This window comes from Sorex fumeus, unplaced genomic scaffold (genome assembly GCF_029834395.1).
Source record: "Sorex fumeus unplaced genomic scaffold, SorFum_2.1 ptg000039l, whole genome shotgun sequence".
NCBI classification, from domain to species: Eukaryota; Metazoa; Chordata; class Mammalia; order Eulipotyphla; family Soricidae; genus Sorex; species Sorex fumeus.
Window position 1 is genome coordinate 32972245 of NW_026606096.1, and position 72089 is coordinate 33044333.

Below are 72089 nucleotides of genomic sequence, written 5' to 3' on the forward strand. Positions count from 1 at the left end.
GTCAAAGCCCTTCAGTGGATTCCTATTTTTATCCCAAGAATCGATGAATGGAATATATATCACCTCTATGACAAAGGTACTTTGCAGATGTGATTAAATTTAGCATCCCAAGATGAGGAGATAATCCAGGATTATCCAGATGGTCCCCCAGGTGAACCCTATGGAGTGACAGAAAAAGGCAGAAGGACTTTGGAAGCAAGAGTCAAGGACGGTGAGAGCTTCAAGGCTGGACAAGGCAGGGACCCAGCCTCCTCCAGCACCTCCAGAAAGAAATCAGCCCTGCAGCATGCTGATTTTAACCCACTGACACCCCGTTTAGGATTTTCAACCTCCAGAAATGTAAGATAATAAGTGTGTGCTCTTTTTTTAAAGCTACATTTGTTTAGCAATAATAGGAACCTGGAGCAAGTATGTCATTCTCAGGAAGAGGCTTCTGAAATAGTGAAATCCCAAGGGACAAGGGACACTTAGGGATAGTGATGCTTCTAAACAGAGTACTTTTTTGCAGGAAGGTAAGCATGCTAAATACATGTGATGTATGATGTCTGTGTGTATATATGTACACACACTCTCTGTGTAGTAAACTATTTTTATCAAAGAAGGATACTAATGCTAAGGATAGATAAAGAATGTGAGATATAAGAGAGAGAAAGACAGAGGGAGAGAGAGAGAGAGAGAGAGCCCCACCCCATGGAGTGCTATATAGCACCACAGGGAGTGCTGTAAATTAAAGAGATTGTGAACACAGAGTTAGGTGTGAGCAATCCCAGAATGTACTGCCATCTATGTGTATGTAGAAATGGATCTAATAATATTGTACAGGGGTGGGAGTGATATATAGAGATTAAGGAACTTGCCTTGCATGCAACTAATCTGGATTCTATGCCCAGTATCCCATATGGTCTTCCAAGCACTACCAAGAGTGATTCCTGAGTGCAGAACCAGGAGTAACTTCTGAGCATCTCTGGGTGTGGCCCCCAAACAAAACACAAATTAATAGTGACATTTTACAAATAAGTTGTTTAATAGCTCATTTTCAAAAGCCTTTTCTGAATTTGCCGAAATTACATTTTTTATGAGAAATTTGCTCTTTAATACTCACAGATTTGAGAAAGAACATGTATAAGCAGTTTACATATGTTCAGAAACGTGGTAACTGTGGTGACGAATGTGTGTATACTCGTGTGGATGAGCAGATCCACGATTTATTTATCACCAATATGTTCACGATGAGGATTTCTTTTTCTCTCATGGGAGCTAGGAAGTGCAGGGCTCGTTGGAGTCGGCCCAGGCCTAGAAGTTCAGCCTGTGCTCGGAGTCCCTGCTCTGCCTTCCGCAGAGACCAGAGCTCATCCCCGAGGTGGCTCCCAGAAGAAAGTTGGCTACGGGAGCTCCCAGCATGACATTTGTATTCCAGGCAAGGAAAGGCAAGGGGAGGCTGGGGCGAGCGTGGGAGGCGAAGGGACACAGGCCAGCTGGGCCTGCCCCTTTCAAGGAGAGCTCCTTCCATTGGCATCCGTCTCGTTCTGCCCACATGGCTGCTCCATCCACAAGGGAAGCTAGGAAGTGTAGATTTTTTTTTAAAAAAAGCTGGGCACATTGCCACCCCCAACAAAATCAAGATTCTCTTAGTGAGGAAGAAGGGGAGAGATTGATTTTGGATAAACAACTACCGGCCTGTGTACAAGCTTCAGTGACAACCAAATTAGAAAGCAGGGGCCTTTGTAACTATGTCTTTAAGGATAGACATCACGCCGTAATGAACAGTCCTTAACTGTTGCAGGCAACATAAATAGACACGCCAGAAACATTCTCTAGCTGTTCAAAAATGAACCCATGGAGGGGCGGGGTGACAACCAGTGTCTGAAACCTGAAACAATCCACTATGAATCGGTTTGTAGGCCATCGACCCAGGCTATTTCGTTTTTTTTTTTTTTAAGATGGTCTCATTAAGATGAACTTCAGGAGAGATATCAGTTACCCCCCTCTCTTTGAAACGGCATGCATAATTTAGGAGCCTGAGAAAATTTTCCCATTAAATGTTGCCTAGATAGATCCTCAAAGGAGCTGGTGACCCAGAAAAGGTTAATAACCAGGGGTCTGGGTTGGAAGATGACAAGCAACTCATCTCACCAAACTCAGCGCTGCTCCGGGGATCTTTGGTGCCATGCCAATATTCTCAGACCGGTAGGAATGCCAGACTGAGACACCGTAAGCCATTCAGAGAGCTGGGGACCCAGCTGGGGTCCACGGGCTGGTTGGAGACCAGCATTAAATCACAGACGGCAGGGGCGGTGAGGATTAGGCAGCGCTGCCAGACGCTCTGGTTAGCGGCCCTGGAGCTGGAGGCTCGGGGGCTGTCCTCCGAGTCGGGGACATCCTAGAGAGGGCAGTGTTTCATTCTGAGTCTGAGCAGTAAGAAAAGAACAGCACGGACCATCTGCATTGACACATCTCCAAGCACAGATATTTGGCATTTTGTATTAAAACTGTTTACGGTGCTCCTGATGCTGATCGTGGAACAGTGGCCTCGTGTGCTACTCTGCTCTCTGGAGATAGGGGCCTGGGGGGTATGGGGAGCTCTGAGGTGTCAATCTCGAGCATCTGCCAGCACAGGTTTAAGAAGACTAAAAGAGACTCCCGGAAAAGCACAGAATGGGTTGCTTTGTCCAAGGGGTAATAAGAAGGCATAAGAACGAGGCCTCCCTCTGGGGAGAGAGTCACGGAAAACAGTGATCTGGCCATCTTTTATCAGAGAAACTGACAAAATGGGAATTTTTTCAATGAATTTTCCAGCTGACTTTATTTTTTATATAAAAGCATATGCAAATAGATGTCATTGGGAGTGGCCATTGAAAATGCCATTTATTATAGAATCAAAAATATTTTTAAAATATCACTAATAATGAGAATGGTGGATGGAAGCAAAATTGCATAAAACAATTCAATCCTCTTTAATTTGGTCATCCTCCCAGATGACTTACCCCTTTAAATCAGTTGAAACAATATTCCTTCTCCCTCTGGATTCCTACAATGATAGAGGTCTACAGCAGTTGAGAAATAACCTCTGTGAATTACAGTTAACACTTGTTTGGAATCTGAGTAGCTTAGTAACTGAGATGTGTGACCCTCCTGTTGGCAGGGAAAGCTCGCTGTGGACAGGAGCTGCATCTGCATCCTTGTCTGCTTAATCTTTTACTTCCCATAGTATTTGGTACTGGGGAGAGACTCAAGGCAAGTTTATTTGGAAGTTAAGAGAAAATGAGTGAGTGTTGCAAAGACGGTCAGGACTAATGATCACAGCGGGCAATTTCATTATTTGGCAAGTCATTAAGGTAAACCACTTAGCATCATATCTCACCCAGAAAGACTGCTCTCTTCCTAAGAGTGATTTTTTTTTATTCGCTGATCTTACAGGTCATCATTTATGCAAAAGACTGCTCACTTCTACTCAGAAATAAATCAGTCATGTGTTTAGCAACTCTGTGGTTTAGGGATTCCAGCCTACTCCTTCTTAGAAGACTCCATATGAAATGGGTTAGGGACAAGGTTCCAGGTTGTTCTTACCTTGGCCCTTAGAAGGTGTTCATAGAAATAGAATTCCAGTCACCTTAAACTACTTTATATAGAGATGTAGGTTTTTTTAATGACCTACAATGGCACTCAGTCACACTGTTGAAAATAACCTTCATAGCTTGATTGCTTATAAAATATGCAAAAAGTTCTAATGGACTTTGTGAGCATGGGACTTGTAGAATCTTGGTTCATGTCCTGACTTGAGGTCTTACTTGACTTGATTTGTCAGGTATCTCTCTGATTCAGCCACAGAACAGATTCTCTTTTTAACATAAAATTATTTTTTAAATAACCTCTCCGTGTGGAACAGGTACATAGGTTTCTTTTAGTTTCTCAGTAATTTTCCCATCTATAACCACCTATCTACTCAACATTTTACATTTCATTTGCCTTTGAAAGAAAGTCAGTGATAATTTGACTGTAATTGGGGGCAATTTCTGTCCTTCTAAATCATGGAACTATGAAAAATTACCAAATCATAAAAAGTAAGTGAAAGGTGGGACTCACTAAAGAAATATATGCTCTTGGCTAATTTCCACACAGATATGCCTAGCAAAGATGTCTATTATTTTTGACTTGCTAAAGAAAGGAAGGAAGTAGAGCTGCACTTGGATGAAAATAACCCAATTGCCTACCAGCTACAGGCTTTGACTTTGGAATTATTTTTCAGAAACAAGAAATGTGTGGAGCAGAGCCATCTATAACCCTAAATTAAGACTCCCACTGGAACCTTCAGTACATAAAAAAAAAAATCCCTCAGCTAATGTATGAAGCCACTGAGATGGAGATTAAAAAAAAAATTCCAAACCAAGATAGGCAGGAAGGTTAACAGAGAGAGCCTGACACACCATAGCAAGTACACAAACCTAATTACAGTCTTTTCTGGAATATCTACATCTATGGGAATGGTATGTGCCTTGAACACATCTAAAAGTCATGCAACAAAACAAAAATTTCAGCAAAATTGCAGGAGCTTGTTATGCTACTTTAAGTTTGAGGGCTAGGACAGTTCACTGGAAGGCACCCTGGCCTGACTCAGGGATGCCCAGATTGCTGGTGAAATCCTCTTCCTGGGGTGTCATGGAGGTGGTTTGGGGAAGAGGGTAGCGCGTGAGTCTGTCACTGAGTGTGAACAAGCATAGTCCTACCAGAGGCCAGAGTTGTGCCACACACTGGAAAGAGAACGCTGGAGTGGGGACACCTCTCCTCTGCCCTCTGACTTCAGCACTCCTAGCCCTTAGGTTTTGGGGCTCAGGCTGAGATTCACCCCATTTCTGCTCTCTTCACTTCCAGTTTGGGACCTCTGGATTTAGACTGGAGATACCAGACACTGCTGGCACTTACAGGGGACAGAACTTCTCAGCTTCCATGGTTGCATGAGAAGGTCAGTATGGGAGACCATATATATATATATATATGTATATATATATATATATATACATATATATATCCTTACTCTCTGTCTCTCTCTCATCTAGCTGTCATCTGTCTATTGATCATCTATCATCTACTAGTCATCTAATATCAACTATCTATAAATCACCTATTATCTAGCTATCATTCCTTTATCTATCTTTTTTTTTTCTTTTTGGGTCACACCCGGCGATACACAGGGGTTCCTCCTGGCTCTGCGCTCAGGAATTACCCCTGGTGGTGCTCAGGGGACCATATGGGTTGCTGGGAATTGAACCCGGGTGGGCCGCGTGCAAGGCAAACGCCCTCCCCGCTGTGCTATCGCTTCAGCCCCAGTCCTTTATCTATCTTGAGGTATGCCATTCAGAAGTTTCAATGTGTAGTTTATTTCCTTCCAGCTTTTTTCTCAGTACACTTTTTGTTTGTTTTTGGACCACAATTGGTGGTGTTCAGGGGCTGCTTATGGCTCAGGGATCACTCCTTGCAGTGCTTAGGGGCTCATATGTGGTGTCAGGGGTTTGATTCAGAATTAGCAGGCTGTACGGTAAACACCTTCACCCCTGTGCAGTCACTCCAACCCCTCAATATACATGTAATGATGAAATAGGCATTTTATACACTTTTGGATTCTCATTTTCGCTTAATATATCAGAAACCTTTCCCTAAGTTATTAAATAATATCCAAAGCTATTGTTTTAACATTCACACCTAGGAACATATGTTAATATCATTTAGGCTACCTATTGCATCCATGGATCACATATCTGACTATCTGTGGCAGTTTTTTTCTTGATTTTGAGTTGCTTCATATAAAGTCTTGTATAGTTTTAAGGTTCTAGATACACAGTGCTCCACTGCTATCTCAGAAAGCAAAGAAATTGTTTTCTTCCACCAACTAAGGTTGGCTTCTTGTCACCCAGAAGGTCTATGATTCAAAACACTGAGTAGTAAATGTAAATATATCTGTCAACTGGGTCAAATGATTTTTCTTTTCTCTTGTTTCTCTTAATTGACAAGTGACATCAAGCTTAAAAATAGCAAGAGCACAGCAGGTAGGGCATTTGTCTTGCACACGGCCCACCCGGTTCGATTCCTCCATCCCTCTTGGAGAGCCAGGCAAGATACCGAGAGTATCCCGCCTGCACAGCAGAGCCTGGCAAGCTACCCATTGGCATGTTCGATATGCCAAAAACAGTTACAACAAGTCTCACAATGGAGACGTTACTGGTGCCCACTCGAGCAAATCGATGAACAACGGGAGGACAGTGCTACAATGCTTATTATAAATGATCTAGTCATGTCCCAGGGGGGCTTATTCCTGATAGCCTTAATAGTGATCAGATATTTTTTTTCTGCTTTTTTTTTTCAGACTTCCAGCTCCTTAGTTGGGGGCAAAAGAGGTGGGGTGCAGAAAGGTGAGAGTAAGGAGACAGACTGACCCCCGAGTCCAGCCAGCAACTAGATGTGACTTTGGTGTAGCTTTGCTCCTATGTTCCCCTTCAGGGGTCTGGAGAGATAGCACAGTGACTAAAGTGATCACCATCCACCCAGCTGACCCCAGTTTAATGCCCAGCACCATACACTCCCCTGAGATTCTCCAGGAGTGATCCTGAGTGCAAGTTTTTAATAATAAAATAAGGTATTCTATTTGCCATGGGTATATTTATTTGTATGGGCTGGAGCGATAGCACAACGGGTAGGGCGTTCGCCTTATAAGCGGCCAACATGGCCGACCCGAGTTCGATTCCTCCGCCCCTCTCGGAGAGCCCGGCAAGCTACCGAGAGTATTCGATATGCCAGACACAGTAACAACAAAGTCTCCAATGGAGACGTTACTGGGCCCGCTCGAGCAAATCGACGATCAACGGGAGGGCCTTTACCTTTACCTTTTATATTTATTTGTACATATGTAGATCCTTTACGTATGTCAGAGAACATAAATGTGCTGAAGATGCTTCTCACGATTAGAAAAAACTGCAAGCCACTCTGATCTTGTCTAATTCTTTCCTTTAATTTTTGTCCTTTCAAATCCTCATACTATATATACATTTTTAATGAGTCTCATATATGGTGTTTCTATGTTGATTTGCTTAAGCAACCTCAGTTTGTCAGCAAAGTTGTACTTACACACCCATAGGTAAGTATTGCGCTGTCTGGGCACCAAGAGCACATAATAGAGAACAGACACTAGCTTATGATCTAGCAGAGACAGGGCATAAACATGCAATTACCTAAGTGTGCATGTAAATACAGTTCTGTAATTAAAGAGTAAATATGGGAGGAGAGGGGTCTTCCTGGTGGGTTACTGGTATTTACTTTTTTCTTTCTCTGTGCTGTCCTGGCATTTTCTCCACATACCTGGGGACTTGAATTATATAACTGGGGAACTGTCATTTAGCTGACACATCATATTTAGTCAATACTTATTAATATAAACACTGAAAACTGGCCAGACAGCTCTTCGCCAAACGGACCAAGTCTTGCACTTTGCAGAAAGAAAACAGCAACTAGGAATAAATGAAGAACGGAAGATGAACCAACACCTCTGAGCTGAGCTCAGCTGGCATTCAGGGTTGACTCTGGGGGTGATGTGTTTCGGAGGAGGACACAGACGCAGCCAAAGCTCTATGTTCAACCAAAGGAATGGATTGTGTTATCTCATCACTTACTCTGTCCTGGGGGACCATTTCACATTCCTGCTCATTCCTACCTCCCTGTAACTTTGGGGGATATTTACCTCCAGGAATCACTGGAGGTAAACCACATTTATAAGTACTTTGCATGTTATGAATTCACTTTATCCCCATCATCACACTACTGGGTAAGTACTACTAGACGCACCCCCCCCACCTTTGACAGACACAGAAACTGAAGCACCAAGAAATTAAATCACTCTCTCAGGCAAGGGTGTTCATCTCCAAAAGTCCAGCATTTCTTGGTCTAAAATCAAGACTTATCAATGGTGTATACCAACTCCTTAGCTGGAGGGTGATCTCGTGCATTGAAGAGCTGAAAGGATGTGGAGGGAAAGAGGAAAGAAAAAAATAGGGCTAAAATAGACAATAGAACGGAAAGGCAATGGGAAATCAACCCTTGCCCTGCTCAGCTTCTGAGGTCACCTGATCTTGGGACCTGGACTAGAGTAGGTGTAGGGGGATCTTGGCTTCTGGGCAACAGCCTTGTACCCCATCTTGATATCACAATTAGGATCTTGATAGTGGAGGAAGACTTGCCCACATCTCTAGCTTCGAGAGCCAAATAAAATATTAACCCACAAGACTCAATTCTGGGTCCCCACAGAAAGTTTCTGGAAGATGCCCTTTGCCCTGTGTCCAGTGGAAAACCTTTCTCCATTTAGGAGATCACAGCCATGGAGGAGACAGTGGGAGAGGGAAGTAAATAGAATTTGATGAAAATTTGCATTTCTCAGATGGGTCCATTGGTCACTAATGTTTATCAGGTAGTTCAGATAGTACATCCAGGAGCCTTTGTTCCCTTGACCTTGGACCTTAACTTTGACTCAGATCTTCAGTGACCCAAATGGACATTTGAAAAGCTATAATAGTAAACCTGATATGAGCACTTGGTAGCTACAGGAAAATGTCCCCCTAAATAATATGGTGTCAGGACTGAAGGAAAGTAAGATTATTTTCCTGGAGCTGAACAATACAGTTGATCTAAACTGAATAGAGCAGACCTGTACAGCATTGCTGTACTGAACTTAGTGATATGATAGAAGCTGTAACATGGCCAAAGGAAAACTAGTCAAGTTGATGTAGGGCTGATACTATGGGAAAAGGAAAAAGAGATCACTCCATTCTTTTTTTTTTAGTGGATATTCCTTTTTATTTATTTTTTTTGTTTCTTTTTTTTTTTTACAGTTGTAGATTTACAATTTTTTGTGCTTGGGTTTCAATTATACAATGATCAGATACCCATCCCTCCACCAGTGCCCATTTCCCACCACCATGGATAATATCCCCCCATCCCCCCCTGTCTCTGTGGCAGAGCAATCCCCTGTGTTCTCTCTCTCCTTTTGGGTGTTGTGGTCTGCAAAAGAGGCATTGAGTGGCAAACATGTTCAGTCCATAGTCTACTTTCGACATGCATCTCCCCTCCTGGGAGGATCCTCCAAACACCCTTTATTTGGTGCTCCCTTCTCTATCTGAACTGCCCTTTCCTCTAGGATCCCGGCTGGCCTCTAAGTTATGGAGTAATCCTCCTGGTGCTAAGATCACTCCATTCTTACCATGAGAGTATGCTAACAACTGTCCACTGTCTTCCCGTTGTTCATCGATTTGCTCGAGCAGGCCCAGTAACGTCTCCATTTTTTTGAGACTTGTTGTTACTGTGTTTGTCATATTAAATATTCTCAAATTTGTTAACAAATTCCACTTCATGCTGCCTTCAAGAGGTTCCAGGTCAAAACCATCATCCGTCTAAATACAACAAGGGAAAGATCAAGTTGGTCAAAGGTATCTAGCATTCCAGGTCATGGACAATCCTGAATCCTTGAGGGTTCTGAGTGGTATTATCATTTCCACGTTCCCATCTTGGCCTCAGAGATGAGGAAACTATCCCCACCCAACTTGCAGACTATTATGAGGAACAGTTGGGTTCTTGCTAGGGACCCCTTTCTTTAAGTTTTTAAATTTTATTTTCATAAACTTGTTCACAATAATTGATTACATTCAATATTTCAACACCAATCCCACCCCCTTTACACCTTCCCACAACCATTATTTTGAATTTTCCCACCACCACTCAAGCCTGCCCCACAAGCAGATGCTAGATAATTTATTTTATATTGCTTGCTATGAGTAGTATGAGATGTCTCTAAGGGTCTATCTCATAGTGATTCAAAAGAAAAGTAAAAAAAAAAAACTATGAGATTTCCGGCTGTGTGCTCCTGGAATTCTAAAATTTTTAAATAATTGGGGGCCAGAGACATCTCTGCAGCATGTTGCTCGATTCCAAGATTCATTTGTGAATCTCTAAATCATGGCCACTAATTGGCTTCAATGGCACCTGGAGGCAGTTCTTGGGCATGACAACCAGGACCCTGGAAAGGTGGGGAGGTGGAAATGGGTAGCCCAGTCCCAACCCCCTGAGGGCCAGGGACCCTTTTGTTCCTGTTCCCCCCTCCCCCAAAAGAGAGTCAATGGAGCTCAGTGCCTCTCTGGCACTGGGCCTCAGAGAGCAGGAGGTGGAGTCATGAATTCAAAGCACTCCCCGTGCCATGTGCTTTTGCTTTCCAGGCAGTCAGTCCAGCACTTGGGACTCGTGTCTCCACTGTGTTTCCTTTGGTCTTCTCTCTGCTCTGGCTTCTCATGGTTCATCTGGATGAGGAAGTCAGTTGTGGGTAGTTATCAAAGATTGACACTTTAGCTGCATACTGAGGTGGAGATCTGGAGCTCATAAAATGGGAACTTCCAGGACATACATTAGGTTCCCTGGGTCTGTTCCCCTTTTTTATTGAGAACTTGGCTTGGGTGAGGAGAAGTGATAAGCAAGCCTCCAATTAATAGCTTGTTCATACAAACCTGGCAACAATAACTCCTTGTAACCATCTCCCATCCCTTTTTCTACTTCCACACTCACTCACTCAATGCCAAATTGGTTATCAAATTCCCATGGGATGACATTCCTCTTTCAGGTGCTGGTGCCAGATGTCACATTTATCCCTATCCTAAATCAACAGGCATTTGAAATTGTTCACAACTCACTCTGAGCAAGGGTAGTAGGACTGATGTCTGAGTCCTCAGTTTGATGACCAAGGTGGGCATCTGAGTCTGCAGGTTTGAGGCCTGAACTAGTGTCTTCCTGTTCAGGGCATCCTTTGCACGGACACCACTTTCTGTTCACAACTCAGAACCACAAACAGCTACTATGTCCTTATCAGTAGGACTTCTACAAAGATCACCCTGCAAGGTCTTGAGAGGATTAAAGATAATGCTCACAGAGTACTTAGAGGCACTCAGTAGACAAACATGGGAGTTGCTCCTGTTGCTTTTATTTGTATTTTAATGGTAATTAGACATATTTCAAATTATTCTCAAGAGGAATCATAAAAAAATCACAGCCTATAATAATTAGGGGGAATTCTTCATGATGATAAAAGAAATTCTTTCCCAGTATATGTAAATGTGTGACGTAGTAGTTTGTTCACTCTAGAGATAAGGCAATTTGTTACCTGATTGTAATTCCTACAGTCACTTATCTCTTGCTTGAAACAGCTATGTCCAACCAACTTTTCTTCTGTTTTGTTTTTGGTTTGGGGTTCAACCTGACTGTGCTCAGGGCTTACTCCTGGATCTGCACTCAGGAGACACTCCTGGAGAGGGCTTAGAGGACCATATGTGGTGCCAGGAATCAAACCCAAGTTGACCATGTGCCTGGTAAGTGCCCTTCCTGTGTACTATCTATCTTGCCCCTCAACCCAACTTTCTAGATGACCATTCAAATTCAAGTTCATTTGAATGATTTGACTCCATAATTAATTTTAATGCAAAGACCAATTTTTGGATTTAGTTCCTTATAGATGAACTCACTCGTGTTCCCTATGCATACAAGATCAAGAAAAATCTTCAGCTACTGGCTTGTAGGTCAGAGTCAGTCAAAGCTTGGAGGGATATTAGACAAAAGAGTCTTCAACTCACAGGAAGAAGTTCACAACATAGACACTTGCTCCCCTGGGAAACATACACACAGATACACCCATAGGACTGAAACAATAGCCTCATAAAAGTACTTTTACTGTCTGCAGTCATTCTAGATTCTAGTCTGTTCTCTTTGTAAAATATCAATAGAGACTTAATAGGTCTATTTCAAAGCTCATTAAAGGCTCGTGATGGGATATTTAATTAATTTATTTATTGGTGGGGGTGGGCCACATCCAGCGGTGTGGTTACTTCTGTTCTGACCTTGGGGTTGCATTCTCAAAGAGCTTGAGGGACCATTGGGAGGTGGGGACCACATGAAAGTAGGACTCGAACTGGGGTCAGCTGTAAGCAAGGTGGACACCTCGCTCCTGGACTATCTCTCTCTAGCCCCCGCAACGGGCTATTTTAAAGGACCCCGTGTGAGTCCATTCAGCTTGGTGGATGGTACCCATCAAATTGCTCACCATATTTCTTCTCGCAAGTGCTGAGAGAACCTTATGTTTCCTGTGGGGCTTTGCTATTATTTTATGGCTGTTTTGCATATTTCAGTTAACAGGCAATATGGCAGCAGTTATAATGTTGTTTAATAGTAGCAAATTCTAAAAATTGACTCTGAAAGAGCTTTTGATACTCAAAACAAACATTTATGGGAAAGTAGGTAGAGTGGAACTAGTTTTTAAAATTTATTATGGTTTTAATTAATGTGCTTTCTAATGGCATTGGCATTTGTAGTGTTGGTATGCACATTTCCCCCACCTCTCCTCCACCAAAGTGCCCAAGGCACTTCCTCCTTGTCCCCATGTCACATCTCATGGAGTGGGGCCAGTCTTGTTGCTGCTGTGTTTTATCTGTTTTGGAGACCATTATGAAAGGGTGAACTCAGTCCACAGACGAGGCACTCAGACCACAGAAGAGGGACAATCACCCCTGCCCATGCGGCACATCTCCCCCAAGGCCCCCTGATCTCCTGAGAGGAAGAGTTCACATATTGGGAATCAGAACTAAGCACCAAGCTAAAGATACCCAGTTCCTAACTCTGCAATCTGAGACTCACCATTGAGTCTGAGCTTCTGTTCTCTCTCTTGTAATACTCCCACAGGAAACATATCAAATCTCTGGAGTCTCTGGGAGGACTGGTGAAATTGTATTATTCACATCTATAAAAGTCATGGCAGGCATCACTTTCCACAGCTATAATGTTCCCTTTCTTACCGTAAATTTCTTTCATTGCTTCCTTCTTTTTTGGAGGAGGGGAGGTGGTCTACACCCAGTGATGCACAGGGCTCACTCCTGGCTCTGTGCTTGGGGATCAATCCTGGAAGTGATCAGCAGACAGATATGTGATGCTGAGGATAAAACCTGGGTAAGCTGTGCTCAAGATAAACACCTTCCCCTCTGTACTATATCTACAGCCCAAAGAGGGAATTTTGGAAATGTGGGGAGACACCCACCTGGAAGTACTTGGGGCTTTCTCCTGATTCTGAGCTTAGGGATCACTCCTGGCATGGTTTAAAGGACCATTTGAGGTGTCAGAGATCAAATCTAGTTGGTCACACACAAGGTGAGCACAGTTTCATTATTTCTTAAGTTTCAAATGAGGATTAAAAATCTGATTGTCACAGGAGATCAAAAATTTTTAACTTTTTCCCCTTTGCTCTTAGGACAGCACTGGGTTCATCATAATCCTGATTCATGACCCACTCTCACTAGCACAGCTTCGTAAAACATCTGCTTTGACTTTTTTGTCAACTAATTATTTTTAACAATATCTAGACACCACTAAGTCGAGTTATGCCCAACTATATAGCCATAGAGTCATAAAACAAAATCTATGATTGGAAGTCCACCATCTCTAACCAAAGTTAATACCTTCACAACACTACTTATCACAAAGTTCTTTGGTTTCTAAACTTTTTCCTCTCTACCCACTTACCTAATACCCCCATCTCTCTTTACGCAAAACAATCTTCATTTTGTCTTTTAAATTCTTCAAGAATCAAGAAAGACTGCTGTATTGTATTTGAAATGTGGTTCAAGGTCATGTTGACTAAACTTGGGATATACCCAGATCATTCATTGCTGAGCCAGACAGACACATATGGTAGGAGTAGCTGAATGCATTGCAGGAAATGGGGTCTTAAATGGTCACTTGGGGTTTTGATTATCTCTGTTGTGGTAGGGCAGTATAATGGCCTTTCTTCTGTTCTTCCTTGAATTGTGTTCTTTCTATGACATCCTCAGGAAAATAGTGTATGTGTTGGGGGAGAGGGGGGATGGGATGAAGGGAGGATCAAGTACATGGCAACTTGGTGCCCAGTTCTTTGAAACTTGGTATGTTATTCTATTCAGTAGAATAGCTTCTGATGCTTGCAGCTAAAGCATTCTGACCTGTAACACAACTGAGGTGAATCTCCTTTTCTGGACTCTTCCTCCACTCCTTCATGCTATTGTACCATGTATGTAGTATTTTTGAAAATGATTTAATTTCTTTTATCCCTCAGAGCTAGAATAGCTGCTTTGGGCTTGTGAAGGGAAGGGCCTGTGTATCATTCATCCTAAATCCTTAGCACTCAGCCTCGGTCAAATCTCTGACCATTGGTAGAAGGAGGACTTGCATAACACCCTTATGTTCCCAACTTGTGGACCTGTAATTTCAACAGAGTATGTGAGGAAAGCCAAGAGGTGCCGTGCAAAGGTTTTGGGACACTTGTTTAACACATAGACACGGAAATTTGTTTTAACTTAATCAAATTCAAGTGTGAGTCACAGGTGGAACACCCTAGTATCTACATGCTACAGAGACAGGAAGGGCATGGCATTTTTTAAATTTTTTAAATTTTTATTAGTGAAACACCATGAGGTACAGTTGTAGACTTACAAATTTTTGTGCTTGGGTTTCAGTTATACAATGATCGAGTATCCATCCCTCCACCAGTGCCCATTCTCCACCACCACTGATCCCAGTATCCCTCCCACTCCCCATCCCCTCATCCCACCCTCCCTTTTGTTCTCTCTCTCCCTTTGGGTGCTGTGGTTTGTAAAAGAGGCATTGAGTGGCAATCATGTTCGGTCTAGAGTCTACTTTCAGCATGGTTCTCCCATCCTGGGTGGATCTTCCCGACACCCTTTATTTGGTACTCCCTTCTCTATCTGAGCTGCCTTTACCCGTAGAGTGTGCGGCTGGCCTCCAAGCCATGGAGTAAACCTCCTGGTACTTATCTCGGCTATTCTTGGGTGTTAATCTCCTATTTAGTTACTTTACGTTCCCCAGATGAATGCAATCTTTCTATGTCTGTCCCTCTCTTTCTGACTCATTTCGCTTAGCATGATACTTTCCATGTAGTACCACTTGTATGTAAATTTCATGACTTTATCCTTTTTAAGGGCATGGCATTTTAATGTCACCTCTCTTAGTTCACTTCTGTCTTCCCAGGGTTGAAGATGGTCAAATGTAATCTGTTTGTGGCATTTTTTTCCCAAAAGTCTAGTTAAGTTTCCTTGCTATCTACACATCCCCTTCACTGCATCACCTTTTCTGACTCAGTTCTATATTCTCCAGATGAACGCAAGATCAAACAAAAGTAGCTCAATCAGGTGTGCCGACAAATGCATTTCAATGCTGTTTGTAAATTAGGGAGCTATTGCAGCTACCACCCTCCACCCTTTCAGGATGCTAATTGAATTTTTATTTGAAGACTACGAAATTGTTTTCGAGCTTTTATTTTTTTTCTAAGCTCAAATCACTTTACTTTTTCCCTGTCATGAGAATAAGAACCACCCACCTCCATTCCACCCATAGCCCACAGATCACTGGGAACAATAAAGCCTGCCTAGGAAATTGATCCTGCAGAAAAGTGTCAGGAGCATTAGGTAACGCTTTGGTTTATGTCATTACTATTACAGTGAGTTTGAGAAAACGCTTGAAAATTGTTTAACACATTTTGGTAATGAGATGAGTAAATACATTGTGGCGAAAGAAGGAGGAAAGTAGGACTCTGGAGAAACAGAAAGAGAGGAGAGAAAGAAATAGAGAGAGAAAAAAAGAGAGAGAGAAAATTGGGGACAGGCCAGGGTCTAGGACAAAGACAGTCCCTTTGAGGTTTGCCATGTTGCACACACTGAAGTGCTCCAGACAAAGATGTCTAGGATTGAACTTCATTTTATTTATTTTTTTGGTTTTATTTTCATTTTTATTTATTTTTATTTATTTTTTGGTTTTTCTTATACTCTCTTTTAATTGAGTCACCGTGAGATACATCGTTACAAAGCCGTTCATGATCAAGTTTCAGTCATACAATGATCCAGCACCCATCCCTCCACCAGTGTCCATTTCTCACCACCAGAAGGACACCAGTTCCTTCTCCATGGCTCTATGGCAGGTACATTCCTTCTCTCTTTCTCTCTCTTCCTCTCTCTCTTTCTCTTTCTTTCTCTCTCTCTCTTTCCCCACATTCTTATATATTTTTAAATGACTGCATTACCCATCTAAGTTAAATGTTCATTTTCTCAAACAACCAAAAGACTGAAAAGGAAATTTATGGATACATAAAAGGCTTTCCATGCCAGCCACATTTTAGTTTCCATTGCTTTCTTTATTTCTCTTATTTAGAAGAAATTATGTCTGGAAGATTGTGAAAAGTTAAACCACATGATCCGTGGAAATGGATCCCCCCAGGGCCTGGTAGGAGCCACTTTGTTCATTTATTTATTTTTTTTAGGTTTTGGGGTCATTACTGGTGGAGCTGGGGATCAAACCAGGTGGTCCTGCGTGCATCGCATATTCCCCAGCCCTGTCAACAGCCCCTTTAGCCCTCCATGACCCCCGACACCACTTTCGATTCTTCCTGTCCCTTTCCCGGCTCATCTCCCAGAACCATCTTTTCTTCCCTTTATTGTCTTGCTTTCAACATCCCTACTGCCCTCCCTCCCCCCAGTGCCACCAATCACCCCCTACCCCATTCTTGCTGAACAAGACGCTGGCATTGTACACAAAGAATGTTTTCCTGGAGACCTTCTATAATTCAAACCTTACATAATTCAAGGCTGCTTTTCCCCACAGGGTTGCATATAAAGTAAGTGCAGGAGGGCCCTGCCATCTTGTTGTGCATAAATCTGCAAACTCTCTAATGTATATTTGCTTTCAGGCTGCTTTTGATTTTCCCTAATATTTCTTTAATATTTTGAAGGGCTCTCTCCTAAATGAACAGCACAGGGCAGCGTGGTGGTGTTTGGCTTTCTCAATGGAGATTTATCCCATCTAAATTCTGTTCCAAAGACACCGACGTTCTTGAGTGTTTGATGACTCTGCTGATGAAATAGCAGAAACAAAAGCAGGGTTGGTGTTGGGTGGAGGTCATCAGGATACAAACCACTGCAGCTCTACTTAGGGGCTATTGGATGACCTAGTCGTGGGATTACAGGGAGGATGTAAAGATTTGAAATGATAGCGACAGAAAATGTCGAAATAACAAGAGACAGCACTGAGCATCTCGCAGGTGTTCCCGCTCAAAGGACAGAGCTTGACCAAGAGCTTATGAAGATAGATGGTGTGTTGAAGGCAATGTGGCCCTGGCAACCCAGGTCACAACCAGGAACGCAAACACCCAAGCAGCCAAGTCTGTAGTGTGTGATTCTTAAAGGTCTTTCAGTTGTGGGGGAGGAGTATCTGCATTTTTATTTTAATTTTCAAGATTCATTTCAACTTTGAACATTAAGGAAAAGAGCCAAGGGGCTGGAGTGATGGTACAGGGAATAAGGTTCTGGCCTTGCATATGGTCAACCCCAGTTCAATCCCTGGGACCATAGATGATCTCCCAAGTAAACCAACTGGAGTGATTCCTGAGCACAGAGACTGAACTGGCTCCTAAGCATCCCTGGTGTGGCTCCAACCCACTCTCCTCTCATTCCCAAACAGAAACAGTCAATTTTTACAGACAACTGTGCTTCAATTTGACTGTGCCTCAATAAAATACCTTATATGGGGCTGGAGAGATAAGGCGGTGGGTGAGACGCTTATTTTGCAAGATTCGGATCCAGGTTCAACCCCCAGCATCCCATATGATCACCAGAGCCTGGGGTGGGTGGCCAAGGAATCAGGAGTGATCCCTTAGTGATCCCTGAGTATGCCCTGAGCACAGATGGGTGTTGCCCCAACAAACAAAGTAAGTAAGTAAGTAAAGGCCCTCCCGTTGATCATCGATTTGCTCGAGCGGGCCCAGTAACGTCTCCATTGGAGACTTTGTTGTTACTGTGTCTGGCATATCGAATACTCTCGGTAGCTTGCCGGGCTCTCCGAGAGGGGCGGAGGAATCGAACTCGGGTCGGCCATGTTGGCTGCGTGCAAGGCAAACGCCCTACCCGCTGTGCTATCGCTCCAACAAACAAAATTCCCTGTAAATGTAGTATCTTGTTTCCCAGCTTAGCTTTCAAGGCTTCTTCTTCAGCGTTACTCAAACCTTGCTTACAGCTTTATATTCTTGCTTCTCCTACCCTCTGTCCTAACTCGTTCTATTGTCACCCACCTTGCTAAAAGTGTTGAATAGTTCTGTTTAGAAATGACGATAATGCGCATATGCAAAAAGATGAAATAAAGTAATGTGAAAATTCATTCCATGGAAGTAATCGTACATATTATTTGGAGGAATTCCCGTGTGGTCTTGTGCTACCTACATGTACATGTACACAGAAATTAGACTACAGCTGTGTACCCAAATGTGACAAATTTTTAACCAAAGGCAATGATTTGATAATACTATTCTGCAGCCTTCGTTTTTCATTTTATAGTGCCATTAACTGTTCTTCATTATTTCATTAGAAATATGATAGTTTTTCTCTCCATGAGTGTTCCATAATAGTGTGAAGTAATCCTGCAATTTAAAGTACTTAGAATGCTGACACACTTTGGACTATGGTTATGATGAATAATACTGAAATAAAGTTTATGTTACTAAATCTTTATAATCTCCAAGGATGTTTCTTTAAAATATATTCCTGGAAATTTGAATTTTGGGGACAAAGGGGATGAAAATGTTTGAGACTTTAGGTAGGCATTGCCAAATTACCCTAGGAAGTGGAAAATAGTTTGCAAGTCCCCACAGAAGTAACCGGGAGTCCCTGTTTAGTCAGAAATAGGAGCCTTCTAGTTCACCTATTACTGAATTCAGATTGTACTGAAAGAACTGCCCCCATGGACACCCATATTAACTTGTTATATTTAAACATATCTTTCTATCAGGGGAGCAGGCCAGAGAACCCTCAGTGGAATCTGCACGTTGTCTTGCTTAAACGATATGCTCTGAGGAGTCAGAGTATGGATGTGTAAATCTCTCTGGTCTAAGATCACATAGAAACAGGCTCTAAAATGTCAAAAAATTTATTAAATGGGTTGATAGATGTATTTTACTTGCAGGCCTGATGTGTATTATTTGTCTTTTTTGGTCTCCTGTTAATGGACTCACTTTTATTAATGAATGGCATAGTTGAGTTCTTGGGTAAATGTGTGTATGTTTTGTTTTGTCTTGATCATTTACTTTTTAATTGATGGATATATGTGTCTGGATTTTTGATGGGTGCATTTTGTAAAAATATTTAAGATCTATGAATTAATCTCAGTACCTTGGGGACTGAATATATTAGCACTTTCTGAGGGCCTTGTCTCTTCTGGTGAAATGTTGGGGTGGAGGAAGACACTCAATTATTTCTCATGTCATCCAGTACTAACTGACAGTAGTAAGGTCACTGGCAAAAACACACACAAGGGACCCAGGTTCATGTGGGAGATAAGTTGTCTTCTTAAAAGCCAATTTCTATGTCTTCTATTTAAGGTTGTTAGCATTTTGCAATGAAAATCACTCAGAGCTCTTTTCCTTTCAGTCAGATTGCTCCTCTGTGTTTTGCTCTGAAACTTCCAAAGAAAGAACTGAAGAAGTTAATATGATCACTTGATCACTTGACTTCCCGTTAATCATCAATTTGCTCAAGCAGGTACCAGTAACGTCTCCATTTGTCCCCGTCGCGTGCTAGTGTAGCACAATGGTGTCTGTTCGTTCTAGGAACACTAAGAGCCTCAAACTGATTGTTCAGGGTCTTGACAAAGAAGTCTGATCATGTGGTAGGTGGGCAGCCACACGGTCTTTGATGTCTCATGGAATCCAGTCAGTAATGGCTCTAGTCCAGCAGTAGTCTCCAAATCTCATTACGTGTCCAGCCCATCTGATTTTTGACACCTTGGCAAACAAGAGAGAGTCCCTGATTCTTGACCTTCAATGGAGGTCAGAACTCCAGATTCTTTCTCCCACTTGAGTGAAGCATGATACTCCAAGCATAGCTCTTTCGATTCCTCTTTGGGAGACCTGAATAGCGTTCTCATCCTGTTTGTGTAGGGCCCAGTCTCTGAGGCGTATGTTAATGCAGAAAGAAAAGTGGAATCGAAGAGATGTGCCTGGAGCCAGAGGTTCTTCATTCTCTTAGCTATTTCTTCAAAGTTCTTGAAGGCATTCCAAGCCGCTCTCTTCCTCCTGAGCAACTCAGGTGCCAGGTCATTCGTCATGTTGACTTCTCGACCTAGGTACACATAACTGTTGCATTTGGAGATGGTCATTCCATTGAGAGTGAATGGAACATCAGGAACGAGACCGTTTCTCATAAACATTGTCTTCGTGAGATTCAGCTATAATCAGACCTTTCCATACTCATGGTCAAAGTCGGCCAGCATTTGTGCCACTTGGCTAATGTTTGGTGTTATTAGAACGATGTCATCAGCAAAGCAGAGGTGGTGTAGTTGCCGACCATCTATCTTCACTTCCATTCCTTCCCTTTCCAGTGGTTGCACAATGTTCTCAAGGGTGTCACTGAAGAGTTTCGGTGAAATGGTATCACCCTGCTGAACCCCTCTCTTAACATGGATGATCACTTCTTTGTAGAATGGTGAGATCCTGGTAGTGAATCCGTAATACAGCTCACGGAGGATCCTGATGTATTGAGTTTGAATGCCCTGATTGGCCAGGGCTTCAATGACTGCTTCTGTCTCAACAGAATCAAAGGCCTTCTTTAAATCAATGAACGTTAGACAGAGCGTCATCTTGAACTACCAAGAAACCTCAATGAGCTTGGTTATCGTGTGGATATGGTCAATCGTGCTGAATCCTTTTTGAACACCGGCTTGCTCGCATGGTTGTCTTTCATCTAGTGTTCTGCCAATCCTATTCAGGATGACTCGAGTGAACAGCTTGTAGATGACAACAGGCATATCGGGCGATAGTTGCCAATGTCGTGGATGTTTCCCTTCTTGTACGTACAGTCCTGCTGGTTTTCCATTGGGACGGAACCTTGAATTCAGACAGGTAGCATGTGAAGAGCCGAGCCAGTGTATTAATGAGTACTGACGGCAGGTTCTTCAGGTGTTCAGGTCTGACTTTGACTGGGCTGGGTGCTGTTCGTTTCTTTACCAACAAAATGGCATGTCAGATTTCCGAAGGGAGAACGTTGGAACAACATATTCATCCTGCAGAATTTGGTATGTGGGCAGGGCAGCTGGTAGTGGCTGTCAAAGAGATCTGAGTAGAAGTCATGGATAATATTCTCCATTGCCCTTCTGGAAGATGTGATAGATCCATCAGGACATCGGAGGGCAGTCATCTTGGTCTTGTAGTTGGCGAAGGACAGGCGGGTGTTACGAATGCTTTTCCTGGCTTCTGCCACATCTACCAGCACTTCTGCTCTTCTCTCTTTGAGGTCTTCCTTGATCGCAGCTCTGCACTGCTTTGTGAGCTCAGAGGTTCACTTGTGGTTGCCTGAGGCATGCGCCAAAACACGTTGGCCAATAAGCTCAAGAGTTTTCGAAGACAGGCATTTTTTTGTGGCTATCGGAGAGCCCGGCAAGCTACCGAGAGTATTCGATATGCCAGACACAGTAACAACAAAGTCTCCAATGGAGACGTTACTGGGCCCGCTCGAGCAAATCGACGATCAACGGGAGGGCCTTTACCTTTACCTTTACCTTTACCTATCTCTCTCTTGGCGTTCCTCACACAATCATGGAGGTGCTGAACCAGTCGATTGTATTCCTCGTCAATGTTGTATCTACGGCGTCTTCCCATGTTGCAGCAATAGTGCCAAAGAGCTCCCAGTTGGTGGTCATTCTGGGAGTTCTCTTCTTAAACTTTGCAGCCCTTTCTCCCCGCTTTGTGAAGTAGAATTTCGCACGAAGGAGACGATGGTTCAATCCTGTTTGGAATTTTGCGACAACAGTGACATCGGTCAGGCAAACCGTCGATTGAATATGATGTGGTCAGTTTCATTGTGGAACCATCCACCGGGAGACTCCCAGGTCCAATGTTTAAATTCGGCCTTCTGGAACTGTGAGTTACCATGGATGGTCTTTGTTGACATGATGAACTAAGGCAGTCTCTCACCCTGTTCGTTTCGTTCTAGGCCATGGGTCCTGATGTGGAGTTCTACGGCTGATCTTCTTGGTCCTATCTTGGCATTAAAATCACCAACAATGATCTTGTACAAGGTGTGGTGTTATTTATAGAACTTCTCCAGCTCTATGTAGAACTTCTCAACTTCTCCTTCATCATAATTGGATGTTGGTGCGTAGACAACAAAGATAGAAACTGCTGGCAGTGAGCCACATCTATTTAAGTGTAATCTTCTGATTCGGGTTGTTAGGCATTCAAGTGAATCAATGTTCATGGCCAAGTTCATGTTGACAAGGACACCTACGCCTCTGACGCCTCTTTTATCGCATGTTCCGAGGAACAGTTCTTCTCCAGTGTCAAAAACGGCGTGATGTGATTGATGCCTTCTTGTCTCGGTCAGACCAATGATGTCGTACTTGATCTTTTGCGCTTGTACCATCAGATCCTCGATGGATGCATCTGATGCCAGCATACATACATTGAAAGTACAGACAATCATTTTTGTCTTTTAGAAGTAGTTAGTTAACCACAAAGCTTCCCTCTCTTTTTCACCTCCCTCTCGTGGTATAGATCTAGCAATCTATTAAGAGCTAGTTAACCCACGAAGTAATAGATTCACCTGCCCATCAAAAAACATTAACCTAGAAAATAGTTAACAAGTGTCACATACCAAAATTCTAGAGAAAAAGTAGGTGACAAACAGTTGCAACAATAAGCACATTAGTAAGTATAGAAGCTCTTCTCTTTGAACACTCCTGAATCCATCCTTCTAGTTTGAAGAAAAAAAACCCTTATGTGGTACCATTCTCCAAAGTGGGACTTTTTCTCAGGGTGCTGATTGAGTTGCAGAGTTTCACTAGGATACAGTTATTGCTTTCTCCTAGGAAATAGAAGGAAGAGTGAAAGGGAATAGGTTAGGACTCCTTCATAGCCAGGCAAAGATTCCAAAAGTAAAAGCATAGAAATGAATAATTAATCCTTTCTCTCAGGTTCATGCAAATGGAAGAGGTCACTCTCTAGAAAGTATTCATTTAACTTGATGAACAGAAGTCTTCCAGTCAGTTGCAGTGTCTAGCCAATGGACCATTGGAGTATAAAATATTTTCTCTTCCTTTACTGGGGCTTTTTGGAAGTCAGGCTCGGTTTCTGCAGAGAGTGATGGTGAAAAGGAAATCTGACTTTTGCATAGAGAAAGCAATGATGTGATGGGGATTTGCCATAGAAACCCCACACTAACCATGGTGTCAGTTATGACCCTACCTTATCTGTCTGTCAACATACCAACAAAGGCTCCATGTGATCCAAACCCCCCGTGGGTCCAAGTTTCCCATAACCTGAACCCTGAAGTCAATTATCAAGAATTTGAAAATTTTTATAGGGCCACCCACTTTTAACACCCACATTCATCTGTAAGTACATGAAGGTACTGAAGTTCTCTACGTTGGCTTCTCACTAGACGCCTTCTCTCTCACCCAGCTGTGTCAGAAGTGGTCTCTGCCCATCTTCCCTGGGTGCTCTTTCTGGACTTTTGGTGTTCCTTGAGGGTTTAGAGCAACTTTAGAACTTGTTCTCTCATCTTAGAAAGCAAACATAGAATTTTAAAAACACTAGATTAAAAGATAATGCATTGAAGGAAAATGAGGTTTATTAAGTGAGGTATTAGACAAAGGTAGTATCTGAAAATCACCCATGTCACCCTGACCAGTGCCACTTAGGTTTGCACCCCAAATTAACTTACTATCCTAGATGCAAGGCACCCCTGGACTTCTTTTGCTACTCTGACTTTCTCATAAATGAAACTCACTGTCCTCCAGGGGTTTTGATGAGGTCTCAGTGACCCAACAGAAACAGGATTATACTGGAGTCCCATCAGATAGTTGCAAGCATTAGGCGTCAACGAGCTTATGCCAGGATCTCTGACTCTGCTTTTGACTCTGTTTTATCCAAGAGGGAATAACTCGGTTATAAAATCCCTCTCCTCCCCCCTGCTTTGCTCTGATAATATATTACTCTAATTCAGCTGTTGCTTTAATGATACATTAATGCAATACATTATCAGAGCAAGGACAACTGATGATCTATTATAAGAAGAACTGTGTCATTCAGAAAAGACAGGACTCAAGAAGAGGCATTAGAATTATAGGATACTAGCCAACACGTGGAACTCTAGAAACTATAATCTCCATCTTTTGTCTCCAGTTAGACAAACACCTTTCTAACTCTACAGACTTCCTCCTCCCCCATCCAGGAACCAAATTCCACAAAACATTGATTGCTACATATTTTACAAACTTTTTATACATACTAACAATGAATCCCATGAACTTGGGTCACAGCAGGCTTATTGTATCAACTTACATAGTTTTTACTAACAAGTCCTTCTTACTTGCCCCTAACCATAAGAAACCAAGTAACGCTGACCTCTGCACAGTTAGAACACCATATCATCTCTCATTACAATAATCTGAACTTCAGTCATTGTTGGACATTAATTATTGCCAAGGCTATAGCATTTTCATGCTCCTTGACAGTTGATCTTCATCCTATCATTAACCTTAGGTCAATTTAATCCCAACCTCCATTTTCAACACCATACAAACAATTTAGTTTTGCATTTCTTTTCAACCACACAAAGACAAACAACGTCAGACTGCTCCACGTTGGTTTATGCATCAGGGCGACGAAACATTTTTCAAGATATTCAGACATCAAAGTTTGGAAGGCAATCGTCAATGAGAGCTCTGGAAATGAGATGTCATGGTAGTTTATTTCCTGCAGGAGAATTACATAAGGGAGGATTTAGAAATCGCATGAGTTCAGGACTTAACATATATTTTATTTCAGAATTAGTTTCCATATATAAGCCAAGAAGATTTATGGTCAGTATCTACTGTACCAAACTATCTACTATGGTAAAGGAATATCACACACAGTTAGAGGTCTAGCATCCGCGTGCAGAAATGATAGCGAGATGCAGACAATTTTATCTAGCCCTAAGATTTATTTTATTCTCCTGGAAATCACAAGTATGAGCATATAGGAGAGGGGAAGCCAGACTTCCTACTGAGAAATTTAGTTGGTGTTCTCTATTCTTCTTGACCTTGTGCTTATATGGAAATGCCAGAAATAACATTTTGACCCAGCAAAGTCAATTGAAACAATAGTACTTGATGCAATTAACGGAAGAGTAAATAAACTTTGTAAATATAACCACTGCCTACTGGAAGATAAAGAAATGCTTCGCAGAACTTTGTTGAACTCTACTCTCCTAAATAAAATTGTTCAAAATGCATAATATTTAGAATAGATTATTTTAAAACGTTTCAGAGAATATACTCCTTCACATATACAAGGTGTCTTTATAGTCACATAGAAAATGTTTCATATGTAAACTGAAGTCAATGAAATTAAATAACAAAATTAATTTAGAACAAATGTCAAAGCCTCTATAGCTGAATACATTAATCTATCTAAATTAGAACGATTATGTGATAGGTCAGGCAGTTGAGATAAAAAGTTCTCTGTTATGAAAGAGAAAGAGATAAGGGAGAGAAGAGAGGTTCCTGCCATAGAGGCAGACTGGATTGGAGGGTAGCTTGAAGGGGTGGGGAAAAAACTGAGGACACTGGGTACAGGGAAATTACACTGGTGGAACATCGTATGACTGAAACACAATCATGACCAATTTTGTAATGCTCTATCTCATGGTCACTCAATAAAAAAATTTTTAAAAGAAGTTCTCTGTTATAACTTACCATGGTACGGTGTGGTGACATAGTGTGTACATTATGTCGAACAATTGTCCAGATTGAACGCTGGCACACCTTCATCTCAGGCTCCACTGGCCACAAAAGAGAAAAAGAAGCACCAGAATCTTGGCAGGAAGAGTAAAATCAGACCCATTTCCAAAACTATTTACTTTAGCAAGACGGAAAATGTGAACATACTCAATTTGAGCTTTTGACTCATTTCCATCTAACTCTTTTTTGTACTCATTGTCATTGTTGATATTTAGAGACAGAGCTCAAACCCAGGACCTTATACATGGCAAGCGTGTACTCTACCACTGGGCCACATCGCCAGACTTGTTTTCATAGAGCCCATCTGCAGAATGCAGGTTGAGGGGTATATTCTGCACATGAAGTCGCCATTGGCCTTGGGCTTCTCTGGTTAACAATCAAGGACTGATTTCAAATCTGCTTCAGTGATTCAGAGGGACTCCCAAGGAAAGTTCTGTAGCCACCTTCTAGACCTTCGGCTCACTCCAGGCTTGAGAAAGGCAGACTCCCTGAGACTGAATGTGAGTCGGAGTGCCAGCAACTTCCTCACTTCAGGAAGGAAAAAGGTCCAAGGACGGGGCAAAGGTTCCCCTTTGTTGTGGAACTTGGGAATTGGCAGCAAAAAATAAAAGGTGGATAGTAGGAAGTCTCCTTGCCATCCTGGAAGGCTGGTTCTCTCACGGCCAAATTCAACCCTGCCTGCAGTTCTCTGAGATCTCCTGGGTGGAACTTCCTGGGACCCTGCAGCGTCTGGAATGAGGAGATAAGCTTGCAATGAGCTTTAGGAGAAAACGACCCTACATACCCAAGGCCAGAGTAACCGATGACCCGGCAGCCATCTTGTCACTCTACTTCTAATTCTTAGAAAATACAAATGTCAGCAGGAAATGAGCTCAGATTACAGTTTAAACAATGAGTGTAATTTGAACTTCCACAACTTACCTTTATGCTGAGTTTTGGCAGGGCCCTACTTAGAACTTCTGTTTCAAAAACTGCACAAACAAAATCACTTGTCTTTTTTGTCCTTATGCTTCAAAAATCCTCCTCAACCCCCCACCCCCCAACTCAATATAATTTACTCTTTTGGTGGGAAGGGGGCGGGTAACAATCAGATATGCAGTTTTCGTGAGAAAAGTAAACCCTGAGCTGCAGACGTTGGGCAAACATTCTTCAGTATAGAGCATGCGAACCTTCCAGAGACCATTGGCACATCTATGGCAGATGTTGTTAAGAATTTCACTGGAATTTCAGAAACCTAGTAAAAACTTTGTGTTCAGCTAATACTGAATTTTAAAGTGGTTTTTAAGTAATTTCACAGTCAAATGCTGCGTTCTTCTCCTCTGTGGTGAATTTCCACATTATGTTTAAAACATCTAAATTCAACATGTCAAGTAAAAACAAATGCCATTACTGTGCATATGCGTGTGCCCACACACCCTGAGAGCAGAGAGATTTCAATGTGCATTTGTCTGGTTCCTGACAAACCACACTCGACCTGCCAAAGACGCCAGTCTACCCGGGCTGGTGTACAATCAGGAAGCAGAACCTTGGCTTACACTGCTCCTCTGCTGCCTTGGGAACAACAGCCCTAAAGTAAACAAGAAATGATCAACAACTTGACATGTGGCACAAGAGTACATGATGACAAATTCTCTCCAAAATCAGGGAACACCTTGTGCAATTCTGAAAAATGACACCCAGAATCAGGCTATAAGACCTTCTGCCGACAGACGGGAGGTGATCAGAGGCAGAGGGTACAGGGTGAAGGTGGTCAAAAGGGACAAAGGACTAGTTGTAGAAAAGTAAGTTCTCAGGAGGTAATAATGTACAGAGTGGTGGCTAGGGCAATATCATATCTGAAAGTCACTAAGAGTAGATGTTAAAAAAAACTCAGCGGACAATAAAATGTACCCATGTAACGTGATGGATTTTAACCAAACTTATTGTGGTGATGATTTTTTGACATATAAATCCATCAAACCATCACGGGTGAGTTTTAAAGGTTAATATGCTCATATGTAATTATGTCTCAGTAACATTGGAAAAGAAGGTCCTGCAATGCCACATGCCGCCTTCCAATGTGAAGGTTTTGTATGTCAAAATTCCACAGGGAACTTCTTGGTGTAGGTAGAATCCATAAAATATGTGGGATCATGAGTGGGGGCAAAGTAGGTGTTGCTAGGCCTGTAGCATTAAAGAAATATCACACCCCATAGCTTTCTTGCCAATGGCTGACAAAGACCCAGTGTTGAAGGAATGAGACAGGGGAGTTCTTGCCTGTTGGGTTAAGTGATGATTTCTGGCTGCAGATCAAGAAAATTGAGCCAGACCAAGAAAATTCTGGGACGATGAAATTTCACTCAAAAGTGGACATAATAAAACCTCAACCTCTCACCAGTGCCCTTTTCCCAAGTTTGCCTTCAGTCATCACATCTTAAAGCTCACATATAGAACCTGTACTCAGGGGCCAACTGGAGTACAAAGGTCCATTTTCATGCGATCTATATTCAATTGCACAAGTTGCATGCGCACATTTAAGTTGCTTTCACAAATGTTGTTCTATTCATTCAAACATAAGCTTGCTCTGCCTTCCACAGTAAGGCAAGTTAAACAGAAAAGCATGAAAAGACATGATGTAAAAAGCAAATAAAATGTAAACTAATCTTTCAAAAAGCTTCCATTGAGCACCAACTATGCAACCTGCTCAAATAAGCCTCCAACCAAATTCAAAACGAAGCTATGAGCACATTAAGGCTTTTGGTACACATTTCTAAATTGCTTTCTAAAAGGATTCTGACAATTGGCACTCCCACAAGCAACGCTTAAGGGAGGGAGGGGGAAAACCTTTCACTGTACATATTGTGTTAAACTAAAATTTTAAGTGAAAACAGTGTGTCACACAAATTGTATGTTACATAAACTGCCCCCCAGCCCATCCCCCCAATCCAACGTACATGTGAGGCATGCACTCTACCACTGAGCCACATTCTTGATCCAGATTTCTTCATGTTTTAGATGACAAGGTATCCAGCTTATAGTCTAGAGGATAAAGTCTCACAACCTCAAACAATAGATACAAATTAGGTGCACAGTAAACAAACTATCTTAGTCCTTTCCACATATAAGAAAGATGCTTTAAGACATTTTTTAAGTCTGAAATCTTTGGTAGTGAAAAATTCTCCCCACAGCCATTTTTTTTTCTACAATGATCATCATAATACGCCCCCATCCAAATCCGTATTCTGAGATTGAAGCTCTATACCATGGAGAAGCACGCCTAAGTGCTCTCGATTTTAATTGGTCACCCAAATCCCCTGGCCAAACCTCATTGGATAAGGCTGGCGTACCTACGCCAAGTTTCACCAATGAGATTCCTCCTATTCAATTTTATAATTAGAACACAGTGAAAACAAGAAATTTCACAAAAAAGTGGACAGAATGAAACCTCAACCTCTCACGAGGGCCCTTTTTCCAACTTTACCTTCAGTCATCGCATCCCAAAGTTCGCATATAGGATGAGCACTGAGCAGTGGGGAATAGTGTCGTTAGTACAAATTTGGCGCCATGAAAAGACGATACTGAAATTGTGAGGGCGCAAGAGTGAAGGGGGAGAAATGGGGAGACCATTGGATTTTGATGAACACACACACACACACACACACACACACACACGAGAGGTGCAAAAGGAGAAAACACGCTCTTGAGCTCCAGTGACTTCTGAGGAGTCTTCTGTACCCCACCAACCTCTAGGGAGTCTTTAAAGATTTTTTATTTGCACCAATTTTAAGAGTCGGTGCAAGTAAATTTTGAGAATGAATTATTTCCGAAGATTCATCCTTCTGCCCCGACTTTAAGATGTGTTTCTCTTCCGTTTTCCCTGCCACTTCACCAAATTTCCATCCTATGACCAAAATGCCCACTAGATGTAATTGGAGGTTTTACCCCCTTCAACAGTTATCAGATTGATAGCTTACATCATGGCATCAAGGAAAAAAAACAGGTAAATCAATTGCTTGCATTTTAACCCACACCAGGTTAATGGGACTCTAAAAGGTACTTCTAGGAAGAGTTTTCTAAGGCCTAAATATCATACATTGTCATTACACAGGACATTTTAAAGAACTCAATTGGATAGATAAGGCTAATTATGTTTGTTTGAGCTCAATATTTTTAACCTGATAAACCTATTGGTTTTACCCACAAAAGCACTCAGATCCCAACTTATAATATACAGCTATATATGACACCCACTCCCCGGCCCCCCATTCCTATTATAAAATGCTTTTTACTGGGGAGATGTGTAGAAGGGTGTACATCCACTTAAACACACACATCCCCAATAGAAAGCTGCAGTGCTTAGGAGCTGTTTCCTGTGCTGTTCTCATGAGTGACCCCTGGGGATGCTTGTGAAATCATGTGTGGTACCACATGAAACTACTGTGGTATCTCTTTGGCCCTACAAAATTCCTGAGTTCCATCCCTGGAGTTTGATCCCTGATATTGAGGACTCCTCAGTACTGCCAGGTATGCCCCTATAAAATAAGTGATTTTTTAAAAGCCATTTTTACCTTGGTCATGGGAAATTTAAATACTCCAATTCTATCAGCTTTAAAAAAAAACAACAGTAAGATAAAGAAACTAAGTGACTAACTCTGATAAATGATAAAATTCAGCTTAAAAACTCTGTAGACAGGGGCTGGAGCAATAGCACAGTAGGTAAGGCATTTGCCTTGCACGTGGCCGACCCGGGTTCAGTTCCCAGCATCCCATATGGTCCCCTGAGCACTGCCAGGAGTAATTCCTGAGTGCAGAACCAGGAATAACCCCTGTGCATGGCCAGGTGTGACCCAAAAAGCAAAAAAAAAAAACAAAAAAAACAAAAAAAAACCACTCTGTAGACAGCACTCCTACATTTGAAAACAATTTAAAAAAAACTCTGTAGAGGAAAATGGACTCATATTTGAGGGTTTGGTGCCCCTCCCTTCTGAATTCACACACAGAGCCTTTTCCTGCCCTTTCCTCTTGCAATCTCCTCTGTCTTTCCCCCATAAAGGCATGGGGACGCGGACTCTCATGAAGGGCTCCAGGAATTGGACACATAGAGAAGTTTGGCAGAAGCTCAGAAAACCCCTCACAGAAGAGCATTTGTGGAGGAAACCACATGTGTGTGGCATCTGCTCACCATCCCTGTGGTCACCAGCTTTGCTGAGTTCTGATTTCTGGTGGGAGCTAACAGAACAGAGAAGGCTTCCAGGGATCCCTCCTGGTGAGTACTCTTGCTTATTTCTTCGTTTTCGTTCATCTGCAAGTTGTGCCTCACCATTTCTGAAACTCTCTGAAATCTTACAGTGGGAGAACGTAATTAAAACCTGAAAAGAACCCAACGGAGCCCAAATTGAACATTCATACCCTCGAAGAGGAATCAGGCAAATCCTTTTGCTCAGCGCTCTTGGAGCCAAAGTTGGATGTTTACTCCTCTAACCCAAAGGTTAAAAAATATGTTGCCGTTTTCGTTGTCACTGTTGCTGTTGCGGGAGTCAAATCTGGCTGTGCTCAAGGGTCACCAGGGCCGTTACCCAGTGAAGGTTTTTGCTCTAGTAGAAATGCATTTGCTAGCCTACTAGACTGAGACACATCTGAAGATTGTGTCTTTGTGTTCTTGCCTGATGCTTTGAAAAAAGACATAGAATCGGCCAGTCCTCAAATGTAGACCAAGTTTCCACTTTATAACCCACCTAAAGGCATAATCAGGCGCAATATTCAGTTAAGGTCAGATTTCGACCACGATTTCCCCAAAGAGGCAAAAGAAATGCTTAAAAAAAATAGTTCTCCTCCTGGAGCTTCCCAACAAAGGTCTAAAACTAAGATTGTATAAAACTGAGAGGTCCAGATTCTCACAGGTGGAGCTCAGAAGTGTCCTGCATCAGGCCAGAATTGCTTCTGAATCCTTAAACTAGTATCATCCAGTGTGTATCTTTATTTCACTGAAGCAGACACCATAGTTTTGGTTGAGACACTTAGAGTTGAGCAGTTACAGAAAAGACTCTATGACAATGTGATGTGGGCTATTTTAGCATCTAAATGGAACCCAGATTAAAGGGAGGTCATGGAGGTACATGACAGAGACCCTTGAGAGAGGCAAGTGTTGAAAGTCCCAACTCAAACATGTAAAGTTGTCAGATATGGAGACTTCATGCGAAGCTGTGGATACCCCGTCACTCTTTAGAGACTTTTCTGTTGACCAGATAAAATATTCTAGAGGCCAGATTTGGTTTGTAAAGCTTCTGATTTATGTCCTCTACTTTATAGAAGGCATTTTAGACATTAAAAACACAGGATGTTAAGGAAGTGCCAGGTATCAATTTGTCGTAGGCAGCAGGCTGGATTTTTTGTTTTTCAGGAGAGGACAGGAGATCAATCAGAATGAGCTGGGTGAGACTGAAGTTGGTTTGGATGAACATGGATTGGCTGAGACTGATTCTGGTGAGGTTGAGTAGGTTTAGGATTAGGACAGCCTGCTGGGCTGGATAAAACTGGAACCCACTCTAGACTTGATACTGAATTTGACTTGTAGTGTATGTCTCTATGAGGACAGTGACAGCAAGACCGGAAAGGAGTAGGGCTGGATGCAGGAAGACAGGTGATGAATGAGATTAATGATGTCACGGACGAACCAATAGAGCCATCAAGGTGGTGGCAATGGGGTGGGAAATGAATTACAGGAGGAGATACTCTTTTGAGACAGAATAGATAATATTTAGTTGTGGGTGCAAGAGTAAAGGCGATGTAAAGAAAGATTTTTAAGCTTCCATCTTTAGGAAGTTCTTAGACCATGAATCAAAATTGAAAATAAGAAAAAAGGTGCAAATTGGAAGGGTGATTATTTTATGTGAGATAGACTAGATTTTAAATTCCCAGGGTTAACCGGGTGCCAATATTGTCTTCTTCCTTTACCTTTATTTAAATATTGAAGCTCCCCAGGTTAACCTAAAAGTTAAGTAAAATCCAAAGGCGAAAAATAAAGAGCCAAACTTTACCCTCCAGACCCCACTAGGTCTAGGTAAGTTGCTCTTTTGATGCTCTATCAGCCCCTAGTTCTTTGGCATTTCTACAACCAGAAACATTTCTTCTCTATAGTCAGAAGATAAATAGAAAAATGAAGGAAATCAACTTACTACCTTGTTACCATCTAATCCTCAGCCCTCAATCATGTCTTACCAAGTGTCCCGTTAATCTTTCTAAACAAAAGAGTCCTGTTCAACCAAGTGGGCTGAAACAGGCTCCATCTCTTCCTGCCTTCCCTGCCCTTGACTCTTTGGAAGATTGCAGGTCAGTTATTTTGTTACATATCCCTCAACTTGACTTTCATGTTTCCTCCTGATTAGATTCAGACTCTGTCTTTTTGGCAGGGAAGTCTTCTTAAATCTTCAGGTGGACAAATAACTTCAATTTGTCCCATTCTTGATGATTCTTGCTCTGATTAAAGTGGAATCTGACACTTCCCTTCACTTTAAATTTACTCTTTCTCTCTGTGTGATTAATAAGGAAATTTGTTATTTCCCACCAAATTATTTATTTATTCATTCATTCATTCGTTTGTATCAGAATAGATTCATCATTTCCCTCACAGTTGGTTCATAATTATCACTATTTATGTACAAACATGTTCCAAATTTTGACCAGTGGGGCCCTCGTTCAAGATTTCTGTGTCCTATTGACAGGGTCATTCTTTGAACATACCCTTGCTTTTCAGCATTAATAAAATATTCCAGATCATCATGTACTTTTCCTAGCAGGAATATAACCAGTCATTTCTCAAAGGAGCCTTGGTACCTTTCAGTGGAGAATATTATTTAGAAGTCACTACATAGGAAATAGTTCACATTTTAGAGTGTCAGTGATCCGACACCTCAGTGGACAGAGCTAAGGAATATATTTATGTATATATGTTATATGCATATACAGTTATTCTCTTATTTATTTTTCTATCCTATCGTTTTTAGATATAATTCATTTAAAATGATCCATATTTATGAACTGATTTAATTATAATTTAAGGTAGTAAGAGTATTAGTTTTTGTACCTAGATATTTTTATATCAGACATGTTGGCTAAACTCAACTAGGTATATGCTATAAATAAAAAAAAATTTTGATACAAAATATATATTTTGATAGTGATACAGTCATACAGTGATCTCTTTTTTTTCTAAATCACAGGCATTAAAACCATGGTTTGATACTGATACAGCCAATTCCGATCTAACAGGATAGGATTCATTTGACTTTTCCACGTGAGTAAAAGTTCACCCTCCAACAGTGAAAACCTGGTTTTCCCATTACTTTTGAGCAATATAGCATCTATAACTAGGACCTCTGCTCTTCGGTTGCTCCTTCCCCTACAGAAGCCCCTCCATGGCCTGCTCAGGTTAACATTCATTTTAAGAGAAACCCTTCATCCTCACTAAGGACACCCTTTTACCCTGCTTTGAGAGTCTATTTTAGGCCAACCTTACGTGGGTTTGGGCACTGCCTTATTCTGCACCACGTAGCAGTTTCCTCTCAAGTTTGGAGGAAAACAGAAAAAGATAAAATAATGAGAGAACAGGGTAACAGAACAGGGATGAAGTTACCTGCCTTGCACACAGCAGATTTTGGTTCAATTTTCAGCCTAACATATGGTCCCCTGAGCACATAGCCAGGAGTAAGCCTTGAGCAGTGCCATCTGTGACTACAAAGGATACCTCAGTGGAACATGCTTCATGTGTTCATTTTTCATATTCAGTTAGGTAGCTTGTTACTCTTGTGTTTCATAAGTTCTTTATATATTCTAGATACTAGTTCTTTGGATATATGTTTTGCAACTATGTTCTATAACTTCTCTTCCATCCTTTTAATAGTCCTCTGGTCAGACTTTTTTTTTCCTTTTTGTGTCACACCCAGAAATGCTTAGGGGTTACTCCTGGCTCTGTGCTCAGGAATTACTCCTGGCAGTGCTTGAGGGACCATACGGGATGCTGGGGATTGAACCTGGGTCGGCCGCGTGCAAGACAAATGCCCTACCCGTGTACTATCCCTCTGGCCCCATCCGGTCAGACTTTCTGGTGAAATCCTATTTCTTGATGTTTTATTGTTGTGTAGTGATTTTTTTAAATATAAGGTTTAAAATGTTTGCCTACCTCCCAAATCCTAAATGATTTGTCTTTTGGGAGGAGTGGGTTGGGGCTGCAGCTGGCAGTGCTCAGGGTTTACTCCTGGCTCTGTGCTCAGGGTTCACTACTGGTGGGTTAACAGGACCACATGGGTTTACAGGAATTGAACCTGGATCAAGCATCCTCCCCAGTGCACTATTGCTTTGGTCTCATATTTTGTCTTTTAAAAAATATTGAGCTTTACTGGTCACATTAAAGTTTCTGAGATAGAAGTATGAGTGTTTATGTAGGCATGAGGATAAGTTTTGAATTTGAGATTTGGTGAGGGTGGCAGAAGACGATAGTTGCCAATTCATAGAAGCATTTTTTAAAATTAGTTTATTGCTTTTGTAACTTTGTCAAATATCACTGTATCACTGTATCACTGTCATCCTGTTGTTGCCATTGCTTCGAACAGGCCCCAGTAACCTCTCCAGTAACATCTCTTTCGTCCTAGCCCTAAGATTTTAGAAAATGCTACATTTGAGGCTCTTTCAGGGTCAGGAGAATGAGATCCATCATTGTTACTGGTTTTTGGCATATTGAATACGCCACGGGGACTCTGCCTTGTGAGCAGGATACTTTTGGTAGCCTGCCAGGTTCTCCAGAGTAAGACCTAGATAATAAGATGTCCTTCCGGGAGCAGGTTTTTATAGTCTCTGGGTCTTGGCCATTGATGGGATTACACGGTGCGGGGGGTGGGGGCAGTTGGTGGGTGAAACACCTATGCCCCGGATCCCGCACACCTGGGTTCCTCTGCCGGCTCCTTCATGCGTGAGGCTCGTCCAAACATGTGGAGAGTGGTCTTAAGCATGACTGTGGCTGGAACCGGAGGTCTTCAGCTGCCAGGGCTCTGCCCGGGTTGGGAGGGAAACTCAACCCATCCTCCTCCAAGGGGCCCCGGTGAGGACAGCCAGGTGCAGAGGCAGAAGACTGCGCTGTTCTCTTCTGGGAGCAGGGTTTTATAGTCTCTGGGTCTTGGCCGTTGATGGGATTACACGGTGCTGGGGGCAGTTGGTGGGTGTAACGCCTACATACTGGAAGGTGGGGGATCTGGGTGGAGGAGGCCCTAGTCCCAATCCGAGCAGGCTTGGAGATCTATGGGTGGGGAGGGAAACCCTTGGAGGATGGGTGGGTTGAGTTTCCCTCCCCACCCAGGCACAGACCCGGCAGCTGTCAAATATCAGTTGATTGTATTTTTGTGGTTCTGTTCCTGAGATCTCTATTTCGGTTCCATTAATCTGTGCATCTTTCCCTTCATCAAACCAATAGTCTTATTATTGTTGCTATGTAGAAATTATATCCACTTTTTTCTTTTTCAAAATTATCTATTCTATTTCTAGTTGAATGTTCAATCTCATTTAGCTGTTCAAATATACTTGTGTGACGTAGTTTATGGCATCGCCTGCTTGTCCTTGTCTTGTCTACAGTGTCTATAGTACTATCTCATTTCTTTGTCAATCTTGCTAGCTGTTAATTTTGTGGATTTTTTTTCACAGAACTCTAGGCTCTATTTTATTTGTCTTTTTTTCTATTAAGTTTCTGTTATCAATATCATTTATATTTACTCTTTATATTTACTTTATAGTTTTTGATTTATTTTGCTCTTCTAGGTCCTTGAAATAAGAGTTTAGAATCTTGATTTGAAATTTTTCCTTTTTCCCCAAAAAATAAAGCAGTAAAACATTTAGTGCTGCAGATTTTTCTCTCAGATAGTTCCACAAAATTTTTTATGCTGTTTTTTTACTTTCAATTAAATGTATTTTTAATTTCCCTTGAGACCTCTCCTTTGACCCAGGGATTACTTAGCAGTTTATTTTTAGTTTCCAAGTGTTTGAAAAATATTTTCCTGTTATCATTGTCATTGATTTTTAATTTGATTTCACTGTAGTTGGAGGCACATAATGAGATAGCAATTTTTTAAAATTTTGTTTGTTTCGAGGGTTGGAGAGATAGCACAGCAGGTAGGGTGTTTGCCTTGGACACGGTCAACATGGGTTCAATACCCAGCATCCACTATGGTCCCCTGAGCACCTCCAGGAGTAATTCCTGAGTGCATGAGCCAGGAGTAATCCCTGTACATCACCGGGTATGACCCAAAAAGCACACACAAAAAATTTTTTGTTGTTGATTTGTTTTAAGACCCAGTGTGTGATCTGATGGGTGTACATGTGGCAGGGATATGTGGGGAAAATATGTATTCTTTTATGTATGAAGTGTTCTACAGAATTTTATTAGATACTGTTGATTGATGATGATTTATTCAAAATCCTTCTTGATTTTCTGTTTACATGCTCTATTAATTATTGAGATGATGGTATAATCCGACTATAATTGAGAGGTGTGCTTTTTTTCAGGTCTATCATGTTTTTCTTCATATATTTTGTAACTTTGTTATTTAGTGTATATTCATTTAAGATTGTCTTCTCTGTCTTCTTAATGGATTGATTTTATTATTATGTAAGGTCTTTATCTTTGGCAACTTTATGTATAAGTCTTATTTAAATATAATTACTCATACTTTGGGCGGGAGCGATAGCACAGTGGTAGGGCATTTGCCTTGTGCACAGCTGGCCTGGCTGAGCTGGGTTCGATTCTTCTGCCCCTCTTGGAGATCCCAGCAAGCTACCGAGAGTATCTCTCGTGCGTGGCAAAGCCTGACAAGCTACCTGTGACGTATTCAATATGCCAAACACAGTAGCAACAAGTCTCAAAATGGAGACGTTACTGGGCCCGCTCGAGCAAATTGATGAACAACGGGAGGACTCATGCTTTACTTGATAATGCTACACACACTTACACACACACACACACACACACACACACACACACAGAGTATCCTTTTACTTTCAACCTGCTCGAGTCATTATAGGTGAAGTAAACTTAATAGCTGGATAATTATTTTTTAATTAATCCTATCATCCTCTGGTTTCTAATTGGTTTATTTAGGCCATTGATGCTCTATTATGCCTATAGCTAGGGTGAAGTTTAAATAGACCATTTTTGGGTTTAGTTTTCAATTTGTTTTCTCTGTTTAAATTTTTTCTTTTACATACCTTCCTGTGAATAAATTAAACTTTATTTCAGAATTCCACTCTGATTTATCGAAAATATGTGATATGTACCTGTTTTGGTGACTCATTCAGTGATTGTTCAAATTACTACACTCTATATAGGTAACTCTTCGCTATCCAACTGGTGTCATTTGACCAGTTTGAAGTAGACAAACCTGAACTGCCTATAGATCCTTTCACCCTCCCCTCTAATAACTGTAACCCTGTAGCACTGTCCTCCCATTGTTCATTGATTTGCTCAAGCGGGCCCAGTACCGTCTCCATTTTGAGACTTGTTGTTACTGTGTTTTATCTCAAAATTTTCCTTATGTACATTTAAAATCACATCAGAGAGTGTTATTTTTCATGCTATCTTTAATCATTTAAAAAATTCAAAGAAAGAAAGCTCATAACTATTATTGTGTGTCATTGTAACTAATTTGGGTCCATTGCTTGAGCACAGGCTTAGTCTTTAAGAAAAAGGAATTTACCTAAGAAGTCCTAAGAGGGCCCCAATCAGGGGAAGTGGAAGGGAAAGGACCAGGAAGATAACTCAGGGATTAGGCACATGTGCTTCGCACGTTCAAGGTATGGCTCTAAAGACCTTCAGGCACTGCCAGTGTGACCTAGTGGCTCCACAGCACCGAGCAGTGCCAACAGCTAAAGCACAGTGGGATTCACATCTGGAATGGTTCTCCATGAAACCTACATAACCCATCCAATGTACAACATACAACAACATGCTCCTAGTTCCTGACGCTTTTCATGAATGTGCCTATTAGCAGTTAAGGAAAACCTTCCTGGAAAGTGTGGTGATGGGTTATTTCTGGTGTTATGGTTGGATGATGACATCTCCTTACCATCCAATCAACAAATCACTTGAAGATCACTGGAATAAGAAGCATGCACCCCGGTAGCCATCAGAAACCTTCCTCAGATACTTTCTGTTCAGTTACTAAAGTGTCAGCCTCAATCATGCAGAGTAGACATCAGCTTCCTAGAGAACTGTGCAGAGACTATATCATTATTCTGTGTTTAAGCTGCTGCATCATGGGGGTGGGGGGTCAGGGAAGAAGTTAATGCTAAGAGGGCACATGCTTAGCATGTTTGCTTTCCAGCATCACCAAAATTCCCATAACCCAGCACAAGAACTAGTAGACTCTGAGCTCTCTCAAGCCCGTACACAGTATCTCTGAGTATGGCCCAAGGGCCCCTAAGCTCTACACTGATGGTGGCGCCTGTAAAAAATATTGCAGCAGCATCACAGCTGTGTGTAACAGAGGACAACTTGGTGTGGGAATGCGTAAGAATCAATCAAAGAGTTGAGAAGCTATTCAGAAAATTCAGACACTTATTATGATCAAGTTCCTTTATTTATATACACGCAAGTGATAGATAATAAAAATCATGCCTAAGTAAGTCTGAAAGCTCTCTTGATACATATAAAAGAAAATTTCTGAGTGAGAACAAATCATTGTAGTATTGTTTAATTGTCATATTATTTCCCCTAATGTCATAAAATAGTGATGTATTTCACAATCAATCACATCCTTTTTTTTTCAGTAGGATATTGCAAGGTACAGAGCAAGAGTGTAAGAACACAGAGAATAGAAGGCCGAAGTCCAAGAAAGAAGAATGGGGTTTCAGAGGTGGAGTGATTTTTGATAGTAACAGAGTCCCAGGATATGGTCTTGGCAGAGATTTGAAGAAATAGAGATCAAGGTCACGGGTCTATAATAGATCAAGAAACTGAAAGTTAGGGCATTTAAAGAACTCTTAGATGGACACTGAAGTAACCCAGTGATGGCAGGAATTAGATGGAGAGGAAGATAGAAAATAAGTCTCACAATTGCTGCACAAAAGGAAGAGTCACTTGAAGATTAGAAGATTGCAGCAAATAATGATGGAAGAGGTGTCAAAGTTGTTAGAAATTTGGCCCTGGCTTTTCCATTCTTAGGGGGAGAAAGTTTTAAAACTGGCTGTGTCAGGGTAGATGAAATAGACCACAGTGAGTAGAACTGCATCTAAGTTTCTGAGACTCATTTATTCCATACTAGAGATGATTCCTAGAGAATACAGTCTTGCTAGATAATCATGAACTAAAAATGAGTAGACTTATCCAAATATCCGAGTTTGGATATTTCAAAACCCCCCGTGATTAAAGTCTTGGACAGTTTCCTGTGTAAATGTGAAACTTAGCAGATAGCCCAGTAACTCAATAAAATCTATGGCAACTAGAAATATCCAGATGGATGAAGCCATGTTTACAGAGTAAACAATAATGCCAGAGAGTAGCTTACCGACTTGATGGTTGATAGTTTAAGTCAAAGGGAAAGAGATCTATATGACACTTCAAAGCCTAAGACTATCCTCGTGTAATATTACTCATCCTCACTCAAGACAAAACCATTATGAACCGGTAAGGAGAGAGCAAGTTGGCTGGACATACCAGAAATTAACTTCCAACAGCAGAGCCAAATAAGTAAACTTTGCTTCAGAAATGATCTCTTGGCTCAAACTTCACTGAACAGGGAAATGGCCATGGGGTTAATTCTTCACTTGTCACAGGCCAAAGAGAGAAGTTCTGGTTGTTCCAGAAAGTATGTGGAAAAGTGTGGTTGTGCAAAGATATTCCTAATAAATAAATAGTGACAGAATGGCCGTTAAAAGGAGGGGAAATGGGAAATTGCAGCCTCAGGACCAAAGCAATGATTTCCAAAAATCCATTATTTATTAGAACAATCACAATATCTCCAAGCAATTGGGACAGGAGGCCTGACAGCTATTGAATTCAAACCCTCCTCCTCAGGGGAGAGCAGAGAGCAGGGGATGGGGGCTAGGCAAGTGTCTTTTTGAGGGACACCCCAATCGTTGTGTTCCCTGAGCATTAAGGGAAAGATGGCCAAAAATGAAATTTCAATCTTTCCAGAAAGAAAATCACACAGGAAATCAAAGTAGAAAAGGACAATGTTTCAAATGAATATTGAAAAAAAAAAGTCATTAATGTTGCCCATTTTAAGCATTATAGAAACACTTTTGGGTGTGGAGCTTTTTCTCCTATAAGAGCGGTCTAGGTTCTACTAAAAAAAAAAATCATTACTGGCCACGTGGAAGTAAAAACATTCTCATTAATTTTTCTTCAATGTTTTGATCAAAAAAGCAAAGCATTCAACTGCCAAGCTTTTAAAGTAATGCCAAATTCAGTGAATATAAGTTAAAAGGCTAATGTTTTTAAACTGGTCGTATTATGGCCAGTTAAGAGGGGAGCGGGGAGAGAGATGAGAAAGATGTGGAAAGTGAAAAAAGAAAAAATAAGATGATCATATTTTCAACCATGACTTCTCCTCCCAAACCCTGCTTCCCTGTTCGAGCCCAGGGAGACCTGTGAGGTCCCCCTGAACCATGGACCCCACACACAGCCCCCTTCCCTTTGTGGCCACCCACCAACACACTTAGGTTCACAAGTGCAGATGATTTCGAACCTTCTGCAGGGCCGTGAGCACCTGCTGTTACCTAAGCTTGAGCACACAATAATGTGAACCGCATCAAATGGTAAACAGTGAGCACAAAGGCTAGAGTCTGACTTTCAGCCAAGAGACATTTACTAGATCCCTCAAGCTGCACTTGAGCTGAGGAGACAAAGACCAGGGTTCTAGGATGTGAGTTTCTTGCCCCTCTGACTTGAGTTTGCTTTTCCTTCAAGGCACAGATGGATTACTTATCACCGGAAACTGTGAATTTTTGTTTCTTCAATCATTGTGATTGTCAATCTCCCGAGGAGTGTTCCTTTGAAACATTATTGGCATGTATAAGATGCTGTTTATTGTATTCACCCCTGTCACCCTAAGACGGTCTATATGGTGGGCGCCCAATGTGAGTTTTTGAAGGACTGAGGTCTGTGGTGAGGAAGGAATTCCAGGGGGAAGTAAATATCCAACCCTCTTAGGAAACGTATATAGGTGGGCTGGAGTGATAGCACAGCAGATAGGGCATTTGCCTTGCATGCAGCTGACCCAGGTTCGATTCCCAGCATCCCATATGCTCGGTCCCCTGAGCACTTCCAGGAGTAATTCCTGAGTGCATGATCCAGGAGTAACCTCTGTGTATTACTGGGTATGACCCAAAAAGAAAAAAAAAAGAAATGTATAGAGAAGAGAAAAGGAGAGAGAAATGGAGTCCCAGCAATGAAAAAATAAAAATCAAAGGAAATTATGTAGAGAAAGGGATTAAATAAAATATGAATGTGTTAAAGGATTACGCATCTTATACATAGCAGGTCTATGGACTGTAACCTGTCACGATACCTCTGAAGACCAGAGATCAGGATGTTCAGTGGGCGTGAAACGGTCGGGTGAGGTGAACGATTCGGATTGTTGCGCTGGAGAGAAATTGACAGTTCAGGACGGTGTGGGTTGTTTATCACTGTAGAATAACTCACCCCACACTCAGTGGCTGTTAATCATAACAACCATCGTTTCTCACACTCCTGCAATCTGGGTTGGGGCAGGGTCCAGATGGTGTCTTCAGTAGCATGTCTGGAGCCTCTGTCAGGGTAGCTGCATCCGCTGAGGAACAGGAAGTTTTCTCTCTCCTCACGGGCTCTCGCATCAACTTCTCCATGGCATACCTGCTACTGACCATCGCCCTATTCACTGATTGCTTTTTTAAATCTTTTTTTCTTTTTTCCTCCCCCCCCTTTTATTCTTTTTTAAATGTAGGAGTACTGCTATTTATTCAGCCATTGATTAAGATGATTGAGTTGGGCATAAACTCCACGTTATTTTTTTTTTATCTTTTAATTGGGGCTGAAGCAATAGCACAGCGGGTAGGGCATTTGCCTTTCACGCAGCCAACCCGGGTTCGACTCCCAACATCCCATATGGTCCACCGAGCACTGCCAGGAATAATTCCTGAGTGCATGAGCCAGGAGTAACCCCTGTGCAACACTATTTGTGACCCAAAAAGCAAAAAAAAATTTTTTAATTGGATATCCATGAGATAGACCATTACAAAGCTTTTCATAATTGGGTTTCAGTCATACAATGATCCAGCACCCATCCCTCCACCAGTGTACACTTCCCACCACCAATGTCCCCCGTTTCCCTACCACCATCCCCCACCCTCAATCCCCCACTCCCAGCCTCCCTCTTTGGGAGGAACTTTCCTTCTTGCTCTCTCTCTCCTTTTCCTTTTGTGCATTATGGTTTGCAATACAGGTGCTAAGAGGTCACGATAGTTACTGATTTCTTTTTTGGGGGGGAGGGGTTCACACCCGGTGTTGCACAGGGGTTACTCCTGGCTCATGCACTCAGGAATTACTCCTGGCGGTGCTCGGGGGGACATATGGGATGCTGGGAATCGAACCTGGATCGGCTGCATGCAAGGCAAATGCCCTACCTGCTGTACTATCGATCCAGCCCCACTTACTGATTTCTTAAGAGGATGACGTACAGGCTGCCAGGTGTGTCAAGACCCAGGCACAGAAATCACAAAAGTCACTTCCATCCCACTCTCTTCACCAAAACAAGCTATAATTCCAGCCCAAATTCCAGAGGAAGAGACATAGAATGTACTTCCCGCTGAGACAGAAGCCTGCATGTACTGGGAAAACAAACTTCCTAGGAGCCATTTTTGAATGGTAGCTACCATGATGTTCCAGGAAAGGAGGAAAGGGCATACTTAAATGAGAAGGAAGCTCAAAGTGAAGGGGAAGCCACATCAGTGATTCATTAGAGCAGGGGAGAAGGATGTTGAGAAGCCAGAATAAGTGAAGGCCAGCCTTCAGAAGAGAAGGTAATGGAACTGTTGCCTGCAGCGAACACAGTTCTGGTAGAGCTTGATAGCCTCTCAGTCCCCGAGTGAGAAGTCTGGCCTTTGTTGGAGAAGATTGGTAAGAGAACTTCATCATGACAGAAATCCCAGCTTCAGTGAAAGTCGGGAGACAAATAAAAATGTGTGAAAGAGATAAAGGGATTCTGGTGGCGAAGAGCAGATGGTGAAAGATGCTGTTGGGTAAAAGATAGTACAGAAGTCCTACTAATCGGTGTGGGAATAGATTTGCTAGGAGAAATGCGAGCAGAGCGGTATCTGAGGGAAACCAGGATGGAGGACACCGACCATTTGCAAGGAAACTGGACTATCACTTCATCTTCCCATCATTCATTCCAGGGAGGAGGGGATGCTGGAAGCTGGATAAATTAACCAGACAGATGGCAAGATTTCACTTCGTGTGGCTAGAGCGATCGTCAAGAGGGGAGAGGGTTTGCCTTGCATGCCGCTGACCCAGGTTCCATCTCCTGCATCCCATATGGTCCCACCAGAGTAATTCCTGAGTACAGAGCTAGGAGTAACCCCTGAGCATCATCAGGTGTGAATCAAAAAGCCAAAGAGCCAAAAAAAAAAAAAAGACTTCGCTTCCTGATGTTTCTGAGTTTGGAGCCTTGGTTTCTTTTAGGTTGATGACGGGGGTGGAGAGGAGTTTGGGATTGGTAAAGATAGAGAAGGAAGAAAATAAAAAAGAAGGTTTGACTCTGAGAAGACTGAGAGAGCTTAACAGAAGTTCAAGTCATGATATCAAGCAATAAGTCTGTGTCTAAAATTGCAAATACCATTTTGCGCCCAAAAAGGAGAAAATCATAGTGTATAAATTTAGTCAACTACTTAAGGATACATCTCTCTCGTCCTCTGTTTCTCTTCTCATTTCTCTCTGTCCTCTCTCTCATTCACGCCTCTCCCTCTCCCTCCCCATCTCAAGCAAAGGAGAAAAAGCTTAAAGAACTAAAATATTAAGTGCAATTTAATTAATTGAAACAAACAAAAATAATATCACATCATTTCGGAGGTGTTTGCTTTTGATAACACAACTAGAGCCAAAAGTTTGCCTTGTATTTAACACTCGTGAGATTCTTTAATTCTGCAGGACAATTGAGCAGAAAGTACCACTCCTAAGCTACATCTTTCTCCCAAGTAATTCTCTAAGAAGCACACGCACTGAATTTTCATTTTGTCACCTTTGCAATGATATGTTAAAGTTTGGAATTGAGGGCATACCTCTTCATTTGTGAAAAAATTAAAACAAAGGAAATGAATGAAACCAGAAAGATATGACAGGGGTAAGGTGCTTGCCTTGCATGCAACCAAACTTGGTTCCATCCCTAGCACCACACAAAGTCTTCTGGGCATCACTTAGGAGTGATTCCTAAAACAAAACCAAAAGTCAGTCCTGAGAATTGTTGGGTGTGGCCCAAAAAACAAAACGCGGGAGAGGGGCTGTGGCAGATGAACTGAGGTGTTTGTGATCTAAATTGACTTAAATACTCTCATTGGGCTGGAGTGATAGCACATTGGGTAGGGCATTTGCCTTGCAAGCGGCCAACATGGCCAACCCGAGTTCGATTCCTCCGCCCCTCTCAGAGAGTCCAGCAGGCTGCCAAGAGTATCTCACCCACACGGCAGAGCCTGGCAAGCTCCCCGTGGCATATTCGATATGCCAAACACAGTAACAATTGTCACAATGGAGACGTTACTGGGCCCGCTGGAGGAAATCGATGAGCAACGGGAGGACAGTGACAGTGACAGTGACTCTCTGATTTACTTTGTTCTGTGTGTGCCCTTTTCCTTTCCTTCTAAGGAGGCAGAACACCGGCCATAGCTCACCCGGCCAGTTGGGGCCTGCATCTGTTTCATCTGTTCTCTTGTTACCTGTTTTCTGCAGAGCAAAGCAGACCTCGGTTCTGGGTAACTAAGGTTTGGTGGACTTTCTAGGGGCATGGGTATCTTGTATTACCTGACCCCAATCCCCTAAGCCTGGCGGATGCGGATTTTTTGAGTGGGCAGAGTGCTGCGATATTTCGTACAGAGACGAGCTGTACTAAATAAAATAAGACCTCTTCCCAGCTCCTTGCCTAAGCAGAAAGTCATCTGGCATTTGCCCAACATCTCTGAGGCACAGAAATGACTTACTTAAGATAATCCAGGGAGAAGCAGCTGGAGAAAAACCACCTACTCTCCTGCAACAGCCGCTTCCCAGGGGGACAAATTCCTTCCCTTCCATGAGGAAAGGTAATTCACTCCCTCCCCACGCCCACGCCCTGGCTCAGGGCCAACGCCGGGTTCAAACAAAATGGATGTCCTGGATCTCTTTTTCATTCCTTTAAATATTTTGACAAAAATGAAACCTTCCTCTTCATTCTTCAGATGATAGGAATTATTTACATAACAGGACGCATGCATTGTGAAGGGAATCTAATTCTCCTCCACATTTCTGAATGCGCCTTTCTCATTGTCCCAAGGGAATCCGATACTTAGTGTATTTCCCTGTAACCTCTTAGCTCAAGTCCAGGCCTTTTATGCCAGATCAATCCATTACACTTGCTTCGGAGCCAAGAGTAGTGGACATTTGTTTTTTTGGCCTCTTAGTGTCCGTGAACCCTACATTTCCTGTAACTGTGGGGAGCCCCCCTCCACTCATTTTCACTCCCTACAATTCAGGGATAGCCCAGGGTCCTACCCATATCAATAGACCTACTAGTTGGCCCCATTTTGGATGGGCAAAGCATAGCCGTCCTTTTCGAAGGCTCTGTGACTAGATCTCAAGTGAGAGCCCATGAAGCTGAGTGAGAACGAACAGACACTTGTGGGAGTGACAGTTTCTTTTTGAGCTGGATTTAAGAGCGGAGGAGAGGGGCTGGAACGATAGTGCAGCCGGTAGGGTGTTTGCCTTGCACACGATCAATCTGGGTTTGATTCCCAGTATCCCTGGAGCACCGCCAGGAGTAATTCCTGAGCGCAAAGCCAGGAGTAAACCCCTGTGCATTGCTGGGTGTGACCCAAAAAGAAAAAAAAAAAGAGTGGAGGAAACACACTGCTTCTACTAGAATGCAGGCCTGCCATGAAAGCCTCTCCCCCTGCAGGAAGAGCTGAGAAGACGGGGAGGGGAGGGGGTGGTCGGGTAGAGCTCTGAGTTCTTGAAGGATTGAAGCAAGTCCATCACTGGACCTCTCCGTGAATCATCCTTTCCTTGCAAGAGAAGTTGACAACTAAAAGAGTCATCCTGAAGATAGTTCCCAGGATAAAAAAAAAAAAACGATTTTATTCCATGGCTTGGAGGCCAGCCACACATGCTAGGAGGAAAGGGAGCTCAGATGGATAAGGGAGCACCAAATAAACGGGGTTGGGAGGATCCTCCCAGGATGGGAGAAGCATGCTGAAAGTAGACTCTAGACCAAACATGATTGCCACCCATTGCCTCTTTTGCAAACCACCGGACCCAAAAGGAGAGAGAGAACCAAAGGGAATGCCCTGCCACAGAGGCAGGGTGGGATGGGGAGATGGGGGGTGGGAGGGATACTGGGATCCGTGGTGGTGGGAAATGGGCACTGGTGGAGGGATGGGTACTTGGTCATTGTATAACTGAGACCCAAGCACAAAAATTTGTAAGTCTACAACTGTACCTCACGGTGTCTCACTAATAAAAATTTAAAAAAATTTAAAAAGGAACCAATAAGCCTCTGGTCAGCCCAAATGGAGAGGAGAAACTTCAGAATGAACAAAAATTCCTGATAAGAATATGAGAGAAGACCACCAAAAGTTCAAAGTCCTTCCCCTTGGTAACATCCTAGCAACAGACTCTTATCTGCACAGAAAGCTCCAAGCCAAACCCCCCACCTCCCCCCCAGCAGCTTGGAAGAAAGCCTAGAAAAACAGCTTGGCAAAACTAAGCGGTGTGCGCTCCATCTGAGGCTGCCCATCTCGCCCCTGGCTTGGGGTGGACAACTTCTTCCCTTGACTTCTTGATGTGCTCCATTGTGTGTGTTGCTGCACTCCCAACTTGAGATAGGTCATATGTTTCTTATTTATTTATTTATTTATTTATTTGTTTGTTTTTGCTTTTTGGGTCACACCCAGCCATGTTCAGGGGTTACTCCTGGCTCTTCACTCAGGAATCGCTCCTGGCAGTGCTGGGGGACCATATGGGATGCTGGGGATCAAACCTGGGTCAGCAAGGCAAACACTCTCGCTGTGCTATTGCTCTGGCCCCATATACCTTTCTTTTTTGCTTTATAGGATTTCCTCTTTTTCCCTCTCGTATTTCCTAACTAAAAGTATTTTGCTTCACCGCCTTCTTCTGAAGTTCTTTTCTGGGAGAATAGTCAATGAACCTAGACCTGTGATGGCCTTCAGGACTTTAATGTCCATGCCATGCACAAACCCTGCAGACTCTTATCAGTCTTGACCTTCCCCAGACACTTCAGTGGCCAGATGGCGCTGGGCCAGAGAGGAGGGCAATAGGTCACTCTCTATTTTGGCTACTACCTCCCTGCTCTGTTGCTCACAATGGTCCCCACTAAGAATGTTAGTCATTTGTTTTTGATTTATCAGTGATTTGCTGAGTGCTCAATATGTGATCTTAGATGTCATGGACCTGGAGCAATAGTACAGTGGAAAGGATGCTTGCCTTGCATACAGCCAACCCAGAGTTTGATCCCCAGCACTCCATATGATCTGCCAAGCACCACCAGGAGTAGTTCCTGAGTGAAGAGCCAGGGGTAAGCCCTGAGCACCACTGGGTGTGGCCCCCAAACAAAACAAAACCGAAAAAACAAAAGAAGTCACAAAGTACGCAGCAATAAGCCAGAGTGAAAAGGTATAAAAGGTTAATATCCAAAATATTTGAAGGACATTTAACACTCAGTATAAAGAAATTAATTAAAAATAGACAATTAAAAATGCCTTTTTCCAAAGGTATGTCATTTTCCAATGTTATTTTTTTCCAGAAGACATAAAAATGATGAACAGACACCTGAAAAGATCCTGAATATCACTAATTATCAGAGAAATGCAAATCAAAATCACTATGAGATCTCACCTATCAGGACAGCTCTTACAGAAAGAAGCCAGGGACAGTAAGCATTTATTAAGATGTAGAATGACTGGAACCCTTCTGCACTACTGGTGGAGATAAAAACTGATGGAGCTAAAGACAATGTAGAGATCCACATCCCTCAAGTGCCTCCATGTTATCGGATATCCCCCATCTCCTGGCTGAAAACTCTGAGGCATCCTCCGGAGGAGGGTGGGCTGAGTCCTCACCCTTCTGAAGTCCCATTAGTCACAACCATGTCCCACAATAGCCACCATGTAAACTCACAGCCCAGTGAAATGTCAGGAAGTTTCTGAAGCATGAGGTCACAAATGTGACCGTGCGACAGGTGTGAATTCTACAATACTGACTTATCAGTCAGAGCACACCGAATTAGATGAAAGAGCAACATAGGAGCAAACAAAAACATTAAACAAAAACAAAATATAAACAATAAGCAAAAACATTAACACAGAAGGCTCAACTAGCAATGGACAGCTTGGAAAACCCTCAGGCAAGGACTTAATGGCTCCATGGTGAGATATAACAATCTTCACAAATTTTCTTTTACTGAAGTATTTTTGATAATTTTATTAGCCATTTAGTTGCAACTGGTTTCGGCATATCGAATACACGGCGGATAGCTTGCCAGGCTCTTCCGTGTGGGCGGAATACTCTCGGTAGCTTGCCAGTCTTTCCGAGAGGGATAGAGGCTTTTGGGGCGACCTCTAATCACCCTTGTAGGTGTTACCATATTTGAACCCTATCAAATATGGTACGACAATTCCGGAAGATGGGTATTTAGTGTCTTATGATGTGTCCGGAAAGCGTCCTGGAGTGTGGCGACGGCTGGGTAGTGGAAGTAGTGTCGAGAGTGGAAGTCTGCCAGTGGGGTATTTATCTGGGTAGGGTGGGTCTCCTGTGCAAAATTCGATCCCTGGGTGGTTGATGGAAGCAGGCAGGGCAGGGTAGGGTGGGGCTCCTGATTAGAATCCCTTTGTCACCTGTGGTGGTGGGAGCAAGCAGAGAAGCTCTGTCCCTGGGTCCGCCGAGCCTGGAGTCCAAGGTCTCAGAGAGTTCTGCTTATCTTGTTCTGTGGGTCTTCAGTAGTGCGTGGGTCTCGGCCGGAGTTGCCACGCGGGTCCGGAAAGCATCCTGGAGTGTGGCGACGGCTGGGTAGTGGAAGTAGTGTCTCATTCACCTGACCCTGAAGGCTTCACCGACATGGCAGCACTGAGAAGGATGAGAAAGGAGAGGCCGACAAAATCTCAAGGCCGACGTAGGCTGCCACAACGAAGGAAGACAAAAATGATCGTCTGTACTTTCAATGCATGTACGCTAGCATCAGATGCATCCATCGAGGACCTGATGGTACAAGCGCGAATGATCAAGTACGACATCATTGGTCTGACCGAGACAAGAAGGCACGAATCTCACCATGCCGTTTTCGACACTGGAGAATTGTTCCTCGGAACATGTGATAAAAGAGGTGTTGGAGGCGTCGGTGTCCTTGTCAACACAAACTTGGCCAAGAGCATTGATTCATTCGAATGCTTAACAACCCGAATCGGACGTTTACATTTGAATAGATGTGACTCACTGCCTGCAGTTTCTATCTTCGTTGTCTACGCACCAACATTTCATTATGATGAAAGAGAAATCGAGAAGTTCTACATGGAGCTAGAGAAGTTCTATAAAGAAGACCACACCTTCTACAAGATCATTGTGGGTGATTTTAATGCCAAGATAGGACCGAGAAGATCAGCTGAAGAACTTCACATCGGGACCCATGGCCTAGAATGGAACGAACAGGGTGAGAGACTGTCTGAGTTCATCATGTCGACCAAGACCATTCATGGTAACTCACAGTTCCAGAAGGCAGAATCTAAACGATGGACATGGGAGTCTCCCGGTGGACGATTCCACAACGAAATAGACCACATCATATTCAATCGACAGTTTTGCCTGACTGATGTCGCTGTTGTTCCAAAATTTCGAACGGGATCGGACCACCGTCTCCTTCGTGCAAAATTCTACTTCACAGAGCGGGGAGAAAGGGCTGCAAAGTTCAAAAAGAGAACTCCCAGAATGACCACCAACTGGGAACTCTTTGGAACTCTTTTTTGCAGCAACATGGGAAGATGCCATTGTTGACAACATTGACGAGGAATACGATTGACTGGTTCAGCACCTCCATGAATGTGCGAGGAACGCCAAGAGAGAGATAAGGTAAAGGTAAGGTAAAGGCCCTCCCGTTGATCATCGATTTACTCGAGCGGGCCCAGTAACGTCTCCATTGGAGACTGTTGTTACCGTGTCTGGCATATCGAATACTCTCGGTAGCTTGCCGGGCTCTCCGAGAGGGGCGGAAGAATCGAACTCGGGTCGGCCATGTTGGCCGCTGTAAGGCGAATGCCCTACCGCTGTGCTATCGCTCCAACACCCAAGACTCACCGTGCGTGCGCGGTGTCGGATGTCCAAGAGAGAGATAGCCACAAAAAATAGCCTATCTTCGAAAACTCTTGAGCTAATTCGCCAGCGTGGTTTGGCGCATGCCTCAGGCAACCGCAGGCTAACGTCCGAGCTCGCAAAGCAGTGCAGAGATGCGATCAAGGAAGACCTCAAAGAGAGAAGAGCAGAAGTACTGGTAGATGCGGCAGAAGCCGGGAAAAGTATTCGTAACGCCCGCCTGTCCTTCGCCAACTATAAGACCAAGATGACCGCCCTCCGACGTCCTGATGGATCCATCACATCCTCCAGAACGGCAATGGAGAAGATTATCCATGACTTCTACTCAAATCTCTTCGATAGCCATCTCCACTTGCCGACATACCAAATTCCACAGGATGGATATGTCGTTCCCAACGTTCTCCCTTCTGAAATCCGACACGCCATTTCGTAGGTAAAGAAACAAACAGCACCCGGCCCAGACAAGGTCAGACCTGAACACCTGAAGAACCTACCGTCAGTACTCATCAATACACTGGCTCGGCTCTTCACTCGCTACCTGTCTGAATGCAAGGTTCTGTCCCAATGGAAAACCAGCAGGACCGTACTACTGTTCAAGAAGGGAGACATCCATGACATTGGCAACTATCGCCCGATCTGCCTATTGTCTGTCATCTACAAGTTGTTCACTCGAGTCATCCTAAATAGGATTGGCAGAACACTAGATGAAGGACAACCATGCGAGCAAGCTGGGTTCCGCAAAGGATTCAGCACCATCGACCATATCCACATGATAACCAAGCTCATTGAGGTTTCTCGGGAGTTCAAGATGCCGCTCTGTTTAACGTTCATTGATTTAAAGAAGGCCTTTGATTCTGTTGAGACGGAAGCGGTCATTGAAGCCCTAGCCAATCAGGGCATTCAAGCCCAATACATCAGGATCCTCCATGAGCTGTATTGCGGATTCACTACCAGGATCTCACCATTCTACAAAGAAGTGATCATTGATGTCAAGAGAGGGGTGTGGCAGGGTGATACCATTTCACCGAAACTCTTCAGTGCCACCCTCGAGAACATCATGCGACGACTGGAATGAGAAGGAATGGGAGTGAAGATAGATGGTCAGCAACTACACCACCTCCGCTTTGCTGATGACATTGTTTTAATAACACCAAACATCAGCCAAGCGGCACAAATGCTGGCCGACTTTGACCGTGAGTGTGGAAAGGTAGGACTACAGCTGAATCTTACGAAGACAATGTTTATGAGAAACAGCCTTGTTCCTGACGCCCCATTCGCTCTCAACAGAATGACCATCTCCGAATGCAACAGCTATGTGTACCTAGGTCGAGAGGTCAACATGACAAATGACCTGGCACCCGAGCTGCGCAGGAGGAAGAGAGCGGCTTGGAACGCCTTCAGGAACGTCAAAGAAATAGCTAAGAGGACGAAGAACCTCCGGCTCTGGGCACATCTCTTTGATTCCACTGTTCTTCCTGCATTAACATATGCCTCAGAGACCTGGGCCCTACGCAAACAAGATGAGAACGCTATTCAGGTCTCCCAAAGAAGAATAGAAAGAGCTATGCTTGGAATATCACGTTTCACTCAAATGAGAGAAAGAATCTGGAGTTCTGACATCCGTCAACGATCAAGGATCAGGGATGCTGTCTCATTTGCCAAGGTGTCGAAAATCAGATGGGCTGGTCACGTAATGAGATTTAAAGACGACCGTTGGACTAGAGCTGTTACTGATTGGATTCCACAGGATGTCAAAAGACCGCGTGGCCGCCCACCTACCAGATGGTCAGACTTCTTCGTCTGATCATGAACGATCGGTTTGAGGCCCTTCATGTTCCTGGAGCGAACAGATGCCATTGGGCTACACTAGCACGCAATAGGGACAAATGGAGACGTTACTGGCGCCGCTCGAGCAAATCAACGACTAACGGGAAGTTAAGTGATTAAGTGATTAGTTGCAACAAGCAATAGAAAAATAAAAATATTAGTAATGCAATATAAAATCATATTTTGTGCTTGCTAAGAGGGAAGGCTTGGGCAGTGGTTGGGAAAATGGGAACAATGGTGGAAGGACATCCCACTGGTGGTGGGATTAATGCTACAATATTGAATGCCTGTAACAACTATATCACGAGTAACTTTGTAAACCTGGTGTTTAAATAAAGGAGGAAAAACAATGTGGCGTTCCTCAAAAAATGGAATTACCATGTAATCCAGCAATTTCACGTCTGTGTCATCCTGTCTGGAAGAATAGAAATCAGGATCTTGAAAAATAATTGCACCCACATGATCATCGCTGGACTATTCACAGTAGTTAAGATGAGAAAGTAACTTGAAAGTGCACCGGAAAATTAAGAGATAAAGAAAATATGTAGAGGCTGGAGCGATAGCACAGTGGGTAGGGTGTTTGCCTTACACTCGGCAAACCCGGGTTCAATTCCCAGCATCCCATATGGTCCCCTGAGCACCTCTAGGAGTAATTCCTGAGTGCATGAGCCAGAAGTAACCCCTGTGCATCGCTGGGTGTGGCCCAAAAAGAAAAAAAAAGAAAATATGTAAGTCAAAGTAACATTTCACACTGGTGATAATGATCTATATCAAAAAGACTGAAAACAACCAGTGTTGAAAAGTTAAAGTGAAAAAGGTCCTCTCATTCAGAATTGCTGGGAATGTCACCAGATTTAGTTTCTATGAAAAACAGTATAGAGATTTCTCCAAAAAGTAAGAATAGACCAACCATATAACCCAGTGATCCTATTCTTGACATATACCACCAAACACCAAAACATTAATTTGAAAGGGTCTGTGCACACTGTGTTTATCATAACTCTTAGAAAAAGAGCTAGGATATGAGAACAAGCCAAAAGTCCAATGACAACTGAATGGATAAAAAAAAAGTGTTGGTATATATTAAAACAATAGAGTACTATACAGCTGAAAGAAAAGACAAAATCTTACCATTTGCAACTTGATTGAAACTGGTGGATATCATGTTAGCAAAATAAATCAGAGGGAGAAAGGCAGACACTGGATGATCTCAACCCTCTGTGGTATATAGAGAAATAAACAAGGGAATAGACAGAATCAAACAATGATAAACCCTTGCCCTTGGATTACAAAACTGAGATTGCCAAACTGGGTGGGGAGGGGGTAGTGGTGGGAGGAATGAGGTGAATTAGAAGTAAATTGGCGGGGGGAGAGGCAGGAACTAAGCACTTTGGTGGTAGTGAAGTACAGTAACTGCATGTCAAAACCATGACGTTTCACACTTAGAAACATGCAACCTAAACTAAATAGAATAAAAAATATTTTAAGTGGCATCGATGTATATGGAATTTTAAAGCCTTTAAAAGAAATAGGAAATCCTGTGAGCAATGGAATAAACCCTGAGGTTATCCTAAGTGAAAGAAGCTAGTCACAGGAGAGCAATACAGCATGGCTTGACTTACAGGAGTTATTTTTAAGTGGCAGATCAATAGAATGGAAGAGTAGGTAGAGAGGTGGCAAGATAGAGCACAGCAGGTAGGGTGTTTTCCTTGCACACAGACAACCTGAGCTCTATCCCTGGCACCACATATGGTTCCCTGAGCCCCACCTGAGCATGGAGCTAGGAGAAAGCCCTGAGCACATCCGGGTATGGCACAGACAAGCAAACAAAACAGAATGGAATGGTAGCTGTCAGTACTAAGAGGAAGGGGCTACTAGGAAGTTGCGAAGCTGTGGGCATAAAATCCCAGAGAAGAAGTTAAGTAGGTTCTATCAATCTGTTTTTCTTTGTACCTAGATTCAATGATATTGAGTTACATACTAAAAACTTGGTCAAGAGTGTAGCTGTCGGGGCTGGAGCAATAGCACAGTGGATAGGGCGTTTGCCTTGCACGTGGCCGACCCGGGTTCGATTCCCAGCATCCCATATGGTCCCCTGAGCACCACCAGGAGTAATTCCTGAGTGAATTCCCCTGTGCACTGCCAGGTGTGACTCAAAAAGCAAAAAAAAGAAAAGAGTGTAGCTGTCATGATGTCATGTTAAGTATACTATTACCACAAAAAAAATTTTTTTCCAGAAAGACATGAAAGATGCCTGAGCATAATAACAAAACAGGGCAGGGTGCAGGAAAATCAGAAAATACAACGGAGAAAAAACCCAGGAGGGGCTGGTGAGAAGAGTGGGGGTTGGAGTTTCCTGTGTGTTTTGCCAACATCTTTCATGAGGTTGGATGTTTGAGTAAGAAAGCATTTGCTTGCTGCCTTCCTGCTCACTGGCGTGCTCTTCATAGTTTTGAAGATATCTGTTCAGGAATGTAGAAGAAATACCTCCGGCACAGACTGTAGCACTTGCATTTATGAGCTTCTGCTCTGCGTGGTGCTAAGCCTGGAAAAGTGTGGAAGAGAGGATTCGCAGGAATGATATATCTTGGTGGATGATCAGAGGAACACATAGACCATCAGCCCACTGACTGTCACATTCGTCACAGAGAAGCTAAGTCATGTGGAGAGTCAAAGGTGGTTGGCTGGAGCTGAGTGGTGGAGTCGGTGAGATTAAGTGACTCAAGAAATCTTCTTGGTAAAAATGCCACTTTTGCAGAAACCTGGGTTCAGGGAGGTTAGGTATGGGGTGACTGGGTGAAGGGCGTCTCACGAGAGGAAAAAGCACAATGCAGAGGTCTTACCAGAGTTGACCCCTCCCTCAGGCACAGGCGACAGGAGGTCACGTTTCTTCCAGGACTCAGGAAAGCAGTTTTTCGTTTCTTCTCTAAACAGAATGGGAGGAAAAGGAATTTGACCGTCGGTAGAAATATTTTAGTTATATAGCACTCATAATACAGAAGGAGGCCGTTGTAAACTGCACTTTCATTTTACTATTTATTTTGTATATTTTTAATTTTTAAAATTCAAATTCTATTTTAGGCACTGGGGTGCTTACAGTGCCTGAGGATTTCCAGCATTATACCCTCCGCCGAATGTGGCCTTCCTTCCCCCATTGACCCACGTCCCTCCCCACAAGCTTCCTACTAAAGACCAGTTCTCAGTTTCTGTTTCTTGTGGACATTTGCTATTCCATTACTATGTTTCTTTATAAGCCCCACATGAGAGGAATTATTCTGTCTGTTCTTCTAACTTCAGTCAGCGTGATCCATTCACGTAGCAACTAATTGCCTGATTTCATCTTCCATTATTCATATTTTATTGCATATATGTACCAGAGTTTGTTTATTCAGTCATTTGATCTTGAACACCTGGGTTGTTTCCATATTTGGCTATTGTAAATGGTACTGCAATGAACATAGGAGCATGGATGTCTTTCCTGAATAGGGTTTGGGGACCCTTGGGGTATATTCCACGAAGTGGAATTGTTGAGTCATAGGAAACTCAATTCTTCGTTTTTTTGAGAAGCATCTGTACTGTTTTCCGAACAGGTTGGACCAGTTGATAGTCCCACCATCGTGAATGCACAACCCTTTTTCCCCATGTCCATGCCAGCACTGGCTGTTTTTGTCCTTTTTGGTGTCTGCCAGTCTCACCGGTGTGAATATTTCATTGTTGTTTTGATTTACATTTCCCTCATGATAGATGATGTAAAGCATTTTTTTCCTGTACTTGTTGGCCATCTATATGTCTTCTTCCAGGAATTTCTTGGTTTTTTTTTTTTCACTGAGATGTGATAGACAGACACCATTGCTGTGAAGGGTATTATAGGATGATTTGGTATTTGTCTGAATTGTTTAATAATTGCCACGGTGAGTTTGGTCAATATCTGTTACCTTACGTAGTTGTGATTTCTTTCTCTGTGATGAAAACTTTTAACATGCACTCAGAATTTTTCATTTGATTGATTTGTCATTGGTTTCTAATGCTTCAGAATTTTAGCAGCAGATCTTACCATCTCTATACGCATATAGGACTCACTGCAACCCTCCCCTTCAGTTTGTTTGCTTTAGTTATTCATATTATAAATACAAACAAAATCATCTGGTGTTTGTCTTTCACTTTTGACTCTTTGCTGGGCATAATTACCTTAAATCCTATTAGTCACATTTCATAATTTTGGGGTGTCTGTTTTTTGGTGATTACTCTTGGCTTACTCTTGGCTTTGTGTTCAGGAATCACTCCTGACAGATCGAGTACCCATCCCTTCACCAGTTTTATCTCTAGACCTTGTCCCCACCTTTTCTGGTGCTTTTGCTACTTAGAAGTAAAAGTAACCACCCTGAATTTAAAAGCCAACATTTCCAAACAATATGGAGATTCCTCCAAAAAAAAAGGTGGGGGAAGGAAATACCATGTAAGTCAATGCTTATGACGTCACCCCTAAATATATACCTGAAAGACATAAAAACATGAATTCAAAGGTTATTTGCACCCCTGTATTCAAAGACATTCACAAGGGCCAAGACATGGGATCCATGCATGCCTGCCAACAGATGCCTGGATAAGGAAGTTGTGGTTAATACTCAGTGGACTACTACCGCATTCATGAACAATATTGGGGGCTGGAGCAATAGTACAGGGCAGGGCAATTGCCTAGCTTGTAACTGACCTAAGTTCGATCCCTGATACACCCTATAGGATTGCCTGAGCATCTATGAAGCTGCAAACATGGCCAACCCGAGTGCGATTCATCCGCCCCTCTTGGAGAGCCCAGCAAGCTACCAAGAATATCTCTCCCGCACAGCAAAGCCTGGCAAGCTCCCCATGACATATTCGATATGCCAAACACAGTAACAAGTCTCACAATGTTACTGGGCCTGCTCAAACAAATCGATGAACAACGGGAGGACAGTGATACAGTGATACAGTGGAGAGAAGAGCAAGATGAAGGGAACCAGGATGTCCAAGAGGAGGGGGAGGATCCACAGGGATCTGGAGCTGCAGGTGGAGCAAGAATGACCAGGAAGAGAGAGTTGAGCTTGGGGGTGGGGGGTGGGGGATGTTTATGAGGGAAAGCAATTTCAAGAGCTTCACGTTTCTGATACCTTGCTGAAGTCTGTTATTAGAACTTGGCTCATTTCTGACCTTTTCAAGCAAAAGATCTGGTTTGACTCTCGGAGTTTTCAGTAGATGGAGTTATCAATAGATGTTTTGCTCTGGGCTCCCAAGCCCAGCTGAATCAGGAGACCGAATTCTAAGATGAGGGGCTGTCGGATCTAAGATCAGGCGCTATGACTTCTCAGCATCTTCATGTTATCCTTCTGACCTTCTGGCCTGCTCCCTTATGGGCTAGAACAATGGAGCATTATGACAGAGGCTTTAATGGTATTAACTGCCATCAGGTCACAGATTCCAAATTCCAAACCATGGGCAGGAGCATCTTTTCTACTTGTTATGGACTAGCACCTTGGTTTGGCGGAAGCTCTCCAACCAATGGCCCTTCCCACCGGTTCATCTGCCTTGTGTCCTGACAGGCTCGCAACCAATATTTCAAGGAGGATATGTCAATGGCATTATTAACTCATCCCAGTTATGACCATTTTTTCCTGTTTGCTAATACCTATGATATTTATTTGTATTGATTGAGGTTCTGTGAGTTACAATGCCCTTTACAATAGTGTCTCAACACATAATTCCTGCTCCACACCCATCACCACCATTGTCTCCCAAGGACCCCACCACCCCTCCCTTTCAAAATCTTCCTCTCCACCACCATCTCAATTGTTTGGATCAGTTCTCCAGTTGTGTGGCTTTTGGTCTTTCCTTGCCATCTGATACCAGTAATATTTAAAGATTTTTAATGATTGAACCAGGGTCCCCTCGGAGCCTTGGCCCTTTGCTGTCCTACATCCTCACTTGTTGAGACAATTGAGGTCACCTCCCTTCTCTAGTGCACAACTTAGTGCTCTCATTGAGTTGACCTAGAGTAACAAGAGCCTGGATGCATGTTGGAAGCTCCCAGCCTCCGCTGGACATCTCAAGCCTGCAGCATACAGAACGAGCTATTTACTAAGGGAAATCTATTCTCCATCTTCTTAGAAAGAAGGAAGTGGGTATGCTTAAAGCCTGCAAGGTCCCAAGGGCTGGCCGATTTCATCAGAACTTCTTTAGAAAGTCCCTTTCTATGGCAATCTCCTGTCTGGACAAATGCCAACTTAGAAAGAATATAAAGGGGTTCTAGTGTTTTAGGGATAAGAAGAGCTTTTCAGGAAGAAGGGCAATTGGTTTTATTGATACCTAAAAGGAGAAAGGAGCTGTAATGGAAATGTTCAATTCCCCCTCCCTTTTTTTATTGATTTATCATTAGTTTACAACATTAGGAGATTTCAGGATATAGTTTTACCACACCCAGCACCAAAGTTCTAGCACCAAGAAGGTCCCTCTATCCAGTCCTCCAACCAACTCTCTATCCATAGTGCTAACCTACATAATGCTTCTTTGGTTTCTGGGTCTTTTTTTCTTAAATTTTCTTTCATTTGGAGGGGCCATACCCAGAGATGCTAAGGGGCTATTCCTACCTTAGTATTCAGGAATTGCCTGGGTGATTCTTGGGGAACTAGCCAATATGGGGAATTGAACCCCTAGCTGTGAAATGCAGTTTACGGCTCCAATTCCTTGCTCTCTCTCTCTCTCTAGCCCTGGTTTTTGGTGGTTCTTCCCCCCTTCAGTTTGTTTTCTGTAGTTATTCATATTATAAATACAAACAAAACCATCTGGTATTTGTCTTTCACTTTTGACTCTTTGCTGGGCATAATCACCTTAAATCCTATTAGTCACATTTCATAATTTTGGGGTGTTTGTTTTTTGGTGATTACTCTTGGCTTACTTACTCTTGGCTCTGCTCTCAGGAATCACTCCTGACAGCGCTCAGGCAATCCTATAGGGGGTATCAGGGATCGAACTTAGGTCAGCTACAAGCTGGGCAATTGCCCTGCCCTGTACTATTGCTCCAGCCCCCAATTTTGTTCATGAATGCGGTAGCAGTCCACTGAGTATTAACCACAACTTCCTTATCCAGGCATCTGTTGGCAGGCATGCATGGATCCCATGTCTTGGCCCTTGTGAATGTCTTTGAATACAGGGGTGCAAATAACCTTTGAATTCATGTTTTTATATCTTTCAGGTATTTATTTAGGGGTGACATCATAGCATTGGCTTATATGGCATTTCCTCGCCCCACCTTATTTTTAGAGGAACCTCCATATTGTTTGCAAATGTTGGCTTTTAAATTCAGGTGGTTACTTTTACTTCTAAGTAGGAAAATCACCAGAAAAGGTGGGGGCAAGGTCTAGAGATAAATCTGGTGAAGGGATGGGTACTCGATCACTGTATGACTGAAGCGTAAGCATGAAAGTTTGTAAGTCTGTAACTGTACCCCCACAGTGATTCATTTAAAAAATATATAAATAAAAATAAATAAATGAATAAATAAAAGTCAAGTTCTGTTGCTATATCTTCAGGGTCTTTCTTTCTGTTTCAGCCTCATCTCGTTTCAGCTGGACACAGTCTCCAAATGGAAGCATCCCTGGATGAGCTCAAAAATCTTCCTTGGAGCCTGTTTCAAGGGCAGGGTCATTTCCCCCCAGGAGTTCTGATCCATCTACCCTGCTGTTCTGGAATTCAAACAAGAAATGTCGGCTCATTTGGGCTCTCCTGACGTTGAACCAGGGAATGACTGTTCTGTATGTGTCCTTTGAAAGTGTCAATCATTTGCAAGAGTGAGTACAGAAGTCTTTCTGAGGTTGAAAGCAATATGACATGCCTTGGAAGGCAGTCTTCTAGAAGTCTAGTGGGATGGGCATGGGGAATCATCTTTATGCTCTGCTCTGTAACATACCGTGTTCATGCCCAAGGGCCAAAATCACAGAGAATGCAGGAACTGTCGAAGGAAGCAACGAGGAAGCACAAAGAGATCAAGAAGGATCAGGCTTGCTGCCGACCAATTGTGTAGAAGCCTCGTGTCCAAGTGCAGGCTAAGGTACTTCAGTTGGCCCAAACCAAACAAGAATGGAAATGTTTGCTCTCACTTCCTTTACTATAGTAAAATAGTAGACAAAGCATCAAATGGACCACCACCAAATTGAGGTCTGCAGGTCAGTAGCATAAAATACATTGATGTTTATTGTGTGTGTGTGTGTGTGTGTGTAGGTGTGGGGAAAATCCTTCTTATCTCCAGAACTTTTCATCTGCCCAAATTGAAACCTAATCTTTAAAGGTTAAATCCTCATCCAACCTTCTCGCACATCCTGCATTGCTTCTTCTAGTTTCCTCTATCTCTAAGTTGACTTCTCTGGGAACCTCGTATAAGAGGCACTGTAGCACTGTAGCAATGTCCTCCCGTTGTTCATTGATTTGCTCGAGCGGGCCCAGTAACGCCTCCATTGTGAGACTTGTGTGTTTGGCATATTGAATTATCATGGGTAGCTTGCCAGGCTTTGCCTGCGGGCGGGATACTCTCAGTAGCTTGAGCCTCTCCGAGAGGGGCAGAGGAATCGAACCTTGGCCGACAGGGTCAGCTGCGTGCAAGGCAAATGCCCTAACCACTGTGCTATCGTTCCAGTCCCATATAAGAGGAATCCTACAAAATTTGCCCTGTGTAGTGGGACTGACTTATTTTACTTCCCATAACATCTTAAGTTTCCTCCATATGGTAACATGCATCAGAATGTCCTTCCACTACGTAACACCAAGTAATTGTCCACTGCATATCTAAATGTCTCTATTCAGTCATTAGTGTGCATAGAAGTGTTCTCTAACCATAGTGAAGAATGTTGCTGCAAACGTGTTCCTGTTGGTAGCTGTTTGAACCCCCGGTTTCATTATTTGGGGTAGATCCTCAAGTGTAACATTGTAGGATCACAAGCCAATCCTATCATTATCTGAAGAACTTCCATGTTCTTCAGAGGAAAGCACCAGGTACCCTATTTTACACCCATGCCAGCAATGCGTGGGACTTGCAACTTCTCCTCGTCCTCCCTTACACTTCTGTTTATAATAACCAATGAAAGGGTGAAGGGACATGCTAGATGCCACTTACTTATTTATTGTTTTGTGGGGGCCTCACCTGATAGTACTAAGGCCTATTCCTAGCTCTGCTCTCAGGGATCATTCATGATGGGCTCGAGGGCCCATATAGAGTGCTGGATGTGGAACCCAAGTTGGCCTTGTGCAAGGCAAATGCCCTACCCACTGTACTGTCTCTTCAGCTCTGGGACATGCTAGATTTTTTTTTAATTTTTATTAGTGAGACACCATGAGGTACAGTTGTAGATTTTAACTAGCTCTCAGAAGGAATGATCTCACAGTAGCATCTTTAGACTGAAAGTCTGTCCCTTTTCTAGGGATGATATCAAGTCAGAAGTTAAATTCAGTAAGAGCTCATCTACTTCCCAAATCAGAACTCTATGACCATGTGACATTCAGTGGTATCGAAAGACCTCATTTCTATTTGGTCTGATATAAGATAACTAAGTATGAATATCATGATATATCAGGATGGACTGCTATAAACTGGCAATCCACAGATCTGTCCTATGGATGTGTATGTTTCCCAAAGTTTGAGATTTTGTGATAAAATTCTGATGTGCTTCTCTTGCAAGAGTAGCAGACGCAGCAACAAGGACTCAACCATCTCTGGAATGGAGAAGAAGAAAGGGCTTCCCTCACTGTCCTGTTGGACAGTCTGGAGTCTGCCCCTGCCCCAACTCCTGCTGTCCATTTAGACAGGCTGCTAAATCCTAAGTGGATGGTGACTTTAAGTGATATATGTACTTGAAGATCTTTCAATAAGAGATAAGGTTTTTAACCAAAGCATCTGAAGCAAGAGATACCATGTTTTCCAGTGTTCATAGGCTCCACTCTTTTGCTTTGTTGCACACACACATACACACACACACACACACACGCACACACACACAGAAGATCATGACTTGTCATTATACTTGTTACAGAAACTGTGGTTTTCTTCTCATTGTGTAGCCTAAACATCAGTGATACAGGACTATGTTCCTCAACCTTTTCCTGATGTGGCTTTTTCTTCTTACCCTGGTCCCTCTGGTGGACCCCTGTCTCTCTGTTTGGTCCTCTGGTCTCATGCCATGGCTCCCATTTATGCAAATTTTAACCGGTAGTTCCTTTGGAGTATACTGGTTGAGAAACACTGGCATAGGTTGATATTAGCCTTTACTACACATGCAATATTATGATTAAGAATTGGATATATTTTGTGGGGAGTTGAATGTGGTTATCCCAAATAGTAACTGAGTAATACAGGTACTTAAAATAGTGCAGAATAATTAAAAGCACTCATTCACTCAAAACACATTGAGATAACTTGACTTGTCTTGTGACTTTAGTCCTTTCAAGGGTAAGATTCCAACCTAAGATTTGGTTAAACATTATCAGAAATTGTGTACATAAACTTTGTTTAGTTTTTGTTTGGTCTTGGTTTGAGGTTTTGGCCTAAAAGTCTATTTCTGGATTTAGAGAAAACTTCGGGTTTATAAAATGAGCCGTGTATTTGATATTATTCTATTTGTTTATTGATTACTGTCATTGTCGTTTGTTTGTTTGTTTGGAGACCACACCCAGTGTTGCTGGGATCTCTTCCTGGCTGAATGATTAGAGGCTGTTTCTAATGGTACTGGAGGACCATATGGCAATGGGGGTTGAAACCAGGACCCCCACATGCAAAGCATGTGCCCAGCCCTTTGACCTAGCTCCCTGACCCCTGTTATTTTATTTTTAAACTACGTTCGCTTATATTTGTTTTGGATAAAGAGGAGAGTTAAAAGGGAGAAGAGTGGTCCTTATTCAGAACCAGACTTTTCCATAGACTATTAATGTAGACTTGAAAGTAATTCAGTGTGGGTTATGATTTATGTCAGGTGAATACCAAGTAACACTGGGTCATTTATTTTGTTTCAGGCACAACAATGGGGGTGGAGGAGAGAGAATAGGTTGTTTTAAAACAAATCAAATCATGAAAACCTCAATAAATGTTTTATAAGTGAAATTTATAACTGAATGAATGCCACAATGCCCCAAATTTCTGCTATTAAAGTTACTGAATTGGGTGAAAGCATGGGGAATCCAGAAAGCAGAGGTAATATATTCAAACTTTTTCTCAAGTAGCCAAAGAAAATGAAAATGTATCCCCTGGGAATCAGGAGGTAGAACCTGAAGAGGTTTCTAGGAAGAATCTATTTGAGACCTTGCATTTTGACTTAAAGCTCACTTAAAGTTTGGACTTTCTGGTACAGCCTACATGAAACAGAGTCATTGAAACTCCACACTAATCGCATAAGGGAAGAGCAAAACTATTAAATCCGCCACTGTGTATGAGAAAAGGCCAGGTGCATGGTATATCCAGACATACCTTTTCTTAAAGTATGTCTTAAACTACTAACACATTTAGTTACTTAACTTATCCAACAGATTTTTTAAACTTTATTTAAACATCATGGTTTACAAAGTTGATCATTACATAGTTGTTACGGGCTTTCTAAGTGCCAACACCAATCCCACCACCTGAGTGACCTCCCCTCCACCACTGTCTCCCCAGCTTCCCAATTTCCCCCCACATCCCTGTCCCCAAGCCTGCCCCTTTAGCAGGGACACAATAATTTGTTTTATGTTAGTTGTTACAACCAAATGCCCAAAGGAATAATCAAAACTACTTCAGTAAAAGAAAAGTTGTGAAAATTGTCATAACTCACCACGAGGTTGTTAAGTATGTCTGAGGATTTGCTAAGCTGTTTGTCACTAGTTGAGCTCTCTGTGTTTTTGTTTGCTGAGCTTAGTGGCTTCTATGTTACTTTCCCATCTAATTTGGTGTATGACTACTGGAATTTCAGTACTGTGGACTTTGGAGGTGTCACAGTCCAACAGATCCTTTTGTTTTGTTCTTGTTGTATTCGGTTTGGGGGCCACACAAGGCAATGCTCAGGGGTTACTTCTGATTCTGTGCTCAGGGATGACTCCTGGTGGTGCTCCGGGGACCATATCCAATGCCAGGGGTGGAGCCTGTGTAGCCGTGTGCTCTATCCACTGTACTCACTGTACTAGCACTCTGGCTTACCAATAGATTCTTGAGCACACAGTCCATCTGAATATATATATACATATATATGTATGTGTGTGCACCTATATATACACACATAAAATGCTAATAGCTAAAATGTTCATTTGTTTAATTTAAAAACATTTTGTAAAACAAAGTATAGCTATATGTTTCAATCATGTACAAAATAATTTTAAACGAACATCTCTTGCTATCCCATTGGCTGTCATCTGGGAAAGAATAAAAGCATGAGGAGGCCCTGAGAAGTGGGGGGGGGCAGAAGCAGTTCTATTTTGAATGAAGAGGGATTATGGAGAGGACAAGCACAGTGTTCAATGGGCTGGAGCAGAAGGAACAGAACAGCTGAGAGTGCAAACAAGCACTTTGGAAAAGGCAAGTGGGAATAAGGGGAAGGACGGAAAACAGAAGAAACTTGCCCACTTAACTGTTTCTTCCCCACATTTGTTTAGAGCAGGAACTGAGATGATCCTAGATTCCAGGGAACCAGATGATTTTGGTCTGGGCTACTGATTCTGCTTGATGCTACCACCATTGCTATTTAATCTCCTGATGCGGTCTGCTGCATGTAATACAAGATTTCAGACTAGGGGGAGAGGGGCTGACACAGCACTCACTGATTTTCTCATAGTGCTCTTTGGAGTCAGGTTCTCTGCCGAGGGCTGTCTTCCAAACTAGCAGGTGACCACTATCCACAGTTTATACCAAGAGGGAGAGATCTCGTTCCATCACAAGGGTCCCATCCTCATATCATGCAAGGCCAATGAACTCCCAAGGGCACCATCTCCAAATACATCATAATGGGGTTAGGTCATCAACACAGGTATTTGGAATGTGGACACACACACATATACACACACATACACACATGTACACACACATGAACACACACATGCATTCAATCATAGCATCAGCTGTGTGTTTACTATTAGTTAGGGGTCTGTCATTATGTCTTTTGCCCAGCTTTATTTCCCACTTCTCAAAATGATATGAGTAAATAAATTCTTCTGTCTTATAGAATTTTGATACTCTGAAGTTAGAAAAAAATTTGTCTTGGCTTTTTGGGAAACAGAAAGGAAGGGTTGACTCAGGTAAGTCATTGCGTTCTACAAAGTTTACAGTGCTGAGGATAATATCTCTGTTCATTAACCATGGGACATTCATCCAGGGATATGTGCTATCTGCATGTAGTAGTTCTATTTTCATACCTGGGGAAGGAATGAAGGAAAGAAAGAAGGAAGAAAGGGAGGGAAGGAGGGAGGGAGGGAAGGAGGAAGGGAGGGAGGGAGGGAAGGAGGGAGGGAGGGAGGGAGGAAGGAAGGAAGGAAGGAAGGAAGGAAGGAAGGAAGGAAGGAAGGAAGGTCATTTTTAAAGATTCTCCTATTTTCTGGTCACCTTTAGAGATTCTTTCTCCAGTTTTCTGGTAACTTCAAAGATTCTCTCTCCTGCCTTCTTGTTCCCTTTAGAGACTCTCTCTCTCTCTCTCTCTCTCTCTCTCTCTCTCTCTCTCTCTCTCTCTCCTCTCTCACTCTCTCTCCTGTTTTTTGGTTACTTTTAGAGATTTCTATTAGAGATTTATTATTTTTTATTTTGTATTCAATGAGACAATACCTCTGTGGGAGCTTTCACGGGGCAACATTTCCCGGGAAGAGTGTTAGGGCATCCGATTTACTCTTTCCCAGTTACATGGGAGGAAACTCTTGACCTCTGGGGCATGAGACTCATCCCTCTGTTCCTCAGGCTTCTGCCTGATTTATGTAGAAAGATTTCTAGGGCCAAAGCCAAATCCTAGTCACTGAAATAAAAGAATCTATGGCCCCAAATGAAAATGATTAATCATAGGCCTTGAACAATTCTTCAGCTGGGCCATTCCTCAGTGTCCCCAGTCATAAAATGAAGAAAAATAAATGATGCAGTTAACTAGATGACTTCATTGGTCCTTGCTTGATACAAGGTATTTTTCCTGGCCCCCACCCCAACCTGTGCCACACTGAGTCATTGTGTCAACACTTGAAATCAATTTGAACTAAATACTTAGATTATACAAAATTATAACTATGGGGGACCAAGTATAGTTGGACCAAGATACTAGAGTGGTGAGGGGTTTGCCTTGTATTCAGCAGTCCAGGATTCAATCCCAGGCTCTGCATTTGGTCCCCAACACCAAGAAGTGATCGCTGAGCACTGAGGCAGGAGTAATCACTGAGCACCATCAGGTATGGTTTAAACAGAAACCCCCTCCCCCCAGCCAAAAAAAAGTCACAACTAAGTTTCCCATAGACATCCTACCCAGAAAGCAAGTCTTCATCTAAGAACTAAACAGTCTCTGAAGCAACAGAGCACAAACATGCGTGGGATTCGGTCCTTCCTGTGACACCTGATTTTCCTAGGGAGGAGGAACACGCGTCCTCAGGAGTCCACGTTGGTGCCAGGGGTTGAATTCAAGTTTTCTGCATGCAAAGCTTGTGTTCAACCCCTTGAGCTCTTTCTCCAGCCATAATTTTTAGATTTTAGTCAGTAAAGTTTGGTCATAAAGTTTGGCTTTATGCCAGGGGTCAAACCCAGGGTCTCTCAAAGGAGAGAAATGAGCCCCAACATTGAGCCAGTATTTCTATCCCTTTAATAATAGCATCTGCATTCTTAACACGAATATTCCTATGGCGTATGAAAATGATTAATTGGGAGGGTAATTTTTAAAGTGTCTCTTTAACTGTCTCCCACCCTCTCAGCTACTCTTCATTCACATTTGAAAGAACCTTTCTGCCTGAGGGATGTGACTCAGAAACAGAGTGCATGCCTCCCTCAGCGTGACTGTGGTATAAACAATAAAAACAATGAAATGATGAAATAAAGAACCTTTTAGAAGCTAGCGAAATAATATCAAACTGATGCCCAATTTCCCACAGACTTTTAAATTTCCTAACATTGCATATTGTTACTTCAGATGCTTCTGAGTCTTGGTTTGCAGAGTTTAATCCCTTAGGTTGCACCAACATATCTTTCCATTATCTTATGTTTGCACTCCAATTTTATGGAATAGTGGTCAGTGGAGGCTCAACTCAGAGCATCACCCAGTCTATTGGTCCACCCAAGTTCCCATCTGTAAAATAACCAGAGCTAAACCAAGGGACCTACAAGAAGCCTTCACAATATAGCTCTGTGGCTCCAACTTGAAACTCTGACATACCCCTTTTATTAAAAATATTAAAGTATGAGATTACTTGATGGCAAAGAGTAATCACTACCCCCATGAGTTTATAATTTTTTCATTTAATATGAGAAATTTTTAGTATCATGTTTCATTATTTATTTATTTATTTATTTATTTTTAAAGCAAGTTTTATTTTCTTTTTAATTTATATTTTGCTTTTTCGGTCACACCCGTGATGCTCAGGGTTGCTCCTGGCTCTCCTGGTGGTGCTCCGGGGACCATATGGGATGCTGGGACTTGAACCCGGGCTGGCCACGTGCAAAGCAAATGTGCGTGTTGCTACCCTCTGTGCTATCGCTCCAGCCTCCCTATTTTTTTTATTTTTAATTAATTTATTTATTTATTGAATCACTGTGGGAAAAGTTACAAAGCTTTCAGGTGTAAGTCTCAGTCATGCAATCATCAAACATATTTCCCTTCACCAGTACTTATTTTTCACCAAGAAGAACCCCAATATACCTCCCTCCCAACCCTCTCAATGCCTGTGAGGCAGATGAATTCTAGTTAACACTCCATCTGCTTTGATTAGATTCATTGTTTCGACAAAAGATGCATTATTACTATGTAGAGTTTACACCCCCAAATCAGACCTGTTGAAAAGACGTTCTGAAATAATTTGTTTCTATAGCTGGTTACAAGAATCAAACGATGATGTGCGGCCGCTATTGCGGCTGCGCGATTTTAGATTTCTGATATTTTACTTATTAAGCCTGGAAGTATTTCTGCCGAAAGTCAGATAATTATGAGACTGGTTTCTGTGGCTCTAGAGCCATGGCCGTGCCAGAGAGCCACTTGTGCAGGGCAACTCGTGACCTCAGTAGGGCGTGAAGGACAAGCCCAGAACGCCCCCCTTCCCATGAGGTTTCAGTCACCCCGTCACAACCGGCTCATACCTGGCTTTCCAGAAAGCTCTGAGGCGGCCACCATCTTGCTGTCCAGAGGGGAAAAGGCAGAAGGGAGCAACATCCTTTTCCCTCCGGGCAGGCATGGTGGTGAGGATTAATGCATAGTCCATTCACTTTACTGCCGCAAGCTGCCGGGTTCTTAGTATCATGTTGTAATAAAAGGACTTTAAGTCCACTAAAAGACGACACCAATTCCTCAACAACCAAAAACAACCTCATGATCCAGAAAACCACATTTGGAGTTCAAGATAAAGTCTGCCCTTCCTGGAGACGCCTCACTAAATAAAATCTGTCAACAGCAATAACCCATGGATGAAGGGACCCGAGAGAAAGCTCAAGGTTAAGGGCTTTGCCTGACATGACCCTGCCCTAGTTCGATTGCTGGCATCACATATAGATTCTAAGCGCCACCAAGAATCACTCCTGAGCATAGAACCAGGAAAAGCATCTGAACAAGGTTGGGGATGGCTTCCCTCAAACTAAACTAAATAACCAAAGTGAATGAAGGCACACTTGCTGAGGCTGGAGATCAGAGCCATGAGAAAGAGAACAAGGGGAAGGTCCCAAAAGATTTTGATGGGATTGGAGCCATACCACAGCGGGTAGGGTATTTGCCTTGCACGTGGCCAACCTGGGTTCAATTTCCAGCATCCCATATGGTCCCCTTCAGCACTGCCAGGAGTAATTCTTGAGTGAAGAGCCAGGAGTAGCCCCTGTGCATCGCCGGTGTGAGTCCAAAAGCACAAGCTTTTGAGGTTGTTTTCTGCCTCCATTTTATTTGCTTGTCATCCCAAGTCACGATTCCTGGGGTAGTACGCCTCTGTTCTTTGTCATCTTTGCAGGATCATGCCTGTCCCTAATGCTGGAGTTTCTTGAAGTGTGAGTTGGGGCAACAGCCCTGCCACGTGTGCGAGCCCTGAGCAGACTGGGGATGTAGCAGAACCAATTGAAGCCAAAGTAGAGTCTGAAGGAAAAGGAGATCCCATCCCACTGCTGCCAGAGAGGTGGGGTGGGAGGGGGGCTGCAGAAAAGAGATGTGCACCAGGGGTCTTACAAAGTGACAACACTGTCTTTGGATTCAGATGAGAGGAAGTCTGGGTTAGGAAGCCAGGAAGCATATGAAGCCCCCAGTGTCCATGACAAATGCAAGGAAGCCAGGAGTGGCTGCCGGGAGGAAGTTCTCACCCGAAGCGGCCAGGGAAGCTCAGACTGTGACTCCCCACTTGGATTGGAATTAAGCATCAACAGAAGAAGGAACAAGTGAGTGACCTGGTTATGGGGACTGACAGGCCCGGGGAGGGGAGGGACAGCCCTCAGTGAGACCGTGCTCAACTCTGTTCCACTCACCTAGTCTACTCAGTGCTGGTACCTGGACACACTGTTGAGTTGGACAACTATTGGGAAAATGCTGATGGGAAAAGCCCAAACACATGATTTGCGGAGAGGATGTTCCCAAAAATGGCCAGGAGGGGCTCCTCATCCTGGTTCTCTGTGCTTGCCTATCTGCGACCTTTGGAACTGTAATCCCTAGACTTGCTGATTCCGGCCTGAGTGTCCCCTTCTAAGAACAGAGAGCCCCGCCCTCAGGGAAGGACAGCCCATCACTGTCCCCAGAGACTGACCCACAGCACATGAGGTCCAGGCAGGAGAGCTGCCAGACCATCCTTCTGCCTGGGGACGTACACGCATCACTCAAAATGCCAGACCCGGAATACTATGGGAGCCAAAAGTGCGCTTGTCCTTTTTGGGGGGAAACGCTGGGTTTGTATGTGGCCACACGCAGCAGGTGCCTAGTCCCGGTCCGGCTCTGTGCTCAGGACTGACCCCTGGTGGTGCTCAAGAGACTTTAGATAGTACCCGGATTAATACCAGGTGGCTGCCCAAGAGGCCACATCCGGAGCAAGTGACGCCTCCTTCACTATCTCTCTGGTCCAGGAGTGTCTTAACCTGCAGCAGAGAGCTCGGACCCTGGATAAAACGATTCTTATCTTTTTGCTGCTTTTCCTTCCCTGGGGGTCTGAGGTCAGAAGCCACGGGACTCTGACGCTGACTGGACAACCTGCCTCACAGGACTTGGAGGGCACCTACTTTTCCCCTATTGTGGGTGGTTTTCGTGGCGACTTCACTGGACTAAGGATGCCCCCGGAGCCGTGCAGCTTTGCCTGCAGGAGAGATCGGCATTCTGCTTGGTGGGAGACTGATCAGGTTCATCCTGCCCTCCCAGGAGGGCATCCGCAGGTGCCTGCAGGATAGAAAGAGAACAGGAAGTGGGAAAAAGTGGGGCTGTTTGTCCTCCCTGCCGAGCTCAGACACCTCGTTTCTCCCGTCCTAGATATATCTAAGCACCTGATTCTCCACCTCCAGTTCTTGGGCTTTTGGACTTGAACAGAATCACCTACTGGCTTTCCTGGATTTCCAGCTTGCAAAGGGCAACTCACGATGGGGCTTTTTAAAAAATTTTGTTTGGTTTGTTTGGGGCGGGGGACACCCGCCCATGTTTGGGCCTTACTCCTGGCTTTGTGCTCAGGGTTCATTCCTAGT